This window comes from Chelon labrosus (assembly GCF_963514085.1).
Source record: "Chelon labrosus genome assembly, chromosome: 12".
In the NCBI taxonomy this organism is placed as follows: Eukaryota; Metazoa; Chordata; class Actinopteri; order Mugiliformes; family Mugilidae; genus Chelon; species Chelon labrosus.
Window position 1 is genome coordinate 2,200,147 of NC_140345.1, and position 72,089 is coordinate 2,272,235.

The 72,089-nt window shown below is 39.1% G+C and overlaps 3 protein-coding genes and 1 long non-coding RNA gene across 10 annotated transcripts; 3 read left to right on the top strand and 1 right to left on the bottom strand.

Annotated features, from left to right (window-relative positions):
• The first annotated feature begins 1,008 nt into the window (after window positions 1–1,008).
• Window positions 1,009–7,414, top strand: tlr18 (toll-like receptor 18). Its single transcript, XM_084556378.1, has 3 exons — window positions 1,009–3,245; window positions 4,594–5,776; window positions 6,271–7,414. Exons 1-3 carry the CDS (start codon window positions 2,212–2,214, stop codon window positions 6,721–6,723), a joined length of 2,670 nt encoding a protein of 889 aa, XP_084412504.1. The 5' UTR covers window positions 1,009–2,211; the 3' UTR covers window positions 6,724–7,414.
• Window positions 7,415–9,028: 1,614 nt separating this feature from the next.
• On the top strand, window positions 9,029–26,936 carry s100a1 (S100 calcium binding protein A1). 4 transcript variants are annotated; one of them, XM_084557705.1, is made up of 4 exons: window positions 9,029–9,286; window positions 10,825–10,929; window positions 24,949–24,993; window positions 26,574–26,936. In XM_084557705.1, exons 2-4 carry the CDS (start codon window positions 10,834–10,836, stop codon window positions 26,754–26,756), a joined length of 324 nt encoding a protein of 107 aa, XP_084413831.1. In that variant the 5' UTR covers window positions 9,029–9,286; window positions 10,825–10,833; the 3' UTR covers window positions 26,757–26,936. The 4 variants fall into 4 exon arrangements, with proteins under 4 accessions (XP_084413831.1, XP_084413832.1, XP_084413833.1 ...); XM_084557706.1 differs by lacking the exon at window positions 9,029–9,286 and adding an exon at window positions 9,558–9,605; XM_084557707.1 differs by lacking the exon at window positions 9,029–9,286 and adding an exon at window positions 9,644–9,667.
• Window positions 14,113–24,876, bottom strand: LOC311497405 (uncharacterized protein). Of its 4 annotated transcripts, none has more exons than XM_084557701.1 (9): window positions 23,854–24,475; window positions 23,039–23,251; window positions 22,582–22,717; window positions 21,634–22,145; window positions 17,104–17,252; window positions 16,785–16,966; window positions 16,482–16,654; window positions 15,487–15,701; window positions 14,113–15,329 (listed from the first exon to the last, which is right to left on the bottom strand). In XM_084557701.1, exons 1-9 carry the CDS (start codon window positions 24,183–24,185, stop codon window positions 15,073–15,075), a joined length of 2,169 nt encoding a protein of 722 aa, XP_084413827.1. In that variant the 5' UTR covers window positions 24,186–24,475; the 3' UTR covers window positions 14,113–15,072. The 4 variants fall into 4 exon arrangements, 3 of the variants coding, with proteins under 3 accessions (XP_084413827.1, XP_084413826.1, XP_084413828.1); XM_084557700.1 differs by having other exon boundaries at window positions 17,104–17,423; XR_014699380.1 differs by having other exon boundaries at window positions 15,194–15,329; window positions 16,502–16,654; window positions 17,104–17,423; window positions 23,854–24,876.
• A 7,011-nt stretch (window positions 26,937–33,947) lies between the features above and the next one.
• On the top strand, window positions 33,948–36,022 carry LOC311497444. Its single transcript, XR_014699382.1, has 3 exons — window positions 33,948–34,337; window positions 34,463–34,621; window positions 34,712–36,022. It is a non-coding gene; the product is annotated as an uncharacterized lncRNA (long non-coding RNA).
• Window positions 36,023–72,089: the final 36,067 nt, after the last annotated feature.

Below are 72,089 nucleotides of genomic sequence, written 5' to 3' on the forward strand. Positions count from 1 at the left end.
CAGAAGATCTGCTTGAGAAAAGAGACCACTGGTTTGATTTTTGTTAAACTTTATTAAATGTCCATCGATCAGAGAGAAAGTCAAAGGTACCCTTTTGTGTTTTCTTGTAAACAAACAAAGTTTCTATGTGCTTTTACAGTAACTCACGTTAAGATTTTCATCTCTGAGAGACAACATTACAAGACTCACAGACACAAAACATTTCTCCACAGTGTGGTCAAATACTCCACAGGGAATATTAGCTAACACCCTCAAGCTTCCAAGAGTAAAAGACTCAGACTTGTCTATCCCAGGCAACAACAAAAGAAACATTGTTAATTCAAAAGAGCTGGCTTAGATTGTACAAGACACAGTCACTGAAGTTGTATCAAACAATCAGACAGGCCTAAAAACTGAACTGAAACAACACAATACATTTTATAATTTGAAATTGGATCATTCTGATCTGATCATAAGAAGCACAAAAATCATTTGTTAATGATTAGTAGAAACCAAAGTAAGCTGTTTTAAAGCATTTTGACACAAGCAGTGGTTATGTGTCATTCTGTTAATCCATCAGTCCACTCTCACTTCCTCTAAAATATTTCTTCCTTTAGTTTGGAAGGACAAGAGTAAAAAAAAAGATTCGTGTTTTGACCTTGGGAAGTGGTGGAACAATAAAAAAATAAATAAGCTGGTGACAGTCAGACCTTCCATGGCCACAATGCATGAATATTGAATTATTAACCCTGTGCACTGAAGTTGCTTGCTCTCAGCCAAACTGGTTTGAAAGGAACATTTTCAGATACCATAGCAGCATGTTTTATGTATAGCCACTGTTTGGATTTGCTCCTATATAACATAGTTGAAAACATCACTTGGCTGTATAAAATGTGAACACATTCTGAGACTAAGTTTAATTTCCTCAGTGTTATTTCCAGGTTATATTACTACAGCTTCACTTTACAATACCGCCCTTTTTTTTTTTTTTTTTTTTTTTTAAAGAATTCTACTAAGCCAATATTATTGATGTTCATCTAATCTACTGTCAATTTCCAGGAGCAGCTGTCCACTGTGGACAAGATTAGATAGCCAAGGAGTGTTTCTGGTTTCCTCAAAGAAAGGCTTTTTTTTTCACTCTCTGTGAGAAATGTTTACATGACAAGAATGCACGCTGATGGCAGTGTGACCTTAATTCATTCAAAGAATACAATCACTCATGTGCTATCTTGTTTGTATCTTAAGAAAAAGATAAAAAAAATTAATTATTAAGGAACATAACATACCATGAAACAATAGTACATGTAACACTTGATCTGGTTTTCACCATATATTTAATGCAACTGTAGAGAATTAAAATACATTTTAGTTTGTCTTGACAAGATACTTGTCCAGTTTAATGACCTATAATAACCTTATATAAATAGGGAAACTGTTTTTCTGCACTTCCCATATCCGGACAGAAATATTTATTCAAGTCATGCCCCCCTCCGGAATAGATAAAGCTGATTCTGTTTGTTTAACGGGTGTTATAAAGCTTCCTCCACGTGAGAGCCAAAACTGTGTCAATGCTTGAACTAATATAAATAGTGGTTGAAGAGAGGGGGACTGCAGTTAGTCTGCATTTACAGCCTCAAGAGGGAGACTAGCATTAAGAGGGTGAGTGTAGCGCAGTGCTGATGTACACTGAGCGACTAATGACAACATCTACCTTAAATGAACGAGAGTATCTTTTTCATTAGAGCTTAATGTGTGTCTTACAAGGTTAACTTAACCTTTAGGAGAGGCTAAGGGTTGGTTCCAGCATTGGTGAAATTAATGTAATTGAAGAGGTACAAATTAAAATTAGTTTTCTTTCTTCTGTCATGACATTCCTTTGCCATTGCTATCTTTCTGGTGTTCTCCTGTGCTATTTATACCTCTTTGAGATTGTTTGTCTGACTCAAGCATTCATGTGTTTACGGGAATAAGGTGTCAGTGTATTTCTGAGAAGTTACAGTTTTGTGTCACAGTTTGTTTTTGCTCAATGCAAATGATGCAATTTTAAAAGTAACATATCCTCTTCTGTTGTGTGTGTATGTGTCATGTGCAATGTACTGGTATCTAGTTTTATAAAATGTCATGAGAATCATATTTCATACGTGCGCTTCAGTAGAGGTACATCCCACAACATTGGATTGAAAAGACAAACACAAAATAACCCTGCCCTGTCATTTTGTTTTACAGAAACAAATGCTCAAAGATTATCTTTCCCACTCTTGTTCCTTTTCAGATCTCAAAATGATTTGGAGATTGATTTATTTCGGTGCTCTCCTTTATGGAGCTCTCACCTCCCCGACTATGCCTCCACCCTCCACCACTAACACTGATGAAGGACCCTGTCAGATATACAACTCTGGCCGGTCGGCAGACTGTCGGGGAAGACAGCTCAGCAGTGTCCCGTGGAGACAGCTGCCATCCACGCTGGAAGAAATTGATCTCTCATACAATAAACTACAAGCTGTCCTTCCAGATGACTTCCTTCACCTACCTCAACTTTGCATCCTTAAGCTGAGTTTCAATAACATTTCACACATTGACAACAATGCGTTTAAAAACAACAAGCTACTGGAGCATCTCGACATCTTCAATAACTCCCTGCAGGATATTCCTGCCACAGCTCTGACACCTCTCTTGAATCTAAAATTTCTCTACATGTCCAATAACCTTTATAAGCACGCCACTTTGGCCGATAGCTTCGCCAAATTTACCCAACTGAAGGTTCTATCAATGGGTGGGCCTCTGGTGATGGGTCTAAAGAAAGCAGATTTTCAGCCCCTGAAAAACATCAGTTTACAAGATTTTGCTATCAAGTGTTCCTCTAATCTAAGTCACTATGAGCCTGGCAGTCTAAAAGTTATTCAGACAAGTCGGATGGGCTTTGATATGGCCATAGATCAACAGCCAAATGCCCTCTTCCATATGTTAAATGACCTAGCCAACAAGACTTTTACAGACATTCAGTTCCGCAACCTCTTTGAATTCATGTACTTCATGGGCAAGGAGGACATTTTCCAAGGTTTAAAATACATCACAGCCAATCAACTCATCTTTCACAGAGGTAAATTCAATGAGAATCTCCTGAGGATGGCATTAATGAACTTACAAATGGCCCCGATCAAAAGGTTGAGACTCCAGTATATTGACTTTGCCCGTTCACCAACGTTTATTGATAGTGGAGCAGGTTCCAGCATCACAGACTTGGCACTCGATAAGTTGGACCTTTGGTGAGTATCATCTCATTTTGAAAGATCATTTACCAGTGTAAAATAGACAGTTGGTGTGAAATGGGCACTTTTTTGTAACAAAGTCCAGTATATCTGTTTTACAATGTAAATTAGAGTATTAGAATTTAATCATTGGTGTTGCTTTCATATTATTGATTAGATATTATAAGTTTGAGCTTTTGTAAGTATTTATTCTCATGGAATGAAGAGTGATTTGGGGCTAACAAAGTTCAAAGCTAGTGTATGAAATGATATTGAAAAGATTCATTTGACCTGACGTTAGATGGAAGGTTTTATGAAATGTTTATCTCAAAAATATGACAGAATTACAACTGGAATGGTAAAATAGCTTAATCTTAGTTGGAAGATTAACATTCTGTCAGTTTTAGTCATATAACTCTGATGAGAAGAGGAGTCAGTTCATTGGAATAAAGTCTAACATTTCATTGCCCTCTCATTTAAATTAAAACATATTCATTTGCATTGGAAAACCATCCAGTCAGGCAACACTGACAACAAGAATAGATTTAAATGCACTCAAATGTCTTAGACTAGTCATGTAGTTACCACCTCCAGTCTATAAATCACTCAAACTCCTCCTTTTGAATTTTGAACTTTTTCCAAATTGACTCATTTCTGATCATCACATGGCATCACTACATGGCATGGTTTACAGTTGACTTGAAAAATAACCACAACTGACCGTAGTTTGTAGTGTAACCCATTAACCCATTATAGGGCACTTAATAAAATACGTGGGAATTCAAAATTTCAACAGCTGGGTGTTATTAGAGGGCATAAGAAGACTTTTTTTTTTATTTATTTTTTTACATTTTTCATATATATATATATATATATATATTTTTTACATTTTTCAAAAAGTTTAATTTTCATGTATTTCATTCCTTGCCCTTAAGTCTGTGAAGGTGCTCAGTCATCCAGGTCATGGTATATCCATAAATATACCATAAATTTAAACCATTAGAACATAAGTGCTGATTCAGGCACTTGTCAACATACACATTATCACATTAGACAACATTAGGCCACTTTTCCGTGGTACCTAATAAAGCAGTTACGCTCAGTGTGCATGCAGAGATGGACCTTGCAGACCACATTAGACCCTGATTTGACCTGAGAATGTTGCCTTGATCTTTGCTGACCGGCCGGGTGAAAACCACATGCTTCTAAACCTCACTGAGAGGCACGGGATGAAATTTAAAATGTGTGCTGAAGTTACCAAATATGGTTCCTCACCCAATAAAGGGTTAAGAGGATTACTGAAGAACTGAATGTATTAGCTTTTCGTCTGCATACATGGAACACTAAACATCTCTATCTCTTGTAGGTATATCAGCAATCCAGATGTGCTGCGATTTGACTGGCGTTTCACCTGGTTCAACAAAATTAAGCACTTGTCTATCCAATATGTCTATTTTAACTCCGTACCTTGTGATGCCTGGGCGGAGATGGAAGGTGTGGAGATTCTGGACGTCGCCAATAATCGACTAAACAATGAGTTTATATTCAACCAGCGGTGTGACTACAAAGGCACTATGCCAAACCTTCGTACCTTCAACACAAGCACCAATGAGTTGACTAGCTTAAAAGACTTATCCGCTCTAACAAGGGAGTTCAAGCAGCTGCAGGTGTTGGATTTCAGCTACAACAAACTGGGATCGGCTAAAGAAAGCAGAGACTGTATTTGGCAGCAAAATATCACTCAGCTTATCGCTCACCACAATCAATTTGAAAGTGAAGCCCTCAGGTGTCTCCCTACCACAGTGGAACACTTGGATCTGTCCTACTGTGGCCTGGACCAGCTGGACATGACATACTTTGAGAAAGCCACCAACCTGAAAAAGCTCCTACTGAGTGGGAATAAAATTAAGTTCATCCCTTCTAAGTGGGAAAGCCCATCTCTGCAGTTCCTAGAATTGGATGGGAATTCTTTTGGCCTCATAAGCAAAGAATCCTTCCAAGACATGCCTCGATTGTCTGAACTCAGGGCAGGAAACAATCCTTACCATTGCACTTGTGAACTTCATGCTTTCGTCGAGGACACGATGTCAAAAGGAAAGGTCAACCTCACAGACTGGCCTTTGAACTACAAGTGTTACCACCCAGAGGCCTTTCTCAACACAGTGATATCAAAATACCTTCCAGGTCAAGTAGCATGTGACATCAGGCTAGTTATCATCATCAGTGTTGCAACCACTGCAGCGGTGATCTTGATACTGATGCTGATTTGCTATATTTTTGACCTCCCATGGTACACCAAGGCCACATATCAGATCATCAGGGCCAAATACAGAGCTCACAAGGAAAAAGCAGCAGGAGAGTTGGAGATTTTTACCTATCATGCCTTCATATCCTACAGTCACTCAGATGCTGACTGGGTGAGGGACCAACTCTTGCCCTGTTTGGAGGACAACAGGAACCCCTATCGTCTGTGTATTCATGAGAGGGATTTCATGCCCGGAAGGTGGATCATCGATAACATCATAGAGAACATTGAAAGCAGCAGAAAGGTAACAAAATTAAGTTTTGTAGTGGAAGCATTTGTGACAGATACAGTTACAATATCTAAAAACACACATAATTTTCTTCAAATAAGGTTAGTGCAAAACTGTGAAACCTAGTAGGTAGTTTGTGAAGACATCTTTTCAGGGACAATGTTTTCAAACAGCTGATGTGTCAACTGATTGGCAATGGAAACATGACCAACTAGACCAGCTGATTCATATTTATGCAGTCACTTGACAATGATTCCATTTATAAAAGGATAATAAGGGAAAACCTCCAAGGAGGTGAATTCTCTTTAGAGGCACAGTATCCTATGCTTAACACAATAGTTTCCATTAGTTCCAGTAGCATTTCATTGCCTAATATCTATGCTTTTAATTATCTTTTCAGCAGCTTCTCTAAGTAGCATGGTCCTTGCTCATGTTATTCTGGAAGAAATAATTATATTACACTGGCACTAAAAGATTTAATTTCTTTTCTTTTTTGTCTTCCTTCTTAGGTAATATTTGTCCTCTCTCGGCACTTTGTCAACAGTGAGTGGTGCAACTATGAGCTGTACTTCGCTCAGCAAAGAGCAATGGAGAAGACTTTCAGTGACGTCATCCTAGTGGTGAAGGAGCCCATTGATCCCAAGTCTTTACCCAGCAAGTACTGCAAGCTTAAGAAGATGCTGAGTACCAAGACGTACCTGGAGTGGCCGCAGCAGGTTAACCAGCAGGCCTTTTTCTGGTCGCAGCTGAAGAGTGTTCTAGGCAAGCCAACAATACCCCAAGAGGGGCGGCAAAGTGTTAGGAGCAGAACCTCATCTGTGGGTAGAGTTTCTTTGATAGAGAATGGGATCCCAGAGGTAAATAAACCCAGTGCAAACAAAGAAGCAGAGCCCAAAAAAGATATTGCCAGGAATGATGATGAGCTGTTGAATCAGAGACAAATACCTGTGGTCGCATCTTGACCAAAAGGCTAAACAAGTGACAACAGTACATTCCTCCAGTGTTGTCTCAATCAAGGAAGGTCTGTCCTTTAGTAACCCTTTTTCCATGTATGTTGTGCTGACCTAGCAGCAAAAGCCAACATATTATTATGATGACAGACAACACAATCCCTCCCTGCCCATGGCATTTTGTCATATTATCCTCGAGGGCCGAGCCGATGCCCTCTGCTCCGCTTTCCTTCTGAGCGTTTCAGGCCAGGTGCCCAGCTGACAGGCGCTGAAAGGCTAGCTCAAATGAGATCTCCCATGTCGCACTCTGGATAACAAGCAAGGTCCCAAAAAGATGTGATGACAGGTGCCACTGTGAAAGGACCACGCTCTGTTACTCTCTGGGTCCTCTGGTAGGATCATGAATGTTCCACGACCAAGTCAAAGGCCACACTGGCCATATAGGAGCAAAGCAAGGCATAACAAATATTAGACTGCCCCAGCAATTTGTATTGGTATACACTCTTATCAAGCTCACATGGCCAGGAAGTCACCAAGTTGACTGCTGCCAAAATCTTTAATTATCTGGCTGTGCTGCTTGTACTTTTAAGTGACTGCTTTCAAGGCTAACAACAGAATTTCTTATTTTCATTTTTTAATAAACCCCTTTTGACAGAAGCAGACATCTCCCATCTCACAAGCTTGTGAAGGATTATACATGGAATTTGCATTAAGACATTTATGACCACTAGAGGGCAGGAATCACACCAAAGTGCACTGACCCTGACTTCTTCTACTTCTTTATCTTGTAAACATTACGTATAATGAATGAATTTTTGAAACTTGAAAAACACTGCCAGATGTGAAGACCATGCATGTAAACCTGTTCCTTTTGATTTGTGTTTGAAATGTGTTTTTGTAAATAACAGTCCAGCTTTATGATTATTTTTTAGCATCAGTACAACATTTTGGTGCATTTTGTTTTTAAAACAATAAATTTGCTTTGAGCTGAGCTCAGACCTGGATCATGGTGACTACTTGTTATTCGTGGTTTTGTGGCTGGAGAGAAAATTCTTGGATGGTTAATGTAACGCTGCAAAGAAAGGGTGTTTGTTTGATCATATGACCAGGCTGGCGATCTGGTGTGTATTTGCATTCTTGATGAATAAAGAGCCCATTGCCCCTGCATCTGTGAACTGTAATATATAACCAATGTTTTTTCTTCATGTAAGGCATGGCATGGAACACATGTGTTAAATGTATTTTTGTAGAAACACATTTTTTTCATAATTCATGATTCTTACTCCACAGTATTGCTGTGTTGATATGTACTTGAATAAAAGTACAACTGCTTTAGTCACAATTGGTCAAAAGTGTGTTAACTGTCAACAACTGAACCAATGATTGACTTTCTCACATTAGAGGTTCTTTTTCCAGGTTGCACATCCATCCAAGTGTTCTTTTTATTTATTTATTTATTTTTTAAAAAGTTATTTTTGTTATTGATTTGGGGTTTTCTTTTACTTCCTCAAGTATGGAATTTTGAAACATTACATTGTTTCAAGATAATCCCACAAAAGATATATTTGAATCAAAATGGCTTGATCCTATTACTGGGATTTTCATAATGAACATAAAATATTTTTCTGTAAACATACAGAACACATTTACTTGTGCTGAGCTGAAGAGTGTAGAACGTAACAAATGATCTCACCTGCCACAAAACTTTCTTGCAGCGCTGTTGGATATCAAATGTATCTTTGCTGTCCAAGTTAAATGTTTAACTGAAAAATGCAAATATCCATCAGGGCTTCACATTATAGCCTACCTGGAGATATGAATGCAAATCAGCTCCAACTATTTCTAGCTGACTAACCTGTACTTGACTTGTATTGCTATTCAAACTGCACCACCATTCCAGCATAATCACTCTCTTACTTGCAAATGACACTGCCAGAAAGCATTAGTCACACTTATTGAGCCTGCTGAAATTAACACACGCAATACACAGGAATGAGGGAGGGGGAAAGAGTTTCATCCAATTTATTAGATCATTTGTTTATTTTTGAATCTTGCATTTTAGGCCAAGTATTTAAGCTTGAGCCAACATGGACACAGGCCATAGATAAAGGGGAATTTAAACAAGTAAACTTGTGCTACAGATGTGCTTACAATTTATTTTCTTCATGCATTTATTTATTTTTTGTTTAAAGAAACTGACACAAAAATCTATGTCTTGTATATTGAATTATGTATACAGATGCACACATCAACAAAAGTCACAACAATTCAACTTATGGTACAATTATAATGATCCCAGCAATGTTTCTGCAAACCAACCCTGCAGCATAACTTAATAAGGTGATGAAATTTACAGGGAGGCTCACTGACACCTGCGTAGCTCTTCTAAGAGCTAGATGGTGGCCTTACATGGCCTGGATACTCACCTGGGCAGCAGGTGATAATGCTGCAGTCAGGAGGGAGGCGCCTATCTCATTCAGATTTATCTGCACACAAGTGAGAGCAGCCCATAACTGACGACCTGAGAGCTGAGTTTAAGTCACTTCCAACAGCACCTGTCAGCGTCAGTGTCCAGGTGAGTCCCTGCTCTCTTTATTTGCGGTATTTTCTTATCTTCATGTGCAGAGGCGTCTGCAGTCTGTTTTTTTTTTTTTCTTGTTTTTTTTTTTTTTACGTTTCCAAAAACTGCCTTAGCCCTTGCCACCGTTAATTAACACCAGCTTTGCATTTGACATTCAAAGGCTTTTAATTAGCTCCCCGATCGCTCCGGGAGTAAATGATTAACTGTAATCATCGGGAATAATTAGGGGAATTTGGCGCTGCATCATTCAGGGAAGTGATGCATCGTGTCGTGCTCCAAAGCTGCAGCTATTCACACTTTATCTAACATACAGGTAGCTGTGCATTATTGATGCGCTTCCTATAGGCTAAAAAGAATCACCAGACTCTCTAAAAGGTGAAATACGACCGACCTCTGCACAGTTAATTCTCTGCATCAATGCATCAGGTCGTTTATATAATGTAATGGAAGCCACCGTCTAAATCTATTTTATGTGCGAGCTGCACCGCAGGGGGTCAGTCCTTTGTCCTCCACTGGTTCATGTAGGTGGGAGGTGAAATGACTCAGGTCCTCAGTATCTACTTCTCGGGTGTCTGATGTTGAAGGGAAGGTGTAAGGTTAGACATTTAAACTGTTTTAACTCATCATTCCTGACAGAGGTCCATGTGCATTCTGTCTGGCCTCAAATTGAGTTTTGGAATAGATCTCAGGTCTCAACAAAGTTCAGTTTAGTTCATTTGTGGCCCGCACACAAAAGAGGCTAAGAAATGTGAGCATTCCAGCTTTTTCTGTCTCCGTCTGAAATACATTGTACTATTGAATCTATCAAAATCAGGGACAAACGGATTAGGAACTTGTTTTGTGTTTTATGAAATGTTTTATGTCTGCTTTACTTTATTCTATTTCAACAAACCACAGCTGTCTGAAAGCATGTACAGGCTATGTAAATGGTTTAATGTTGTTGGCCACAGTCCTGTCCTGTGCAGTCCTGCAAGTATGTTTTTGGACTATAACTAGAAAGCAGTATTGTCAGCAAAATGCTCATTTTGCAGACAGGATGGCTCTTGTGCATGGGTGCGAAAAGACAGGGCGGGCGAAGCAAGCAATTCTTTGGAGCTTGTGGAGGAAAAGAAATTAGTTTGTTTGAAGGCCTTATAATGCATCGACTATATTCCACAGCCCCCTCCTGTCTCCCCCATGACATATTTTTGCCTATTTGAATTGTTGGTGACATCACACTTATGTCTTTCGCTGGGATCCCCAGAACCTAGCGCTTGTGTTTTACTGTTTAGCCAGGGGCAGAGATTTAAAGAAATTTTTTTTTTAAAAATTGTGTCGATCTAAGTCAAACTCTGTTTTCCATTTGTATCCCATTCCTGCATCAGCATGGAAAATGCACTCACTTATGGAACATGACCGAGATGAATCTATTGTGCACCAACTGTTTGCTCAGGACACGCAAGCTAAATGTCTTTTGTCTTCTCTTTTCTTATTCCTTTTTCCAGTTTTGGTTTTACTTACAGGGAACCTTGTATTTTATGTCTTATGTGCAGGACTGCAAAATGAGTGCCAATCTGCAAGGAGCTATGGAGGATCTCATCAAAGTGTTCTACCGCTACTCTGGAAAAGAAGGGGACAAGTACAAGCTTAACAAACAGGTATGAGGGGCCGTACAAGCCATAATTCATTCTTTCACTCTCACATACATACATTCTCCTCACACATACATACATTCTCCTTACACATACATATATTTTCACTCTCACATACATACATTCTCCTCACACATACATACATTCTCCTTACACATACGTATATTTTCACTCACACATACATACATTCTCCTTACACATACGTATATTTTCACTCACACATACATACATTCTCCTTACACATACGTATATTTTCACTCACACACATACATTCTCCTTACACATACATATATTTTCACTCACACACATACATACATACATTCTCCTTACACATACATATATTTTCACTCACACACATACATACATACATTCTCCTTACACATACATATATTTTCACTCACACATACATACATTCTCTTTACACATACATATATTTTCACTCTCACACACATACATATATTTTCACTCTCATATACATACATTCTCCTTTCACATACATATATTTTCACTCTCACACACATACATTCTCCTTTCACATACACATATATACTTCTCACATATATACTTCTCACATATATAGCTCCTCCTCCTTAAGCAGGAAGTCACTCTCAAACCAGGAAATGCATACGCCAGACTTACTCAGCTTATCCTAACTTGATATTAAATAGCAGAACTTTACAATGAAGCTATTCAAAGTTATCCTGTTTTCTTATTTGGTGCAGTTTTGCATTTTTGGAGCAAGTAGCAATGAAGACGACATTAGACATTTTTTTAACAATGTCTTACAATGTATTGAACGACTGCAAGGAGAAACTACAGATTCTTTTGTTCATGAAAGGCTGTATGGACAACTTCGTGATCACATTCAAACCTTATCTGGATTTCTGTCAATCTCAAGATTTGTTGAAGATTCAAGAAATAGAGTTGCAGTCAATACATTAGAGTCCTTGTATGGATGTCTTCAGTGTTTGCTGACTGCTCATGAGGCCAGACAAAGAACCAGGACTGACAACAGTTATGCTCTGTTGCCTCCACCTGTCATGACTGGACATCAGGGCAGACCTAGATACAGCATTTCACAGGAGCAAATCTCTCATTTAGTATCCCTTGGAATGAACTGGCAAAGCATTGCAACATGCTTGGGGGTAAGCTGTCGGACTCTCTACAGGCACAGGCAGCGGCTTGGTGTTCAGCCACTAACATATGTAACACTATCAAATGACAACCTGAACAGAGCTATTGGTGAAATTCTTCAGTCTACCACAAATGCAGGTGAACGTTATGTGCATGGGAGCTTGAGGTCACGTGGACTACGCATTCAAAGGTGGCGTGTTAGACAGAGCCTGCAAGAAATTGACCCTATTGGACGGTCCTTCAGAAGACGCCGTGCAATACGTCGACGAGTTTACAGTGTTGCAACCCCTAATCAATTATGGTGAGTAAATTCCCAACAATACAACTTAGATTAAATCAAGTAGCATAAAGTCAGTAATCAGTTTCTTACAATACACTTGGATGTGGTGGAAGATGTACTTACTTTATTTGAATGAAAATAAGTGTAAAAACACTTGATTACAAGTATAAGTCATACATCAAAAGTAAAAGAGCTCATAATCAGATTATTCATTTGATTGATTGATTACATTCATGTTCTTATTTAACAAATAAATCATACGTTACTCAACAGTTACTCAGTACTTTAGTAGTTTTTTCAGTAATTATCTGGATGACTACTTTTTACTTTTACTTGACTAATATTGTTCTAAAGTGACAATACTCATACTTGAGTACAATTTCTGGCTACTCTACCCACCTCTGATAATAATATATTAATCAAAAGAACCAAACACTTCTTTGCAATACTTTAACTACAGCAAGCTCACAATACTTATATACTTTTACTTAAATAAGATATTTAATGTAAGACTTTTACTTATAATTGAGTATTTTTACATTGCTGTATTTGTACTTTTACTTGAGTAAAGGATCTGAATACTTCTTACATCACTGTTTTTCCCACACAATTGACTATGATTTTAATTTCTCTTAGGCACATCGACGGAAACCACAAACTTGTGAGGTGGAGGATGGTATTTCATGGCTGTGTGGATGGTTTCAGTCGAACCATCATCTACCTTGCTTGTCTAGACAACAACAGAGCCTCTAGTGTTTTGTCTCTATTCATTGCTGGTGTTCAGAACTTTGGAATACCGTCTAGGGTTAGATCCGATCACGGAATGGAAAACACTGGTGTTGCCCGTTTCATGCTTTACAGGAGAGGACTGAACAGACGTAGTATTATTACTGGCAGATCAGTGCATAATCAAAGAATTGAGAGATTATGGGCAGAGCTAAATCGAGTAGTGTCATTTAATTTTGTTAATCTTTTCAACTTTATGGAGGAGCATGATGTTTTAGATTCACTTAATGAGTTACATTTATTTTGTCTTCATTATATTTATTTGCCACGAATTCAGAGAGCTGCCTCTGAATTTCAGAACCAGTGGAATAACCATGGTCTTTCAACACAAGGGGGGCTAACTCCTCTCCAGTTGTGGCAAAGGGGCATAGTCACCAATGCAGGAATACATAACCCAAGTATGAATGGTATTTGTGACATATACAGTGGCTTTGGTATTGATGCCAACAGATCACTCTCTGAGTTATCGACAAATAATGTTGTTGTTCCATCAATTAACATTTCCATCAGTAACACAACAATGGATGCAGTTCAGCAGACTTTTGATCCATTTGAAGATGATGGAAATCATGGTATTGATTTGTTTTGCAACCTTGTGCATTTTCTTCAAGAGAGGCATTCCTAAAATCATATTGAGTTCATTAAAGGAAACAAAACCCCTCAACAGATATTTCTGATTTGAAAAGGAAGAGCACGTGAACATAAATAGAAAAGGTCCACACAGGATATTTACTTCCTGTGGTTGTGTAATGCATAACACACTACCGATATTTGTGATAGTACAGCATTACACCTAAAAATATTGGCATATTTTAAAGTTCATTGTTGCCATTTATTTCATTTCTGTGTATGGGATGTTAATACCTTTATCTGTGTAATTCTGAGCTCAAACCTCTGTTTACATTTTACAGACATGTTTCTTGAAATGTTCAAAGAAATTGTTACCCAAACATTATGAAACTAATGTGAAATCACATTTTATTGAAGCTTTTGGCTCTGGAGAACTCAATAAATTGACTGAACTGTTACTTATTTTAACATGTCATCCTTTGCTGAATAGAATGCCTAAAATCAACATTAATACAGCATCAGTGGAATCTGTGAGACAAGGGGCATAAGAAGCAACACAAAAGCAGCACAAAAAATATTTACACATTACACATACACTCATCACCCACTGAAAAAACACACTTTAAGTTGTGTATGTTAAAACAGCAACTTGACTCTTGATTTAAACAAAAACAAAAACACAAGACTCAATTGTTAACTATATCTGACAATTCAGAAGAGTGTACACCATCCGCACATTTAATTAATTATTAATAATTTAAAAAAAAAATTAATTAAGTCTTAGAATACCTTTCCATTACATGCTTACATGTGTAAATCAGGGCCTGATTGTGGTGCTAGAAGAAAATCATTACAAATCATACATTTACAATAGAACTTGCCTTTGTTTTTGTACAAGTATGCCAAAGATAACCTGTTCCACCTATGACTTACCCTCAGATCCCATATAAATGTAAAGTTACTGAACTACAAAGTGAAGAAAATGAAAAGTATGAAATCAGTACACTACTGATCAAAAACAGGTGGGGACCGGTGAACAACATTGTTTACTTATCAATAAAAACAAGCAACAGTAAATTACATTCAGTTCCTACCTAAACTACAGAGTCAAGTTCCACAACAATTTAAAATTACATCACAATAAGTTTCTCATTACAAGTCTGCTTTTGCTTTCACTGAACTTTCTGAAAATCTGAACTGTAGCCTACTAAAGAAAATGTTAGCACCTTATTGTTTTAACAAAGATGCAACAATATGTATTTTTCAAACAAAACAATGTGGAATGATATCCACACCAACAACATCTGTCAGGAATTGTTTTGGAATTGATTGCTGACTTGAGTGTGAACTTGACCTTGACAGAATACTGAATACATGAATTAAGCTATGCCAAAACCATGGGTATTGCCCAATGCAAAGTCCATGTTTTCCTGAAAGTCTTTGTAAGAGGTGTGCAGTGGTAACTTCAAGCAATTGATGCAGGTGTTTGCAATGGGCAGTTTAGAAATGGTACCCGTGTTGTGCTCTTTGTGAAGAAATTCCACTGAAGGTTGTGGGGAGAAGCCAATTGGTGGAACAGTATTGGCACCGGTGGCAAAGGCGAGAATTGTCCCCAGCTTGTGCGTTCCCTCTTGATCTAGAGAAAGCAATACATTGGAAATTAGATTAAAATAAACAGAACAAAAAAAAACATAGCATGCATCACTAGGCCTACTCTTAAGTGATATACAGTGACAAGATGCAGTGCATTATTAATTTAAGTAAGACAAGAAACATATCATTTCTACATTAACCTTCTGCATCTGTTAGGTAGTCTCTCCAGAAAGTAACAACAACTTCTTCAGCACGCCTTCTGTTGCTGCCAACGGGAGATAGGCGGATGGTGAAGAGGCTGTCAACCAGGTCAGCTGTGAGGGTTGTAGGAGACCAGCATAGAAGGGGGCGAAAACTCTCCTGGTGAGCTTGGATTTTGTCCAGCACACCAAGTGTCCTCAGTCCATCCCGAAATCTGAGTAAAAATCACACTTTCTTTTTAAAGTGTTTTGGTTGGCGACTTCAGTTTTAACAAAAAAAGTTTTCTTCACATGTAGCAGATGAATGAATCAAAGAAAAAACATATAATTATAAATATAGGAATTTAAATCCTATTCAAATATGCAAATATCTTGTACTTCAGGTTAGTTACAACAGTAAAGTATGTATGTCAAATTCATATTTTTCAGGGTACTTGGTAACCAGTGGTTGAAGAACTACTACTAAGACCTTTACTTATTGTAAAAACACTCCAAATCCTACTACAGTAGTAAGTAAGTTAGTTAGTATTATGAGCCTGATGTAGTTAAAGTATTGCAATAAAAGTAGTGTTTCGGTTCATCTGACTGATATATCATTATATGACATCATTAGATTATTAATAGTGAAGCATCAGTGTTAGAGCAGCATGTTACTGTTGTAGCTGCTGGAGGTGGAGCTAGTTTACACTACTTTATTAGTTAGCTAGTTTAGTCCAGTGGTTCCCAACCTAGGGGTGGGGCCCCTCCAAAGGGTCAGCAGATAAATGTGGTGTGTGCCGAGATGATTAATGGGAGAGGAAAGAAGAAAAAACTAATTACTGATACACAAATGTGTTTTCAATTTTTGGACTTGGCCAATTCATGTGGAGGGTGGGCATGGACTAGCACACTACACACTTAAACAGGAATGGCCTTAAGAAAACCCTTAACACAAGGCAGTCTTCATGGGTTTCAGTTCTTTATTGTAGAGGCAAAAAAGCTGGATACAAGTTTACCTCTCAAAAGGACCACGCACTCTGTGTATCACTTGGAACATCAGGATGTCATCTACAAGCAGATTCTTGTCTTCCAACCTTCGCAGTGGCCTCAGGCAGCCAGCATTGGCCAAGTAATCCTCAAGTGGCTCTGTATTTGCTAGCAGATCTTCAAATGATGTACATTCTGTGACCTTCCAATAGATACAACAAACACAATTTGAAAGGGCTGTAATTAAACATCTTCCCCTCTACACGAGTCACTAGTGTTGATACAGATGCACATAGACCACAACATATTCTAAAACTCAGAAGAAAAATTACCCTTTTAATTTTTTCACGCAGGTCACTATCTACAACATCTTCCAAAACTGGCTTAGCCAATTCTGGACCATCAACAAGGCAAGAGAAGAGAGTTGGGGACAGAAAGCTTGCAGGTGGACCCCCGTGTACAAAGCTTACTGCAATGGCCCTGCCTGCAATGAAGTACCTGTCCTCTCTCATGGCTGGAGAAAATAAAATAAAATAATTCATTTGACAGTTCATGTGTACAAAGACTTGACAAAATACCTGTACGATCATATAAAATGTAGTGATATAAAAATAATAATAAAATTATTATGAGATTACTATTAATACATACCAGTACTGTCAAAGGCCAAGTTCATTTTGCCACCTTCTCCCTCAAACATTGGAGATAGGGGCAAAGCTTCCATTAACAGTCTTAGAAATTCTCTTCTTGGTCCACCTAAGTCCACAGCCTCTTCTGGTACTCCCATATCATCAGAAAACCTGACAGAAATACTGTGACATGGATCATAGGTCCCTCGTTTAAAACCTCTGATGGCTCCATCCAGGACTGTGGATCGGTTAATGTTAAACTTGCATTTCCTCTGATAGTTTATTTTTGTTGCAAGATCTTGCAAAATATCGCTTGCTGGCACCGAATGTCCTATGGTCCTTCTGAAACAAGATACAAGATAAAATATAGCTGCAAGCAGCAATGTAGGGTTCAAGCAGGACGTTTCGGATAGAGCTGCAATAGTACTGATAGCATCGGCATGATGCAAGGAGTACAACAGTACCATGTTTTCGAATATCAGGCATACGGGTTAAAAGTTATGAGGTAAAACGCAGTTTTGCTAATTACATCGCCCCCTAGTGGCCACATGACACCAGATTTGTTTCGTGCACCTGGGACAGTGTCTGGAAGCATGCTACCAAATTTGGTTTCATTGCACCAAAGCGTTGCCGAGATATGAGCTCCAATGGAAAACGCCGCCTTCGCCGCCAATTTTGATTGGCTGTTGCGGCCAAACGGTTTCGAAGCTGAGGACGCTTGATAGTAAGGTTTGTGCGCATTGGCCCGTAGACGGTCTGTGCCAATTTCTGTGAGAATCGGACAAATTTGTGACCGCTGACAATTTAGTTTCGTTTTTCAACAAAATCGTAAATTGCGAAAAATCTATCATGACGCATTATGACGTCATAGGGTGCGTTGGAATCGCGATGATCCAAGGTTTCCAACGAGACCTTGTTTTCAAAAATCGGACATACGGTTCAAAAGTTACATTCACAAATGTACTTCAAACTTTGACCAGTTGGTGGCGCTAGACCGTGCTTAGTGCTTACATGTAACTCAGTCAAAGTAATATTGAGACTGCCCTTAAGCTATGTGCAAAATTTCGCAACTTTTTACCATACGGTTCTATGAGCTGCCATAGACTCCCATGGCGGAAGATTAGGAATAATAATAATAACTAGAAAATTCCTGCGGAAATTTTGACTGTGCCGATGATGCTGACGTCCACTTTCAAGTGTGCGTGGTGTAAAGGCCTGGCTGCTAGGCTCAAAGTGACTGGATGGGTGTGAGTTTGATGTCATGTAGGGTACAACAAACCAAACAGGATGACGAGGATGCAGTAGGCCTGGCTGAGAGAGAGAGACACTGAGAAGGGTCGTCCTTTATGCTTCGCCTTCTACAAACTGAAGGGCAGGTACAGGCAGCAGACCCCTCCCAGCTCCACCTGAAAGCCAGCATCAAATAAGGAAGAGAGTGGGAGGGATCGTCACACCCCCACCTTTAAGAGAGCTGTCCTCACTAGGATCCCCAGACAAAGAACGAGCAAATCGTAATAACTGATCATTAATCATAATAATTTTAATAATAAAACTCATTTCTGCTATCTAAGCAATAGTTTAACAGTTTACGGCACAGTCTTACAGTTAGAAAAACATCAGTATTCTACTTAACACATCCAGGCTGTAACAAGGAATCAGCAATGAAGTGAAGACCTTCAAATTGTCCTGTTACTCCAGCTCTTTGTCTCATGTTGGACGTCACTGCAGTCTGTCTGGATCAGCTGGAGGAAAACTATACGCAGACAAATAGACATGTCAAATAATGTTATGTAACATACTGAATATAACTCTTATGAGTGTTCAACAGCTCATTATTTATTTAATTAAAAACATCATATTATATTAAATTACTCCAATTATATATATACTGTCATTAATGTTGTTACAAGTCATAAACGTTTCCTACTTTATGTGGTGGAATAATATATTTTTCAGTTTGACACAGTTTTAGTGGCTAACCCCACTAGCCTCCGCGTTAGCTCGCGGCTAACTCCCGCGGCTAACTCGCGGTTAAGTCCCGCGGGTCGCGGTTAAATCCCGGTTAGCTCGCGGTTAAGTCCCGGTTAGCTTGCGGTTAACTCGAGGCTAGCTCGCGGTTAGCTCGAGGCTAGCTCGCGGTTAGCTCGAGGCTAACTCCGCGGTTTAGTCCGCGGCGGTTAGCTAGCGGCTAGCTCCGCTAGCTCGCTAACATACATGAGCTATGCTGGAAGGCTAGCCTAAGGCTAAAACATTGGGCGGCTAGTAGTTAACTTCTATTAACAGTTCAGCTATGTTGGGCACAAACACTTAACATATAAATAATTCTAGAAACTCACTTACCTAATAAAGTGATAGCACCAACAGAGGAGGGAGGGAGGGAGGGAGAGAGAGAGAGAGAAAGAAGGGGGGGGGGGAGGGAGAGAGAGAGGGAGAGGGGGGGGGTCATGGAGTGTTCTGCCTCCCCATTGCAATAGACTGAGAGTCCCTAATGTTTTGTCAGTCTGTGTCTGTAATGCTATAGTGGGGGGGGGGGGGGGGGGGTTGGAGTGGGGGGGGTCATAGTGTCAGGTTCTGGCTCCCTACAGTATTGGAAGGGGTGGTTCTAATGTATTGGCATATCCTGTTATCCACTGAGAACCCTTTTCCCTCCACTTTCTGTGTGCACCTGTGCTGGGTCTGCTCGTCAGGGGCCGTTGCCACGCCGACGACAACGCGCACATGATATTCTATATGTTATACTCCCTTCTCTCCTGCACCCTAGGATTTGCCCTCAGAACAAATGCTCATAAATCAAAAACTACAAGTCCTATCGAGAAAACGAACACATTGTGAGCGTCAGCCGAGGGTTCTCTACAATTTAGTGCTGTTCCCACGCGCGTACTGCGAAAATTGTGGCCGTAGTCTTTTTAGAAAAAAAAGTATGCGACGAGAAAAATCGTCGAAAAATCCCCCTCGCTTTCCACATACACACACATGGAGAAAAATTCGAAAACTGGTCGGCGCACTCCTCGCTCGGAGGAGCCTGCAGCCCAAACCGTACGTCCCACACAAATAAAACCCACACCATCTGAAAGCCAACAAAAATCCCTACGTTTTTATATAGTTTTTATCTCTCCACCTCAAAAACTGTGGCCACCCCGTAAGATTGAACCTTTTTTTTTTCAGAATTTCGACGAAACTCTGAAGTTAGAGTGAGCGCTAGAGTGTGCCCATAGAGATCCATTATAAACGATGATTTTTTAATTTTTTTCCAAAATTTCCCCAAAACGTAAACTGCGACCCTGACCAAACCGTAAAAGGTATCGAAACGCCGTTTTCAGGACTAAAAAGCTACACTTCCCGTGCCTCGTACAATCTTCCAAGCAATTTTCTACTCCGAAGCACGGCCGAGTAATCGCTGGACAAAGCGAAGGAGGACATTTTGGAATGTTGCCGCTTTTTTCGGGCTTCTCCATTCATTTCAATGGGCCGAAACGCCCGCTTTTTGCCCGATTATTCTCGCCCCATTGGAAGGATCGCTTAGAAAAGTCATAGCACACTTGTCCCGATTAAGGCGCACGTCTGGATATACAATTTGTCTTTTTTTTTTAAGAACTCTGGGAGGAGTAGCGAACCGAAAAATTACGGAAGAAGGCGGAAGAAAATTAAACGCAAAGCAATAGTAATATATGTGCCATGCACAGGCAGGCTGTGCCTGCCTGTGCATGCACTAGCTCTCATTGCAATGCATTGCAATGGGAGCTAGTGCATCGGCACAGATAATAAGAAAACCATGAATAACAATAGGTTTCCAGCAGCTACGCTGCTTGAACCCTAATAATAATAAGAAAACATACAAACACAATAGGCTTCTAGCAGCTTCGCTGCTTGAACCCTAACAAGACAAATATAAGTTATAGTATATACTTGTTAAGAATGCAGCATCATGTGTGTATTCTTCATGGTCATTGACAATTTTGAACATCAGAACATAACTGTCAAGTATAAAGTATATTAGTAAGCATTTAGTATAATACAAAGTCAAGAGGTTGTGATATGTAGCACAATAAGCTACGTTTTGTAAACTGTGTTCCAAGCATGCCGTGGCACCTGCCATTAAAGTAACCTCTCTCCTGATAGTAACAACCTTATCACTGTTGTTAGTCTTTGGAGTGATTCTTAACAAACAAACAAACAAACAAACAAAAGTAACTGTTATCTCCAGGGACAAAGTGCAGTTGTGTGGCTTATTGAAGTTTTTTAAAATAGTTTTTGGACAACAACTGAGCTGAACAGCACAGAAGAATAAGATATATCAGGCTTTGGATACAGGTACCGTTCTTCTAAGTAGAAATTTGTAAATTGTTGCTCTGCACAACATTTGTTGACAAAAATAAAAAATATAGAAAATTGCCAGCCTCATCATTTAACTTTTACATACCAGTGCTGTGAAGGGCCAATATACACATATGCATATAAACATAGCAGGTATGGCACCTGAATTCACTAATAATGCAACAAAACTGTCTTTGAAAGTGGCTACCATAACACATTTGCATTTTTTTGTACTAACCTTTCACTCTGTAGGCTTGCTAGTATAGCCTGGTTCAATTCCTCATCATCAGAAGACATGTCAGACAGTGCAGCCGTTACTGAAAGGTAGTTATCATAGTTTGTTGCAGTAGAGGGTAACACAGAACAAAGACTTGCTGGAGTGCTGCTCTGGTAAGGTGAGCTTGAGCTGTTTTGGCAAGTCAGGACCACAGTTGGATCAGCTAAAGTTGTTCCTCCAAACGATGAGGTAGAAGGCTGACTGGAAGAAGGGCAGCTTTCCTGTGAGCACACTGGCAATTGACTCGAAGAACTGCTTGCTGAAGTGCTGGTGTGGTTGGTTGAGATACTGCTTTGGTGTGTCAAGGCAGGAGTTTGAGTGACTGCAGAGGTACAGGTTGGTGGGGAGGCAGTCATTTGGCTGGTAAAACTGTCTGAAGATTCAAATGAGTGTCTATCTCGTGTTAGAGATGAGGAGCGCAGCTGCCTTGCTGAACCAGTGTTTTCCTCACTGCTATAGCCTGTATTATCATCCTTGGAAAGACATAACAGATTGTCAGATATATTCATTTTCAACTGTAAATGGAACAGTACCTGGAAAGACCAAGATTTATGATTACAATTCTAAGAATTACTTTTGCTGTTCACGCTTTAAAAGTGCCCATAGAGTACCAGTATCCTCTCCTAATTTTAGCTCTCGGTTAGTCCAATTAAGCAGCTGTCAATTTATTCCATTTCTGTGCTTAGATTTAACATTTTAAAAACAGGCATTCCAACTCTGCACTAGTCTATAGAAAATGTATATAGTTTTTCAACACTCATAGCTACAAAGCTGAACTGAAACTTTAAGAACAACCAAGATAACAACATTAATCTTCATTCATTCATGTTTATGCACCAATTATAGTTGTTATTATGGTTATTATTATTACAATGCTCTGCAAGTCAGTTCAAATGTGATACAACATACCAAAATTGGCTTTGATGGTCTGATGTATAGGGCTTTAGATTTATAGACTTTATGTATGAGATTTGCATCCAGGTCTTGTCCAGCACGCAGTTTGGGTGAAATCAATCTGTTGCCACATGCCATCAGAAACTCAAGGCTGAAAAACAGTGGGTAAAAATGCAAAAGGTTAAAAAAAAAAGGGTCCAAAAAACTTTTTTGGATGCACAAGACACATTGAAAACTGATGCACTGACAGCCTGTGTTCCATTTCATCTTTGAAGATGGACACAGCAGAAAACCAGCAGTCAGAAAAATAAATGAGGAATGTAAGCAATGCCAAAAAAAAAAATCAAATGTACTAAATAACTGGCTTAATAGTTCAGGTTTGATCTGTTGTTTACATAATCTAATTACATGTGATTTTCACTGCTTGAGATATCCTTTTAATTTATACTTGACATAAATAAAAAGTGCTTACCTCACATCAGCAGAGAGTTTTTCTCCAAAGGCATCCCGTATTTGTTCAGTGACAGTCCTCTGGTCCCAGGATTTCTGGAATTCAAATCCATTCAATATATGTCCTTGTTCGTGTAACTGTTGCTTTGTGCGATGTTTGACAACAAGACTGCTTGATGGCCTCGGAAGAAGGATGACGTCTTTGTTGAAAGTATCGTGATATTGTGTTTTGGCCCTACAAAACAAAGCAGAAATATATGTATTCATCTTAAATGCATTCTGTGCTCATCAACCCTTAAAACATGGCAAATGTTAGGTTGTAGGCTATTTTTTAGAATCCTACCACAGCTGTTCATTATAAGTACATTTTTCATTTTCTCAAGTTCATAAAATATTTTATATTAAAATAAAATATATAAATGAAATTTATATTGATATATGATGTATATATCACAGCTCTTTTAAAAAAATGGCATTGACTTATTGCTGAAAGATATCCTCTAACGTTACCTGCTTGAACCAGCAGCATTAGCGCCAGTTAACCACAAACTAAAATGTGTCATTTAATTTTTGCTATTTACAATCTCTTTGACTTGTGCTAAAAACGTTAGCGATCTAAAACTCCACTGTGTTGGCAATTTAAAAAAAATGCTTTGAAATAGTTAGGTTTGTCACTGTTCGAACTGAGTTGAACATGGATCAAATGAGCCTGACAGCTAACAGTTAGCGGACATTTTCTTAAACTAACCAGCTTTGACTGTGTTGCCAAAGTGTGTTGCTACATTAGCAGGAGTACGTTTAGGATTTAATGTTAGTTTAACGTTAGGTTGTTCTCACCGTTTCCTTGACCGGGTGTTCCAGTTGCCAAAGTGTTGCTGAGTCTGATATCGCAATGACGGCCGCCGCAGTCCTCCAGTTTGGCCTTGTGTCACATTAGCTGCTGCTTGGTCTGCTAAAGGGACTTGGTAGTTGCCTGGTCTGAAAAGTTCTCGCATCTCACTTTCCACCGCGCTATGAGTAACGTTAGGTGCAGCTGAGCCTGTCCTCTGCCGCTCAAGGGACGAGGACAAGGATGGGATGGTTTCAGGAGAAGACAAAATATTCCTTAGTACCCCAATAGCTTGCTGAAATGCCCGCGTCTCATCTCCCCCATGATCTCCCCCCTCCATGCTGATCGTGACCTGACGGACCTGACCTGCATGGCTCTGCTTGAGCTTCTCAGCCAATCACAGAGGGATTCTTCTTCCTCTTCCTTCGGTTTTATGGCGGGTTGCAACCATTATTAGGTGTATACCGCCACCTACTGTACCGGAGTATGTAGACAATGAATGTTGCCTTCCGTTTCCACTATACTCCTTCCGTTTCCACTATACTTTCACTCACACATACATACATTCTCCTTTCACATACATATATTCTCACTCACACATACATATATTCTCACTCACACATACATACATTTTCGTTTTACATACATATATTACTTCTAGTATGAAAATGTATAAATATGAGAGTGAACATATATATATATGTGCGAGTGAAAATATATGTATGTGTAAGGAGAATGTATGTGTATATGTGTGAGAGTGAAAATATATCTATGTGAAAGGAGAATGTATGCATGTGTAAGGAGAATGTATGTATGTGAGAGTGAAAATATATGTATGTGTAAGGAGAATGTATGTATGTGTGAGTGAAAATATATGTATGTGTAAGGAGAATGTATGTGTGTGAGTGAGTGAAAATATATGTATGTGTAAGGAGAATGTATGTGTGTGAGTGAGTGAAAATATATGTATGTGTAAGGAGAATGTATGTATGTGTGAGTGAAAATATATGTATGTGTAAGGAGAATGTATATATGTGTAAGGAGAATGTATGTATGTGAGAGTGAAAGAATGAATTATGGCTTGTACGGCCCCTCATACACAGGAGCTGAAAAATTTGTTAAAGGAAGAACTCTCTGATTTCCTGTCGGTGAGTATCTAATGACTGACCAAATAAACCAGACTGAATTACATATAAACTATAAACTACCTGCAAAATACTAAATACATAATGTAATATGATGAAAGCTTCCTATCATCTAAGACATTATTTATTCCATATCCAAAAAAGGTAACTGGACATCCGAGTAGCTTCTTCAGTTCTAAGGGACTGGTGGGAAGTTGAGGTTTAGGTAGAAAACCTCTACTGAAACTTGCTTGTTTGTGTAAACAACCAGAAACCGGTGCAGCTCATTTCCATTAATGGAAATTTTAAAGAAAATTAATGGAAATTAGCAGGTGGTGGCCTTACATGGTCTGGAGACTCACCTGGGCAGCAGGTTCTAGGGGACTGGTGGGAAGTTTGACGTTTAAGTAGGAAACTTCTACTGAAATTTGCTTGTTTGTGTAAACGAGCAGAAACCGGTGCAGCTAATTTCCATTAATGGAAATTGGCAGACAGGATGGCTTGCTTGTTTGTGTAAACAACCAAAAACCGGTGCAGCTAATTTCCATTAAAAAGCGCTTATTTCCATTAATCCATTCTGGTTGAAGTTTCAGTAGAAGTTTCCTATTTAAACCTCAAACTTCCCTCCAGTCCCCTAAAACTGAAGAAGCTACTCAGATGAGTGGTGAAACGTCTTCTCAGTGTATGCACAGGTAACCTCCAGAAGGTCTGGTGAAACCGGTCAACTGCCAAACCACTAACCAATCAGAAAAAAATTATTCATTATTTCTCTTGGATCCTGACATGCACAAGAGATGGCAAGTCATATAGAAGACAAGCATTATTATTATTATTATGGACAAAATGGATTTTATCCTGAAATAAGTCTTGAAAGTGTTGTCATTCTATTGTTGCAGCTCAGAATTATATCATACCTTGTTCTAAAGACGTATTTAATAAGTGCCACTCTCATTTATTACATTTTTCTTGTGAAAAAATTGGCATTTCTACCAGTTTTCTTTTTATTAAGGTTGTATTGTGTACAATTAATCTTGTTGTCATTATGACCTAATTCTCCCACAGGTGCACATGCAGTTCTTAATTCATTACTCCAATAGCATCACTCATAAACTTGTCTAAACTTGCAACCACGACTACTGAATAGGTGTGATGTGACATTGTCGTGTGAAACAAAATGAACATGGACCTCACTAAAGTCGGCATATTATGTGTACTGTAGGAGGAAATTAAAGAATGAACTGAAAAGTCCTCCCAAATCACTCACTCACTAACAAAGACCACATCTGAGTTGTTGCCAGTAAGTCTATTGGATGGAAAGGTCGAAGGAGACTCGGGGGGCACATTTCAGGAATTTTTGGCTCCTTGTCTCTGATTCCTGTAATGAAAGGGATGTGGAGGGTGGGGACCGGTGAACTGAGGAAAAAAAAAAAAACGGGGTCAGACACACCTTTTTATAGGTAAGCATGAGAAATGGAATGACATGAGGATTGGTAATGACTTCATTGTGTGGCACTTGAGAATACATCTGTTCTTGTGTAAATGGTTCTTTCATTGAGTTTAAAGTTGCTGCTTGCCATTTAATTCCCATGTTGTTTCTCTTTTAGGGTCCCAATGAGTCTTGTGTGGTCGAGAAGATTATGAGTGACCTGGACGAAAACAAGGATGGTCAGGTGGACTTCCAAGAGTTTGTTGTCCTGGTGGCTGCACTGACTGTTGCCTGCAATGAATTCTTTGTGGACTATGAGAAGAAGAATGACAAGGAGGACTGTGGTAGTAAGAAAGAATGAGAAAGTGTCGTTTGACATTCAGTTAAAACTATAATCTTAATAGAGAATGTGGGTTATGTATGCAAACATTTAAATCCATCATTAATAACTGCAGTTTGTAATGTTGAAAAACAGATATCCCTTTTATTCTTTTTTGTCCTTCAAAAGTTTTCCATCTTAATAAAGACGTAATATAGTTGGGCCATTATTTCATTATTGTTTTAAAACGACTTCATAAGACTTTATAAGTTCATATTACAGAAAGCTGTCCACAGGAATGTTTGCAGAATTTAAAGTGAAACAATTTCAGATGTTTAGATCCTAATGTATTGAGTATTGGTATCGATTTAAACAAATATCATTAAGATGTAGAATACAACAAGTGGAAGAACAAGTGCACACTTGTGCAGCACCCAGTATCCAGTGGTAGTAAATTATGCCAGTCGGCTGATTCTGACATCATTCCTTCCTCCAAACCAAATAGCTCTGCTCCTTCCGTTTAGTTCTAAAATGAAAACAGTGGGCAAGCACATTAAATGATGGTAGTCCTGGAGGCTCAGAGATAAAAGCTTTCTTTCATCAGACACGTTATGGCTTGTTCGTATCAAAGAAGACTGTAAATCCACATATAAAGGAGACATTTAGTGAGGCAGTAAGGCAAAGGGTTTTTATGTAGTTAATCAAATAGTTTGCAGATCATTTGACTCAGAGTTGGTTTTTATATTTGCGTAGTTGATTAATGACATCTTAAAATTGCCTGTATTTTTTCCCACAGTTCCTGTGAAATAGAAATATAGAAGAAGAATCACTCTGTCTTCAGCTTTATTTATAGATGCTAAAACCTTCAGGATAAATTATGGCAGCACCAACTTATTTTCGGAATTTCTTATCATTTCAACAGATTATTTAGTGTGGATATAATGGCAAAGTCAAAGGTTTTGTTTGAGTATATTTGCTTAAGTGACTGGTTGCAGACTGAATATAGTGATTTTTTTTTTTTTTTCCTTGAGTATAAGAGAAATTAATACATTTGCATTTATGTAAGCAATTTCACAGCTCAGTCGTCCTGCCTACATATGCGTTGCCTCATATGATCTGTCTCTGTATTAACACAAGCTGGGCCAAGAAGCATTTAAGAAACTCGGCCCTCAGTAGGACTGTACACAATACAGTCTGGGGAAACTCGATACAGGTTCTTGCAGTCATAAAACTGAAAAAGAGAAAGTGTGACAGACCGCCATTTATGAGGAAACTCCACCAAAGTGCATACTCCAGTGTCGTAATGGCAGATGAGACCGATCTGTCTACTTTACTGACAACATGTACATTGCTACCACCAGGTGGAAGCAGAGAAGGCTGCAAATGCAACTGTCCTTCCAGTGAGGCTCTTAGGAATTATCCTGAACTTGCAAGATATTATTCAGCTTTCTCAAGTGATCCAATGCATTCTTGAAAACAACAGGCTGTCACAAGCTATGAGAATAGACGGCTTTATAGATTAACACCAACACTAGAAACAAGTCCCAAACTTTTGTAATCCCTTCTGTAGTTGACAAAATGAACATAAAGAAAGGTGACATTCTATATTTTTCTTCTTCTATGGCGAAATGATTCCCATAGCACGACAGAAATAGATTTTCTGTTATTCAATAAAGGAAAAACAAAGGATAGAAAATAACTGACCTTGGTGTTTTTTGTCTTATAATGATGCACACAGTTCAAAATATTTAAGGCTTGCCAATGCCATGCTGTTGCCTAAATACCATTTTACCATTTTAGTGTTGCTACCAGTAGTTCTGGTAATCTTGGGAGACAAAAACCTTTCTTTGGTTTGGTTTTCTGTTTTGTTCTTGTTAGTTCACTGATGCTCAGCTGAAAACTGCTGTTCAAACGAATACTCAAAGAGGACCATTACTCTTTAAAGTTTAATCAATGTTTTAATTTACACATGGTGGCAGTGCTCTTTCTGTCACAAATATTAAGGTTTTAGATGTATCTTGTAACAAGTAAACAGCACCATGAACCAATTCCAAAATTCAATTATTTTATGTTTTGGTCTAAAAGCCTCCTCTCAGTAAAGCTGTTGTGTCACTTTTAATGCTGAGTGTCCAAGTTGGACTGTTCAAAGCGAGCGCAAATTAAAACATTTCTTTTAGACACTTTGAAACCAAGTGGTTTTAATTTAAGAGGACACAAATTTGCAAGTATTGGTCTCTATAAATCAAGGAAACCTTGAGTGCCAGCCAGTGCCAGGTTCTTATATCATCTTTTCCTCTCAATCCAGTGTTACAATGCTCATCTCGCACTGCTGCTACATCATCTTCAATACATAGACAAAGTCATGAAGCATCTTTAGTTATTTAACAGCAGCTTGTCTGACAGCCACTTGTGCTAAAACTTATCAGAAACACAAACGCTGGTGTTGTAATACTGCAACTGTAAGTAGAGACTGTTAAATGCAAAACCAGGCCCCACAGAGCAGAAAGTCAACAGGCATGTAAGTGGTTTCTATATACGCACACAATAGTGCCCTCAAGAGTCTGCAAGTGGCAGGTAAAAAGCAGCTCACATTCAACTAACACTAAAGCCATAGTCTGGTTTCTTTATAGTGGAGCTGTATGAGGTACTTAGTCTGTCTGTGCCTGTTATCCCAGTTGGGAGAAGCAGATAGGAGTACGGGCACTTTTCTCTGCTTTCAGGCAGCGTTTTCTGACAGGGAACTGAAGCTGTTATTTTGTCTTTTGTTCAAAGCCACCACACTCCTTTGACCTCTCTGAACACGTGGACATCCAAATGAATGTGTTAAAATTACTAGAGCGACAGTTTAGTATGCCAATGCCTTTAATTACATTTTATTTTGCTTGTTTTCAAGCTCTCATATCCTCTTATTGGTTAATAGCTTTGACTATGAGAGTGAATTAGGTAAGTAAATAAAAATATCCAATACATTACATTTCAAATACAGTGTATATTTATATTTATAATCCTAAATTCTGACTTAAAAAAAAAAAACTTTATTCGTGGCAGTTGATGATTATTGACTTGGGTGTGGATACTGGCACTGTAGGATATTCTGATTACATACCAGGAATGTTATCTGGTATTCTTTAGAAGAAGTTACGGTACATGTTCTCAAGAACTGTTTCAGAATATAATTGCACTGGTCCATTTTTGGCAAGTTGTTGCCATCTGTTGGACTGGACCAAAGGATCAGACTGGAAAAGCCTAATACAGCTAATAAACCATTACAGCATATTAATGGTCTAGCACGTTCAATGAGACAATCGTACTACTACTAGAGATGCTACATGTGAAAAGAAACGGTGAGATTAAAGTATTTTAAAAAGACCCATCTCAATTTAGTACTTAATTTCTTGAGAGAGTGTCATGGCTCTGTGTTCTCTCCCCAACTTTTGTCTTTTTTCTTTGTTTTACCTCTGAGTGAGAGTGTGTGTGTGAGTCTCTGGGCAGGACAACACAATCAGCTCTTGCTCTGCAATCAGCCCGCATACCTATCTATCCTTCAGGCTCCATCCACCCTGATCTCTCATCTACTTGTCGCCTGTTCACGTGTCTACCTGTGAGGTAAATCGCAGATCCTCATCATCTAAGATTTAGATTTAGTCTCTGATTCGCGCTTGACTTTTTGTAACCTGACCTTCTCTATGTTCCAGGATCACCTGTCACCTCAGCTGCCACTTACTCCTGGCCTGGCCTGAACCATCTATCTCCAACTGTCACCTTCAGCCTCATCTTTACCTGCCAAGATTAAAATAAATTAAAATAAATCTCTTCTGCTTCTGGGTGTCTTTTGCATGCTTTTGTGACAGAGTGGAATCGAGTGTTTAAAGCGTGTGCTTCTTGTTGGTGAGTGCATACTGTGGTGTCATTCTTAGATGAGTGAGCACAAAGGGCAGAATTAACATGCTCAGCATTGTATTTTTAACAGATGTAGATCTTATCTTTACTTCTTCCCTAATCATGCTTCACCATCAGCCTGTAAATGAATGCAGGTGAAACACACATCTAAAAAGAAAAATTCACTTTTCTCAGACAGTTCTATTTTCAGAGTATCAGAACCACAAACAAATTCATCATGAAACCAAACGGATGCCATCTGATGATGTTTGGTTGCATCTGGCATCAACAGATGGCATCATCAGCTAGAAGAGCCAGATTCTATCTCAGCTGCCACTAGGGCGCTGGTCTGCACATGTTTGAAGAACCTTACCTGGGTCACCATCTGGATCAAGTGCCTTTCTCCAGTTGATGCTGTGCAGTGTCCTCCTGACCCCATCTGTGTTCAGAATCAGTCCTTGGTGATCTGGTGGCAGTCTGTCCCTTGCACTAGTAAGGTTACCTGCAACAAAGAGGGCAAAGAACCTGTATAGGTCCTCTGCTAATGATAGTCTTGTTTTTTGCTTCTTTGATTTATTTTAAGTTCTCCCCTTGATAGGCTATGGGATGTGGAATTGTTGGCTTTGGAAACAGCATCCCTGAGCCTTGGCATGTTCCTCACAATGTTGAAACTCAGTGATTTTCTTAACTTTTCAGAACAAAAGTCAGTGTATGTCAATACTGATTAGGTATACTGATCCAGATCTGTGGCCATATAAAGGCTCCAGTCAGTTCACTCAAAACAGTCTCTTAGCTGTGCCATTTCTCCCTGTGGCCACGCTCTAACTTCCCCTCTGGCTTAGCTCTACTAATGAGTGGTTTGTATACTGGCAATATCAACAGAGGGACATGATCTGACCGTCCTACGTGAGGACATGACGCTGCTTTGTGAGCATTATTTCCATTGCAGTATATATGATCCAATGTGTTATTGCCGCTGGTTGGACATTTAACAGTCTGATAAAAACTAAAGTTGGACTGACCTGCTACAGTGAAAGTTCCTTCAGCGTCACAGTTATGTTGTTGACTTATGGATGAGTGCAGCAGCTCAAATGCAGGTGCAGTATTAGCGTGCGGCAGGTTGTAAACAGGCATCATGAAGCACTGATTGCTATCTGTAAGCCAAATTGCAGCTCAGGGTTATTAAAGCTTTGCTCTCTAATTTAGTGCCAGTTGAATTCAGATTGCAGTACTACATGATTCTTGACTCAAATACATGTTTAATAAGTTTTTAAATCAGGTATAGAGTGCCTCTAAATTACCATACACAACAGGTTTCATTAGGGTATGTCTGGCCTGGACGAAAAAAAGGATGGTCAGGCAGACATCCAGGAGCTTGATCAGGAATTGTTCTGATTGCAATTCATTCTGTGGGAGCTGAATGAAACCAAAATTCTGTTATTTTACATTGAATTAAAACTCCATAACTGATAAAGTTACAGAGATAATTAGACTACAGTTGCTAATGTTTGACTCAATTCTAACTGTAATTTAAATATCGACTATGCATTACTATGCATGTTTTTCTTTTAGTCCTTTCACCTTGCTAAAGATGTAACATATACTGTTTGTTTTCACATATTTCATCAAGTGAGGTAATCTCCTTCAAAACATTTTACGTGTTACAGAAATCTGTCCCCCTCTTTCACACTATTTGAAGTCAACAATTTCACAGGTTTAAATCTAAATGCATTCCGGATTTAAATAACAATCACAAAGATCTAAAATAAAAGACTTGTCAACAAGTAGAAGAACAGCAGGTGCAAACTTTTCCACCACCCAGTGTCTAATGGTGGTAAATTATGACAGTCTGCTAGTCCTGATGTCATATCTTCCTCCCAATCTGCTTGTGGATTTCTCACTCAAAAACTCTGCTCTTCCCATTTAGTTCTAAAATGAAAATGGCGTTTCAGGTTATGACTATTCATGTCAAAGGAAGGAAGGCCATAAGGCTGCAGATAAAACAAGAGACTAGTGAGGCAATAAGGAAAAGCTGTTTTTTATGTATTGAAATGTCTGAATCGGTCTTGCCTTTGCATAGATATGGCCCTGAATTTGTACATGAGGTGATTAATGAGACACTAACCAGTCTGAACAAAGTGATCTCCATCTGAACAATTTAAAATCAAAATTAGAATCAGAATTAGAATCTGAATCAGAACACTTTATTAATTCTTCAAGGAAATTGTTTAAAATACAACTGAAGAAAAACACGTGTTTATATCTCGGTCTAGTGTTTACTGGCTCAGCGCATAAAGACTGTTGAAGCACATGACTTCTTTGTAGAAGTATAGTCTTTGTTTCACTTTCAGCATAAATGATTGCAGCACCAAATAAATTTCTGGATTGCTTAACATGTTTCGGTTAACAGATCATGCAAGATGGATATACTGTAAGAACAAATGCGGGATAGAACAGTAGGCAAACACCAAAAAATCTATTTATAGTAAATGACTGTGTTTACAGTAAATTACATTATGATTTTTTATTATTCAAAAAATAAAAGAGATTTCAGTAAAAAAAAAATAAATAAAAATGAATGAATCCACCCAGAGCCTTGCAGCACAGTCATCCTGCATATAGGGTTGCAGAGAGGAAGCCTTTTGTTAATACAAACTGGGCAAAGAAGCATTTAAGGTTGAACAGTGCTCCAAGCGATCACACACAATACAATATGCAGAAATGTGGACCTGCAAAGTCAAAAAGCTTCTTTTGTTATGAAGAGGAAATGACAGCCAACTATGCAGATACTGACAAAGTCTACTGTGCTACCATCAGGTGGGAGCAAGTGATGTTAAGCATAGTTGACGGTTCAATGTGTGTTGTCTTTGGATGTTTGTCAAATGAGAATGGTATGAACGTCATGACTTTTCTATATCTGTCCTAACAGAGGATAACTGAAAGAGTGACAACTGAAAATTCTTGCATGTGACGCTTTCTCTGCTGTGCAATGTGATAACTTATCTAAAGTGTACAGCTTCCCTCGTACTCACTGCCGCCTGCATGGTTCATTGGATGGGATGGCAATTTTACAAAAAACAGTGTTGACAAACAGTAATGTGCAGTATTTCAAACCTCAGACTTCTACTTGCTACTAGGCTCCTGCTAACTTATTTTGTTTACTTACTCACTGCACTGCTGAATAAAAAGTTGCTTACTCATGCTTTAACTGAAGCATAGACTTAAACTTGAATTGTGAGTTCATCATACCATGCTGTCATTGCATAGCATGAGTGAGGGTGAACAGCCTATCATAACACTTGCGTTTATAACAGACTGAGACATCTATCTTCTTATCAGTTCTTCCCTAATCATGCTTTACCATCTCTAACACCCTGTTACCTCAAATGGCACCAGAACATCAACAACATCATGATTTTCAGACCTACAGATGGCTTGGTGGTGCAGTGGTTAGCACTGTCACCTCACAGCAAAAAGGTTATGGCCAGCTGGGACTTTCCTGTGAGTATGACTGTATGACCATCTTCCTCCCACATTTTAAACACTAAGCATGTCCATGTGAACGTGAATGGCTGTTTGTCTTGTGTTGACCCTGCAGATATGCAAGGGCAGATGAAACCACTCCCCAACTCCTGGCCTCATCAGATAGAGCCTGATTCTATCTCAGCAGGCCGCTCTATAAAAGTAATGAAGATATGAAGGTGAGAGTCATTTCAGTTCTTCCTTAACAGCTTCGCAGTAGAGGTGAGTACAATTTTGAGCTGAGTCTTGTAAAAAGAAAATTCCCTGTAGGAAAAACTGGCTGTAAAAATGAAAACTTTTCCACACCCTTTTTTTTTGTTTCTCTATTTTATTGTGTCTTCTCACAGAAATTTAACAAAGGAGTGAACATGGGTAAACTGGACACAGCCATGAACATGGCCCTTGAAGTGTTTGAGACGTACAGTACAAGTGATGGTTACAGGTTACACCTGACTAAAAGGGAGGTGAAGATGCTGTTGAATGAGGAGGTCCGTGAACTCCTGCAGGTACTTATGTCTTTATGTTCTCTCTGTTCAGAGGCTTGGGTCTGCTCAGTACTTACTGCTTCCATTCCTGTTTCCTTTCTGTTTGTGAAGGCCGTCAGGGGCACTCAAATGGTTGAAGAAATCCTGGAAGATCTGGACAAGAACACAGAAGACTTGGTGGACTTTCCAGAGTTTGCTTGTATGGTTGCTAAATTGGTTATGTGCAGTCAACCCTACTTTTCCTTAGAGGGTCCAATAACTCCTACTAAAGCTCAGATACTGTATTGTTAGAATCGGCCTGGCTAAGATCAGTTTTATAAGTAACATCACTGGAAAAGGTTTCAGCTGAGTTTTGATCGGATTCATTTGCTCAGAATTTTAAACATAAACTCTTTATTTAGATTTTCAACAAAATCTGAATGCATTGTGACATTTAATTTGTTTGGTTTATTTCAGTTCTTTCATGCACTCACTGAAAGTGTACTCTTAAAAATATCCAGTAGAAACTTACATCTCACACATGCTCTTTTGCTAAACCGAAATTACCGGATTTACTTCTGCTGCATCTGACAGTATATTAAACAGTATCTAAATTTAAATGCCATTGTGACGCCTCAGTGACATGCAGCTCTAATAAAACAGACTGCACTGACTCCCCAGCAGATGGAGACACAGACTTTATGATGACTGCTTGTTCTCCCAGGGCAGAATAGAGATCCAGGAAATTGTCTTTCATAAAATTGACTTTATTTTCATCTTTTCAACAATCTCCTTGTTAGTACCAAAAATCCAACTTGTATCATTTAGAAAACAAGATGATAAGTTCTTTTAACCAGCGCACTACTTGCACTATGACGTAAGGGTTAGTTTTGTTATTCTAAATGGAAGTGACTTTGTAAACCTTTATATTAAACTACTTGTGTTCCACAGATTTTGAAATCACTTCTAAATTGTGTACATGGACAAATGATTTTGTTACTACTTTGGCAGTCTGTCAATCATCCATATCCATGATTCATATCCATACCATAATAATCACCACTTTCGTATTATGCCATGTATGTCATATTATTATACTATTACTATACTATTACCACTATATCTTTCACAAATGTGTTCTTTATAGTTTTTGTCTCACTTTCATGCTTTTATTATTTATTCACTTGTTTATTTCTTCCCTCATCGCTCCTTTTTCTCCCATTCATACATATACTTTCCAGGTTTACCAGTTTTACTATGCACCCACACAACACAGCACACCCTTACACACACACACACACGGATTACATATCCTCCCGTGTTTTTGTAGATGTTTTGTACCAACTGTTTTGTTCCTGTCCTGTAAGTAATTCTGTTGTTTGTGTTCAATGAAAAAAAAAAAAAAAGAAATAAATAAAAAAAAGTTAGGTTAATTTAAACTAATTAATGTTTTGACTTGCATGTCTAAATGGAGATCCATCTAGCACTTTAGATGCTCTTCAGATCTTCAGCTTCAGAATGTGAATGGTAAATGATCTTGATTGTATATTGCGCTGTTTAACCTGTTTGGTACTCAAAGCGCTTTACAGTCATAGTGATAAATCTACCCATTCAGGACAGGACACGTTGGCGTGTGGCATGTTCCAGGGATTGAACTGCTAGCCTACTAAGATGCAGCCTATTTTTTGCAGCCTATATTAAGATATATGTCTCCCCCACTAACCTGACAAAGTTGGCTTCGTTTACGGCTCTAGTCAAACATTATAGAGCCACATAGCAGGCGGCTGATGCGTTTTGGACTGTGATTTATAGGAAACGTTCTGCCTTATTAACAGTGAGAGTCAATGAGGAATTCAATATCCTGACTTCGTGTTTGGTTGGTGGACACTGTTTGCAAACGCATACATGTTCTCTGCAATCACTATGTAATAAAACTGTGTTTAAGGAGTTGTATATGTGAAGCCAACCGTGTGTCTTGTACCAGTGTTGTAAATCCAGTGAAACCCACATAAGGGTGCACAAATGAGAATGTTTCATGTTGCTCTGTCCCAATGAAGACTCAATAAGCAGATACAAAAACATGTGCATTCTATGAAAGAAAATCAAACTGCTTCCGTTCCATAGAGGTTATAATTTGTGCAATATAAAAAAATATAGAAAAATTTTCTCCATAGACCCGTTCTCTTAGATATAAATATTTCTACCGTATTTAAGGATATTTTGAGCTGAGTGTGGCACTATTTCACAACGGTCTATAAAAAGGTTAATTACAACTTTTGGTTCCTAAAGGATTAATAAAAATGTCAAAAAAAAAAAAAACAAGACAAAAAAAAAAAAAAACAGTCACATGCAAATCCCGAAGAAGCCTGTGGGAAAATTTGCAAAACAAGTCTCCTTCAAGTCGGAATAACTAAATGACTCTTAGTTATTTCAGAGCCTTTCAGAAACACAAGCAATATTAAAAGACCTCGAAAATAAAGAGTGTAACCTTCTGAGAAAAGAATGAATAATCACAGTAAATTTCATGACAATCTTCTGGTACTTCTAGACATTTTATTTCCGAGCGGATATCTTGAAATATAACAGTAGGGAAAGCACATATGTATTTATGACGGCTGTCTTGAGGGAATTTCCCGTTCACTCTCATGACTTATTGAGCACTTAATGGAACTGATCATTAATTCAATCTGGGCTTTCTCTCTGTGAACAAGCTAGCATTGTTGCCTTGTTGTATCAGCCCCCACTACCAGAGTTACCCACACAGAAACATTCAACTAATTATATCACAGTTTTAAGAAGCACAATATATTCAGAGAGAAAATAAAAGCAATTGAATTATTTGATTAGGCAAAAGAAAAACACGTTTTTGCTTAAGTTGTTTTCCAAAGTTTAAACTGCTCAATGTGGCCTTACGGTAATGGAGGTGTTACTGGCTAAAATCTACGCCCACTTGAAAGCTGGACATTGAAAACATGTCTGTAGCTTGAGGCGATAAGTGCATGATGATTTTATTTTCCAGAAAGTGGAAATGTGAACAATGGGGTAGATGTTACAGCACAGCAAAACCAGTTAACCAAAGCCTTAGATAAATATGACACTTGTATCCAGCTTTCATCTGCTTGCAGCTTTAAGATGCTGTTGGATCATACTCAAGCAATCATATGTCGTATTTAACTAGAGAATGTGGGGTTGTGAAGCTACATAATTGGAAAATGATATTGTGCAGTGGCCGTTTCACTCTTCTGGTGATATTGTTGTGTACAAATGTATTTTTATGTGCATATCCATCTGTTTGCTTACAGGTTTGCATTAAGCTCATGTAGGAGGGTCAGGGCTGAGTGTGTGCTGATCCAGTTACCCATTAACAGACAGATTGAGGGTCGTTTTGTGTTGCCTTACCACTCTTGTTTGAAGTAAAACCTTCTTCTGTGGTTTTACGGCTTCAGTCTTTCTTTTTCGTTTGCTTCCCCCTCCCTCTTTTCTTTCCACTGGGGCCATAAGTTACACCTGTTGAAAGAATATTCTCAAAGAACATTCTTGACATGGTGTTGTTGGTATTTTGTACTGTAAACAAGTAGTATGCGACAGTAGTCATATATTCCGAAATGAGAGTCTGCTAGCTGATTTGTGAAGCCGTAAAGGAGCTTAACCAAAGCTCATACTGAGTAAGAATTCCACAATTCATTTACAACCTGAAACTTTTCAGTGTGGCCCAAAACTGTCCACCTGCTGATGGTGCAACGGGGAAGTCACAACCCATCAGTTATTAGGATTCATCTTCAAGGGACAATGAATGTGTACCAATTTGGCCCAGTTAGGCTTGTTCATATATAACATTTCACTGAATGGGTGATTTTTTTATTGGTGCAATATAAGAAGGGATGAGATCTCAGAAGGTAAATGTAGTCCTTTTTTCTTTTGTTTTTAATATTATTGAGACTATTCAGATTACGTTAGTTGACGGAGACGTAGTTCACAGGAAGAGTGAAAATTAGAACCTGGACTGGCCACACCAAATGAGAAATCCCATTACTGTCAAAGTCCAAAGGATTAATCATGTGGAAATGAATGCAAATTAACCACGCCTGCTATTTAATAATAATACTAATAATAATAATAATAAATTTTATTTAGAAAAGCGCCTTTCAAGGTACCCAAGGACACTGTACAAATTAGGTATAGGCAAGGAAGGACATAACATAAGGTGGACATGGATACAAGGATACACGGTACATAGAATGGCAAGACGCAGAGGAACATAAAACATAAAACACCCTCAGAGACACACAATAGTACACTGAGCACAAAGTGAAGACCAATTTTAGAGAAAAAAAAAGACAGATAAAAACAGGGAAAATAAAATAAAATAAAAGAGGCAGTGCAAGTAGAGATCAGGGGGCTGACAGGTAAGCTAAGCTAAAAAGATGTGTTTTTAATTGAGTTTTAAAGTTTTTGAGTTTAGATGATTAGGTGTGCACAGTGATCTGTAGCGTCAAAGTCAAAAGCTTTGCTGATCTAAAATATACGACGAGTGATTCATTAGAGGCCTAAGGAAGAAGCAAAACCTAGCACATCTTTCAACATAGTCCCCTCCAGCATTTAGAGACTTCATGGGGCATGCAGATCTATTGGTTCTAAAGTCAGGTCCTTGCACATTAGGATAGTGGTCCACAGCAGCGACGACTTCATCATTACTGTCCAAATGGTGAGCACTGAGATCCTCTTCCTGTCCACCATGTCCTTGTAGACCACCTTGGTGATAAGCCTTTGAGGCTGGGGTAGTGGATGACCACACAAAGGCCAATGCTATCCATTTTTTCCAACAGTGCTGACTTGGACGTTTCAATTACCAGAAAAGAAATACAACAAAAGCTATTAATTTTAAACTTCTTGTACAATCATTCATGTATGTATCTATGACAGATTAATGTTTATCTCGTTCCTTCTGCTGTTCTCTTCTCTCTCTTCTCTGTCTCTACCCGGCCAGCCTTAGGCAGATGGGTCCCTCCATATGAGCTGGGTTCTGCTCAAGGTTTCTTCCTGTTAAAAGGGAGTTTTTCCTTGCCACCGTTGCCTTCAGGCTTGCTCTCGGGGTTTCAGACCAGGTTTTGTAAAGTGTCTTGAGACAATTTGTATTGTTATTGACGCTATAGAAATAAAATTGAAACTGAATTGAAATTGAAATTCAAAGAACTCCACATGTGTGCTATAAGAGCTGTTTAACTCATCTCTTAGGCTACAAACTTATCAGTGACCGTTCAGGCAGCACAGCTTTCTTTCCTCTTGCAGCTCTATAACCCACCATGCTGGTTTCACTTTTACTACTCAAAGGGGACGATACATATTTGGTGGCAAATTCAGTTCAGCAGAAATATGAATTTCACAGAGTGAAATAAAATAAAACCTTGCCTGCAACAGCCCAGGCACTCTGTCAGGTGTTTTGCTAAAATCAAATGCTTAGTAATAAAAGTATTTGGGCTCATACTGACTGTTTAAAAGAAAAATTATTAACGTGAATTATTTTGGCCCAAGAAGACGAGGTTAAAAGAAGGTAGAAATTGTGACGCCTGGGGCACGGCCCTTCTTTATCAGACGATACTTAAAGTTTACTGCTCGGAGTGAAAGAGAGTTATCAGTGCATCCCTGCTGTTTGCATAGTTTGTCCAGTGAAAGATGGACTTGGACAAGCAACGATAGGACTCAGGTCAATGTTTACCTCTCACCTTTCTTATCGAGCTAGAAGTTTGCCCACCGCCCAGACAGAAAGCCCCTCGCCTCTCCCTTCAGTGAGAACTATGAGAGGCGAAACTGTGAAAACACAAGATGCCGATGATGTTATGCTTAACTCTACAGCAGGTGGTGTACAAAAATGAAGGGCAGTACCTGTGGAAGAATGTGCATTGTGAGCTTGAAAGAGTGAGTATTGTGTTGACGACTATTAACCTTTTTCAGAGAGGTTAGGCCTAATCCAAAATGTAACTAGCACAGACTAGATGCTTCTTATCTTTGGTCTAAGCCCCATTTGGCAACTCCCTTATTTATTTCCTTTCAAAGCAGGCATAATTGTCCAACAGAGGAATCCACCCTAAAACAACTATAAACATGAAAGATTCAGAGGTTGTATTGGACTTTAGGTTAAAGGGAGATGTAGTAAGAAGAAATGTTTAACACAAAATTTGAATTATTCAGAAACATGACTGTTTGTATGTTATTATGTTAGTGTCCAAGACCGTCTTTTGTTTGTGAGTCCTGGTGCATTAGATCAACACAGAAACAACAAACAGAGAGAGTACTATATACTGTAGAAGTGGAAAAGTATAAATCAAAAAAGGTCAGTCTTTGTGAAACACAAAGATGATGCATTGACCTGCCAGCTCATCACTTTACATAATCTTTGAACTTTTAGTACTTGGTAAGTCTGTCCTTTGTGATGCCAACTCATGCTTGGCAAACACGGTAATATATATTTTACGTCACGGGTGCATGACTCCATGTTTATGCATGCATGTGTGTGTGCGTGACAACCCTTGGGCTTTGGCCCTTGCAGCAGTTAGAGCGAAAGCACGCCGCCCCACAGGAGACAGAGAGTCTGCAGGCAGGGCGAACACACAGATAAATTATGTCGACTAATGGCTCATCAAACTGTCACACTGACTCCAGACAATGCAACACTGTTGAACTATGGCGTATTTAGAAGAAGAAGAAGACAGTGGCAGAAGGAAAGACTATACTTCAAGTGTCAGAAGTGTGTCACTCAAGGTTGCTCAAAAAGAAGCGTGCAGGTTGTGCTTCTTTATGACGTGGCAGAGTGAATAATGTGTGTGTGAGTGTATAGCCTGATGACAAACTAATAAAAATGACTGGGGAAAAGTTTTCAGAAGTATAAGACTTGTTTGGACATTCAGAAAGTTTACCTGTAGCTGTACAAGTTGTGAATACACACCAGTAATACTTTAACCAATAAGTGTGCAGCTGAATGAACTTTCCTGACTGCTTCTGAACTGGAGACTTTGCACGTGCACATTAGCAACTCCAGCTGGCAATGTTTGTTGTTTCCAATTTACATGGAAAGTATAAGCATGACATTGGAAAATTACAAAAAAATGTTGCAAATTTAGGTTCAGTAGGTCAGATATGGTTTAAAGACTTAAACATTAGCTGGAATATGAGGAAGCACCATGGGTATCATGCAACATGGGAACTTTATTGTTGCCACAGTGCTCTGAAACAGTGCTTTGTAATTTCCTTAATAATATCTTCAACTAACCCTACTAAACACATATTTTCACCTTCTGATTTCTGACTGCAAGGTTTGTAGGTCTGCAGAGTGAAAGTTTTCTTTTTAACTGTCGTTGGGGATACATTATTATTCAGGACAATGATGGTGAGGTGGCATTTATCATATTTAAACAAAAACATTAAAAAGTTTATGCAATGAAAAGGTGTTGGTGAATGCAACTATAAACACAAGTTATGTGTTGTCACTGTTTATTACATATTGTAATCATACCACCGACTGTACATACTGTACACCATATGAACCCACTGTGACGTCAGCCATAGGTTCCCTGAAGACCAATTTCTGAAGCTCAATGTGGATGGCCATGGCCTTCACCATCTCGGCAATTGCCTGATTCTGCCTCACTCCAGCTAATTCATAACATGAGGGGAGCTGATGCAGGCAGTGAGATGGCATAATTTAAACAGATGAGTTATATAAAAAACACACCTTCATTCAGTTTTCAAGAATGAAGAAATTAGCTATATAGACAAAACCTTTTTTGTAGCAGGCTGTAAACATGTTGGACGTTAAAGTCTTTGGCATTAGACACAGTTTTAGAATCAGCCTCAAGTGTCCATCAGAGGAAACGTTTAGACATTACACATTAGCTTCATTTTTCAGCCACAGAGGTTTGTACTTTCATGTTACGCGCCTGGCTGTTGTACTGCAGCCACATCGCCCTTATGGGAATGTTTTGTACTGAAACCTGAAAATCTGAAAGAAAACTTTTTAAAAATTGTCTTGCATGAGATCCGTTTTCTTTGTGATTCATTTATTATTTTTCTTTGTGTGCTCTCAAGGCTTTCCTTTTTTTCCTGGTTCGCCAACATTTCCAAAACTTATCCTACAGTAAATGTTATGGTGTGTTGTTCATCCACAGTTTTCCCAGGTGTAACTTAATGCTGAGTCAAGCTTTATACTGGTAGCCTTAGTTGGAGTTTCATGCCATGCAGTCAATTGCCAGCAGGATTGTCACACTTAACAATTACTCGTAAATCTGGTTACACTGTATAACTGTAGGGACTCTCTGGGAAATTAAATCACTTTTGGTGTGGACTGATTTGAATGTTTATTTGGTGTAAACCAGGTAAACATGGACAGATTTGGTTTAATTTGAAGAGTGCAATGAATAACCAATCCAAACCCATCCAAACCAACAGTCTTCTGGGTCCGCATTACAGACCAATGACAGTAACCACCCCAGCTCCAGACATTTTCCCTAGAATCACATCCAAATTCTCAACACTCAAATGGAACAGTTTTTGCCATGACGCTACCCTGTCCTAACAGAATGACTGAGGATTTTCGAAATTAATATGAAACCACCTCCGTCTGTGATGGAATACCAGACAGTAAACCAGCCATTAGAAAGAGTCATTATAAATTGGAAGTGCACTGGAGGTTATGACCGACTGAGTAATATGCAGTAAATATTAATCTAGTCGGAGGTATCACGCCTATTTACCTTCAGTATTTCAGATTAGATGGCTATAGAAACTGTAGTTGTTAAATCAGAGTTTTCTGTATACTTTGATCAGTATCTAAGTCAGATGTTCTTTTTTGTTGCTATCTGTAGCCTTAACCTCAGTGTGATGTGGGAGAGGTGGCTGATCAGGCAATGGAAACAGCATGACTACAATGTGTAAATGACTAAATGTGAAAAGCGTCAGAGCTTTCCCATTTACAGTCACTTTAAGATCAGTGGTTAACATGCACAAAACAAAAAAACATTACTTTGAATATTTATGATATTTGGGTCCATAAATTATTTTTAATTTCTGTAAGGCGTAAAAGGAAGTTAAGTGTGTGATGGCACAGACCAAGGAGCTTTCTGTGGACATCAGAAAAAGAGTTGTTGTTGCTCATCAGGCTGGAAAAAGGTACAAAAACATCTCTAAAGAAATTAGAATCCACAGTCAGACAGATTGAAAACAAATGTGGGAGACTTAAGATGACTGATACCCTCCACAGGAGTGGGTGTCCAACCCAGGGTAACTTCTAAGCAGCTAAAGGCCTCTCTCACATTGGTTGCTGTTATGTTCATGAATCCACCATCAGGAGAACATTTCTGTCCAACTGCAGTTTGCTAAACACCATGTGGACACACTACTGGGAAAATCTTTTTCCATTCAATTCCGTTTTATTTAGAAACATTAAGAAGTGCTACAGACACCCCCGCCCAGGCGACCCAGATCAGCCTTGGCTGGGTCGTCTGGGCGAGGGTGTCTGTTGCAAGACCCGAAACACCTGTTGACCCCACAACACTGATGATGCGTCCCAGTGCATCCAGGCGATGTGTCTTAGAGAGAACCATTAAGAATACAAAGAGATAATACAACTCAAGACGCTTGACAACACTCGGCCTGAGACCCCCAGAGCAAGCACTAAGGTGATGGTGGCAAGGAAAAACCCTTTTAATAGAAAGATACCTTGAGCAGAACGCAGCTCGTATGGAGGGACCCATCTGCCTAAGGCCAGCCGGGTACAGACAGAAAAGAGAGAGAAGAGAACAGCAGGAGGAATGAGATAAACATACATCTGTCATAGATACATACGTCTGACTAAAGATTACGTGTAATAATAATAATTACAACATTATATTGCAACATGTAGAATCTAATCTCGTGATACAAGTACAATATATTGCTGATGTTGCTACATAATGTATATAAACAAGAGCATGGAGCATAAAACTGTAAGTGACAATGGTTGCTCTATATGAGTTAGCTGGTATAATGATTAAAGAGGATATTGTAAGCAGCTTGGAGAAGTATGCATTGCATATTCAGATACATGAATTGTTTTATGGATGGGTGAGGCCAAGGTACAACAGTTTGGTTTAGATGAGAGGTATCATGTTGCATTCCAGCATCTGAACCTCATTCTGTCCTTTAAACACGGGGCTGGTAATGTCCTTGGTTGCGCATGTTTGGTTGCATCTGAGCCAGGAAAGCTTCTCCTCGTTGATGGACAAATGAGTTCTGAATCAAGACATTTCGTATGTGAGCTGAATCTTAAAAGAAACTGGGTCATTCAGCGATCCCAAGAACACAAGCCATTCTACAAAAGAATGGTTGAAGAAGAACAAGATTTTGGGATGGTTTAGTCTGGTCGGGTTTTGAGACTCTTAATCCAATATAAGTGTTGTGGAAGGACCTGAAGCAAGCAGTTCATGTGACGAAACCCACCAACATCTCGGAAATGAAGCGGTTCTGTATTGAGGAATGTGCTAAAATCCCTCCCAGCTGCTGTAGACTGATCAGAAGTCACCAGAGATGTTTAGTTGCTGTCAATGCAGCACGAGGGGTTCACACCAGAAACAAGGGTTCACCTACTTTTGCACCTTTTTCCTGAATAAATAAATCACAAGTACAATATTTCTGTTTCACTTATTTATCTTTGTCTGCTTTCAGGACTTGAGTGAAAATCTGCTGATGTTAGAGTCATTTTTATGCAGAAATGTGAGGTGTGCAAATACTTTTGAGTGCCACTGTATTGTCATATAAAGCAGATTTACATGCCATTCAGAGCACCAGTTCATTTCTAAAATTTGACATAAATCCATTTTAATTTGCCTTCCATTGCTTATTTAGTTTTGTATTACTCCCCCGTTTATTTATTTCCCTATTTAATTGTGTACTTTATTGAGTCGTTTTAGTTTTACATTTCTTTGTGAATTTCTTCTTTACTGTACATATACAGTGGAATTTCAGTGTATCTGTACCGGAGGTTTGGTTTTGTACTGTTTTTTCCAGATGTTTCCATTTTCACCTCATTACATTTTAGTTTCATCTTTATGTTTCAGTTTTGCTCTCGCCAACAACTTGGTCGGTTTTATGAAAACATTGTGGTTTGAGTTAAAATACGCCCTCAAAACTTTAAGTGTAGACACAAAAATGATTGCCAATTCAATCACCACTTGTGACCACTTCCACAAGCTCTGTCAGTACGGGTGGAGGAACACAGTTGGTGTCATCAGTGTGACCGGTCAGTGCAACTCTCATTCAGGGCAATGTGAGGACACTAATACCCCTGGGGGTGAAGTTGGTAAGTGTGTGTATGTGTGTACAAAAATGGTTTTGGGGGTGGTTTAATGACTGATGGTGGCTGTCAACCCTCTCCTGCCCTTGCAACCCCTGGCAGAGCCCTATACTGCATATATGTGAGTGTATGAGTGTGGTATCAGGGAAGGAGGGCGACCTAATGAATAACCTCTGACCTCCAGAAAGGGGATCCGGACAGAGGAAGTTGAGAAGAGAGGTGAAGAGGGGAGATGGAGGGTAAGGAGATGGCCGGCGCCACATTATAACTCCTGTCAATCAAACAAACACCCCGGCAGCCCCACCCATGAGTACAACATAGGTTCATCCACTGAAAGTGAGTACCGATCATCCCCAACAGAGACACTGACAACCAACTTCTACCAGGAGGTCAGAGGTCAAAGAATGGCCTCCAGAGCTGGTGAGCCTTAGTTCACCAGTAATTTATTATAAAATAAAAATAAAAAACACCAACCTGTGTCTGTGTCCAGAACTTTATAATCAACGTTAGAAACTCTAGAAAAGGAAATACAAAGAGATTAATTGTCTTCTTGTCAGTAAATGGTCCTTTATTTGAGCAGTTTCCAACAAACATCTCTTCCAGAAGTTGAAATGGAAATTATACTCTTGCTTCAGCTCTGTTGCATGCACAGAACCCTCAAAACAGGATTTTATTGTGTGGTTAAAGCAGAACTGTGAACAGAGAAAGTGAAAGAGTAAGTGCTACTTGGGGACGATTTCCTGTCAATGGAATGAATGTGTTTGATGTTTTGGGTTCTCTGAGTAGTTTTATGTGGCTGTGAATGGAAAAATATAGTCAAGCTGCCAGCAAGGCTCAAACTCCTGCAACAACAGAAGAACACACACACACACACACACACACACGCACACACACGCACACACACACACACACACACACACATGCACTAACACATGCAAAAAAAACCTTGAAACCTGTCCAAAAGCGTTGGATGCATGCCTGGGTTATCTCTGATTGGCTGATGGGCGGTATAAGCCCCACCCCCCTATACTGACCCTTGGGTCTGGGATTTTAATGCAGCTCTAGCAGGGTCAAGGCTGGGTCACCACAGAAACCTAATGACTTCCTTCTAATAAAGACGTGATGTATGAGCTCGGTGATCAGCCCATGAGATGACCAGCAGGTAACCCCGACACCAGGAGAGACACCAAGAAGAAAACCACCTAATACAAATATTACAATAAATTAAAGAAATAATAGATTTTAGAAAACTACTACACACAGACTACTGCTACAAACAAGTGATGCATGTTTGTTACTGTAGGTATTGCATTTACTTTTTAATTATTGTTTAATTATGTCAAGATAAAAGTATTTACACACTGGGTGGAACCCAAAATGTATCTTTCTTTTATATATATAGAGAGAGAGACATGTATTTATTGGGTTTTAACAGTTTACAACCATTTTAATAAACAAAGCTTCAACAAACAAAACAGTCAAACTATAAATGAATCCACTCCCCCCACCACAAAGGAAAAATAAATAGTAAACAGAAGTAAGAACAAAACACAAAACTGGACAACGACATCATGTAATCACACACAGCCTAGCGTCACATGGTTATGGTATCGACAGTTAGGGACCTTCAAGTTAGCAGAGCGTCTTCAACTTCACAGTTCTTTAAAAATGCAAGAAAGGGATTCCAGATCTCTTTGAATTTGACTGATTTCTTTTTTATTGTGTATGTTAACTTTTCAAGAGCAAGACATACTGATTTTTTTCAGCCAGCGACCAACCAAATTGCTCTTGAAGTCTTTCCAGCAAAGAGAAATCAAGTGTCTAGCTTGTACTAAACATTAGTCAGTAATTTTCTTCTCTTTGCTGTTTAGCACAAAATTTAGCTTTTAAAATGTAATGGAATTCAAAGGTGATAATGCTGAATTAATAATTGTATATTTTATCAAGAGCCAGTTACACTAGTGACAGAAATCCTGGTTGCTGTGTAATGAAGGCAGCACGATGTCAGACACATTTGTCTGAATGTTTTAAATATATATAGATTAGATTAGATTAGATTATACTTTATTTATCCCACAATGGGGAAATTCACCCGTTACAGCAGCAGAAAGTGTAATATACACCACGGAATTTGAAAAATAGAAAGGCAGAAACACAAATAACAAGGAATAAACAAGCAACAAAGGAAAATAAGACACAAATATACAAACAGTACTGTTGTAAGAAATATTGCAAAGTAAGTGGTAAAAAATAAATATAAATAACAGTGCAAGGTTTTATACAAGATAAGAAAACTAAAATATTGCAGTGTAATGTGACCTGAAAAATTATATAAAAAATATTTCAAAGTAAGTGAAGTGATATAAATAATATAATATTGCAGGGGTAAACAGTGACAGTGACTATAACCACATGATTCAGGCAATGCAGGCAATGCAGGCAATATATATATATATATATATATATATATATATATATTGCATCAGTTTTAATGTGTCTGCAACAGTGTACACTGCTTAATGTGCAGCAAGGTTGGATTTTTGGTTGGAAAAAATGAGGTGGCAAAAGAGGGGAGGAGGTCAGGAATAATAAAAGAATAAAACGAGAGAAAGGGCAAGTATGAATTAAAGGCATAGGAAAGTTCAGGAAGGAGGCAGCAGAGCAGCGTCCTGGTAGAACCTCCAGCCGAGCCCAGCCACCGTTGGACGATAATTCGCTCCAGACATGAGCAGCCAAGAGCTACAGCGTATTATGCAGCTCGCTGACTGAACCTCTGACTGCTGTGGTGGCTTCAGGAGAGGACATAAGTGCGTGTTTGTGTGAAAGCAGAGGAGGGGGGTCATTTGAGCAGGATGCTCGGAAACTCTGATTCATTCAGATTGAGCGGAGTTACAGCAGTTAGAGTGGACTGGTTTTACTGGAAGGATTACATGGCATCATAAAACCAGAAAACGCCCCCCACATCTCACAGCACTGTGTTCTATGTTCATTTTAGGCAATATTCAGCTGTAAACAGAGGTTATCTGACCTAAGTTTACCTTGATACACAGAAGCTGACCCGGATGCTTAGTAAGTAAAAGTTGGCTTTGATCAAATCTTTCTCGATCTGACAGTCTGGATCTGGATCTGGATTCCTTCGACTGAAAGGCAGAAAGAAAAAAAAAAAAAAAACAACAATCTGTATGCTATGTGTGCACAGCTGAATTTATACTACAGATCTGGACAGACAGTTCTTAAAAGAGTGAGACATAGCTAGCATTTTGTGTAGTTTATGTAATCTTCGGTTTTCACGGTGCTGAAGACAGATTCCAAGAAGTTTTGAAATTACCCATGTAGCCTATTCACTACATCATGACTTATTGCGTCAACATTGCTTCAGATATGGGCATATACAGTAGCTGCTTTTGAATCTTTCCCTAATTCAGCAGACTACTGCAGACTACTCTTTTGAGCTGTTACAGCTGTTTTTCAGTTGTTAGAAACACTAAGTGATCAGACTTGCATTTCTACCGTTTCCAACTCAGTTGTGGAGCAGTTTGAGTTCACTTTTGTTTTCACTCTGTAGCACAGAGAGCTTAGTGTGTCGCAGTGGTGTTTTTTCAGTCCGTCTTCTTTACATGAGAAGAAAGTCCACACAATCTGTTACTGTCAAGCATACATGGATAGAGAAAGTTCAGTGTTTTTGTGCCGTGGTTACGTTATGTGTTAAGCCACTGATGATAGTTTAATGCAAGTTTGGAAACTCAGAATCCTGTTTTGGCTCACTAGCACAAGTTGCTTGGACATGAAACAATGTAATCATCATTAACGCTTATGACCGTCCCTGCATGTTTCTGCTATGTCAAGACAAAATGTCTGAGCTATCCTCCAGTGAACACTAGGTGGTGATATACTGCCAAAAACAAAGCCCTCCTCTCTCTCTCTCTCTCTCTCTCTCTCTCTCTCTCTCTCTTTCTCTCTCTCTCTCCCTCCCTCTCTCTCACACATGCACGCATACACCCACACATGCACACAAATATTATCCACTTTGTTTTTGTCGACTGTCCCTATTTAGTATTGTTTTGTCACAATAATTGTAAAAATACACTGTAAGACAGAACACACTTTACACTGTAAACATAAGAATTAACAAAGACAACACATTTCTATATGCTGAATTATGATTCTGAGCTGGAGCTTGCTCTTTATCTTCAAAATGGAACATTTGAAGTCTTTATTACTAACTGCTTTATTACTAACAATACAAGTACACAAAATCATAAGACTAAACAATTGTAACAGCAGTGAGAAGGAGATTAAGAACAGGAAAATGGGAGCAGAAAGAAAGAGAAGCAAGGAAAGGAGAGAGGAAAAGAGAAGGAAAGAAGAAGAAGAGACAAAAGAATGTAGATCAGGAAAGAGGAGAAAAAAGTAAACCCAAAGCAGACAGGAAAGGAAAGGAAGAAGGAGGAAAAAACTGAAGATAGAGGTATGGTAAAAGAGAAAGGAAGACCATGTTAGGAAGAGTGTTGGCAGCACTGAATACAGAGAGGAGGAAAATGTGAAGATGGACAGATAAGAAACACCTAGGAGGGAAAGAGGAGAAATGACAGCAGTGATGGAGGAAGAGGAGAAGAAAAAGTGAGGAAGAGAGATTAAAATGAAGAGGAGGAAGAGAAAAGGGAGAAAGAGGGAAGAGAAGGGGACAGCATCTGTTTCCTGTCTGGGGTCCAGCTGGAGGTGGAACAAACGACAAAAGAAGAAGAAGAGGAGGAGGAGAGGGAGGAAGTACCGGCCAGCCTGAGAACCTGTGTCATACACACATGCTGACTTCCTCAGGGAAAAAACGAATCCTACTTCCTCCTGTGTGTGTGTGTGTGTGTGGGTGTGTGTGTGTGGGTGTGTGGGTGGGTGGGTGGGGGGTATGCTTGTGTGTGTGTCTTTAGTTTTAGTTGACTTATTTGCACAGGTCATAAGAAACATGATGCAAAACTTGATTAAAAACATTACTTTCACTCGTGTGGATTGCTGAGTTTCATATCGGGCGTGTTTCCTATGAGCCATTTTAGACATTCAATATCTTTACAATTTGATGCTCCTAAACGCAAACATCTTCTAACTCATCTCACGACTCACTGGGAACCCCAACCCCCCAAAAAACTGTGAATCTTTTTGTTCATAAGCTAAAACATGTTCACTCTAGTGGGTAAATTCACATCCTACTTCATATTTCTTTTGACTTATTTATGCAGCTCTTTTACGTTTTGTCTGAAATCACCTTCAGACCCGCGGAGTAGACTATAAATACCAGTCACCTGCAACGTACATTTTCACGACCAACAAAAGGCTTTTTTCTAGTGCAGCTTTGAGGATAATCGTCAGTGAGCTCCTGCTCCTGATGTTAAGAGCGAGGGGAGATGCATTTACTCTTCTTGTATGTGATAACATGTTTCAGAGCGGGGGGTGTGGGGGGGGGGGGGGGGGTTGGAGGGCTAGGGTTTCCTGATTTGTTTGTTCCTCTCACACACTTTTCTTCCTGGTCCAGGCTAGATTTAGATTTCCTCTTCAGAGCTATTCTCAGAACACACACTCTCTTACACACACACATGCACACATTAAGATACACACATTCACATGCGTGTGTACTTTCATTTATTAAATGTGATCAAACTATCAGAATGCAGACCTTCAAATAATAACATTTTAAAGCAGCAGCAGGTGTCTCCTGGCAACAGCAAACAGTGCACACACACACCGAGCCAGTTCTTCTCACAGCCTTGAAAATCAAAGGCATTAATCCTTTTCATTGTGTATGTGCGTGTCTCCTGTTTAGCTTGATAAACAAAGAGCTCTCCCTTCCTCAGGTCACCGTATCCCATAGTCACTCTCTCCTCTATTAAGCTCACACATCCCATTTAGACTGACGCAGCGATGTGATAGCAAAATATTGCAGTGATTAGACTGACAGTCCATGCAGTCTCAGATTTTGGATTACATGTGTACATTTGCTCTTGGTCCACACTGACCTGTGCATTCTTGGGCAGATGGTGAAATGTGAGCACTGCATACCTCAATCCCAAACTGATCAAGTATCTCTATGATGCACTGGAACGGGCCTGATCCACAGAGGCCCCTCCCCTCAACGCATAGGACCCAAAGGGCCCCTACTAACAACATTCTGTTGCCAGACACCATCAGAAGGCCAGTGCCCATTCTCTGATGAGTCACAACTGTTTTGGAGGCACAAGGGAGATCTACACAGTATTAGGTCATAATGTTATGCCTGATCGGTGTATCTAATGATTGATAAACCCTGCAAAGCAACACCCTTTTTGTTGACTTTCACCTGGACTGGCTGGCAGACTGTTCAGGATGGTATGATGTGCATACACGGACAACAGGCGGAGTTAGAACCCGCCCGTCACCTCATAGGCCTGTCATTGGCCAATGGGAGGGCTCATCAGTCATCGTTGTCCGTGGAGACGGTAATTACTTTTGGGGATGTTTGTGTGTCTGCAGGATCTTCCAGCGACAAAACATCAAACCACAACAGAAACACTGTGTGTCTCCTCCTCTCATGTTATTTATAGGCCCGCGTATTAGAGACACACATACACACACACACACAGTTTCTGTTGTGAGTCTGTGTGCGCTTTCTGCTGCATGATGAGTTTTGTGCATGTGTGGATGAACATGCATGTGTGCGTGCGTGCATGTCTTTTGATCGGCCTGATGAATGATTATGTTCACAACATCTGCATGTTTGTGTTTTGGTGTGTTGGCGTAGCAGAGAAGTGGGATGATTTTGCTGAAACTTCAAAGCAAAAAGTAGAAAGAAAAATTCAGACATCCTGCCCCCCACGCACGGAAGCACATTTGTGCTTCTATAGTTGTGGGAACTCTCATTCACAAAACACATCATAGCTTTTAACCCTGATCCTAACTTTAAACCTTAACCCTATAACCGAGTCTTCCCAAACAACCCTCTAGCAGCCCTTTGAAGAAGTTTGCACAGGAGAAAATGTCACTTTCTATATAAGTCATTACTCAACATCTGAAGTTCTAACCGGTGCTCCTCGCTCGGGATGAAGGAGGACGGCCGGACAGAACGGATGCTGCCAACCAACTGCTCTGTCATTACAGATCTGCTACTTGTGTGAGTGTGTGTTTGTGTGATAACATCCTTCCCTGCAACTGTTTGTGTTCTTGTTTGATTTATTTCATGGTAAGTCAAATGACTTAAATATGTGAGTTTGGGTGAATATGTTCTGAAATCGGTGTTTACGTTGGTGAAAGCACAACCATATTGAAACCATTCTTTTGCCACATTTGGATATACTTAAGTACAAGTTTCTGAAGTAAAAGTGCTCTTACAATCACAAAGTGTTTGTTTTTGGACTGAAAGGAACACGGATTCTGATATTAGAAGTGTTATATTTACACCAGTCTTCACCACACATACCCAAATGTTACTTATATTGTAGATTTATTTAGCCTGCTCACCCACATTTAAAAGCCCAACTTCAGACTTCCTTGTCAAGCTAAACTTTTTTTTCCATAACTTCTGTAGTCAGGTTTTCTGTGGGACATTTAAAATGCATGTGTCTGTATGCATAAAAACATCAGCAAAGCACGTGCAAAAAGTATTAAAGCAGCTGTACTATTTGAATGCTGGTAAAATAGTTTAGTAAACTGTCTTTTCAAGCTAATGAGGTGATTACATTTTACTTATACTTTAATTAAAATCTATGTGATATCTGTATCTGTATCTCTCGTGTCCACGCGCCACTTGTGAAATATTCGATTTGGTCTTGACACAATACCGTCTTCAGTAGCCATAGGGTTAGGGTTAACAGTACTCTTAAACTGATAGACTACTTACGTCAGATTTGAGAAAACTTCATGATGTGACTCCAATGGAATTGTTGCTTTAAATAGCCATGAATCATATTTTGTTTTTAGTTTCCATGCCCATATGTGTGAGTGTTAGCCAGTGAGTTTGTTTGTGAATGAGACGGCTCGTCAAATCACACCACCGCCAACAAATGAGCGTCAACGAAACCCGAGTCAGTTAATTGCTAGTATTGCTTTCTGTGGAGTCTGACCGCATGTAAGTCAACCTGCACGTCAGCAAGTTGAAACTATTCAAAAACAATCCTTGTGAATTAGAAGAGGTTAATATTGCCAGAAATACCAATACCTTTCCAAACCACTGTTTCATCACACAGTAATCCTCTAAGGTATTGTTAGCTTAGCATAGCTTAAGGTAGCACACCTGCAGCTAAGCCGGGGCCGGAACAGTGGTCGGTGCAGTGCAAGGTGAGTCAGTCTGGGCTTTTAGGGCGGCTGATGTGGTCATGACTGGCCTAGGGTGTGAAGAAAGGGAGACCGGGGAGATTAGCTAAAGGCACCTGGGTTCTGATTGGGACATCTGAGTCATTTTTGAAGAATGTAAGGGCAAATAGGAAAATACCTAGGTGAAATTAGGTAACTGTTACACTTCGTGTTTGTCTCTGAGTTTGTCTGAATCCGTCAAGGCCTCTGTGGCTCAATGCACAGTCATTATTGACCTACTTTAGCATTTAAATCCATGTGGCTGTTTACCCTTAAGCTCTCCAGATGGCAATATACGTTATGAATATGTCTTTCTCAAGCCGTCTTGGGCGTGGAGTATTGGCAACTGTGACGTTATATAACACACTCGATAAGCCACCATGACAGTTGCAGTAGCAGCAAAAGAAGCTCTATGAGATACGCAAACTAAAAAACATGTTATGCTCTCACCATTTATACAAGTTTAATTATTTAATTGATAAGGTTTTTCCCGCATAGATTTTCTTTTAAGACTTGGAAAACTGTTTGTGGCTAAATGACTCTTAAATCTGAAACCAGTCAAATTATCTTGTTGATGAGTACCAAAAACTACCACACTGACTATCACTCACCAACAGAAAACATCTATCCTCTCTCATGGATGCAGTCTGGCAGTGAATTAATAAGGCGTACTTGAAATACTGACAAACGTAAATGATTGTACTTTTCTACCATAAATTATAATGCAATGAGAGCTTGCATGCTTGAGTTGGTAAGATCTTGTGTTAATTAGTCCAATTCAACTCCTGATTCCCTGGTTGAGAACCACTGATCAACAGTGACAAAACTACAACAACAATGATGGATTATTGAATGGGAGTGAAAACTGGCTACACATTTCTATCCACAAAATGTGGATCAAGATTTGTGTCTCTCCAAAACAAAAACAGTGCGCGCTGTGGAAATGAACTGAGCGATTGTTTCCCAACATTGTGAACTTGAGCCTCAAGTCCGCATTAAAATGAAAAGTGTGAGAAATGTGATGTGGATGTGGCACTGCGACGACACAATGCGCCCATTCTTTGCCGCGCTGAAGTGCAACATCCTTCCTTTTGTTTTTCCCCCACAAGCTGTTTTTTATGAATGAAGGGTTGCGCTGAATGAAGCACCTGCATGAGCAGCACTGATGGGAATGAACAAGTGGATGAATGAGTGGGAACACACACAGGTGTTTTAGCATGCACACAGGAAATTGAAAAAAAAACAAAAAAACAATCAACTTAGATGTCGCACAGTCCCCGCTGCACGACAACTACTGTTGATACGACTGTTCAGTAGCACTACACATTACTCTTACTTCTATAAATACAGCTACTGCTAGTATTATGCTGGGGAGCCTGTTGCTGCTTCCACTGCTGCTTCTTGTTAAGGTCAGCTCGGTCAAAATCAGTGTACGTGTGGAAAGCCTAATGTAAGTTGCTATATACTGTGTAAAATGCTGCATGAAACTAATATTTGACCAAAAACAGAAAGAGTATAACCATTTCCTTCATTGAGTACTGTCTGGAGAGCATTCTGTCAGGCCTCCTCCCAGAAACTGTTCCAGCCTGTATGTTGCTCAAGAGGCCAAATCTCAGAAAAGAAAAGCCTGCAAGTCATTTACGGAGACTAATCAAATAATCGTATTACAGTTTTGATCAACCTCCCAGAAAGGGATGAACTCACAATGTGGGTGTTTTTTAAGAAAGCGTTACGAATGCTCTACAAATAAATATGGTGATTTTGTACATTAGATTGCAAATACCGGTAAAGTAGCATACTTGTTAGTATATATACTGTATGTATAATATCACACAAATGTGATACTCTTTATGGAAGAGAACTGCTGTCTTTACTATGCGCTGATGATCTGATTTCTTCTTCTTTTGTCTTCTCAAAGCTTGGATATTTAGCCATTATTCAACATATTATTATCTTGTTATTATTATTATTAATCAAATGATGACTGATTATGCTGATGTGCTCTTGGCTGAACACAAATCTGGATCCTTCATTTAGTCAAAAACAACTTTTGAGCCAGCAGCTCAGGTTTAGTGTGTTAGGCCAGAAAACAGTTTTGTTATTAGAAAATCGGCAACTGTATCCTTGTAATGAAAAATACATGAATACTCTCTGGGAAGTCTACTTTCTCCTGTAAACATCACGAAACATTTTCTTGAATAGCACATGTTTTTAGGTAAATTTCCATCTTCTCTATGAGACAGTTTTTTTCATTCTCAGCTGTGGTTAATATATGAGTATCTTTTATGTTGTGTTTTCTTTGTGATAAAATATATTGTAGGTATCAGAAGGGACGCTACACTGTTGACTGAAGTTCCGTGTTTAGTGAAATCCAGTCATGTGAGTCAGCTGCTGAGCACTCCTGCATCCTCTTAAATAATAAAAAAATAGGTGTAGGCTCTTCATATGAGCTCCGTCTGTTTTCCAAAAGTATGTACCATGGTTGTTTCTAGCAACCTTCCAAGAAAGCCACTCGGAAATTATAGAATCCCAGAAATAGAGCGCATCGTCTTCACAACATGATGGTTTGCTTGTTTGTGAGCCAAGTTTGATTTCTCAACTGAATGTCTCTGATCCTAGCTAGAGAAAAATGTGCAGTTGGGTGTTGTCAAAGTGGAAGACGATGGACAAAAGCATTCAAGGGTAAATAAAGAGTAAACTGTAAACAGCAGCTGGTATCAGTCGTGTGCACGCAGGGTGAAAGCCACAGAGCCACACCGTGTCCTGGTGCTTTCTGCAGGGATTTGAACCAGCAGTCGCTGCTGTTTACATTCCTGAGTCTGTGTCTGTCGCTCGCAGACGCTGAGTCACCCACACACGGGAATGCCCTCGGCCTATGTATTTGTGTGTCTGCGTGTGTTTCCTTCAGCATGCAGCAATTAGCGAATAATTTCCCTGTGCGTGGGTGAAGCAAAGTGTACACTGTACATCCCTGCATGAGTGTGTGTGAGTCATTAATAGCCAGACATGTAGCAGGTGAGTCAGTCAGTCTGACAGCTGATTTTAAGAGTACTACTGGCATCAATAGAGCTTTCGCTGATAGCCACACCTGGAGACACTTGGAGCCAAGATGTAAACAGGCCACCAACAGCAGAACTGGAAATAAAGAAAACACACTATAGATCAGATCAAATAGAACGTGCAGGTCTCTTTATTTATTTATTTATTTTGTCTTTCTGGCAGCATGATATACTATATCTGATGTTCAACCCTAATAAAAATGATCAGTCTCTTTTGCTGCTACATGTTCCACCAGCTAAAGCCAGTTAGAGTAATTCCAAACAAGAACATAAAGTATAGTGTACAACAATACTCTTGCAATTCTCATCAGTGCACAGCAAAGCATAATGTCTGTTTCAAAATTCATCCAAACGTCACCTATGTGCAGTGTCACAACAGATGTATTTTACGTCATCTAGCAATGACTGACTTGCATTTTGAATCAACTGAAGGCTTTTTAAAGAGCTATTTGGACAGCCAGACAGTAAAGAATTACAGTAATCAGCCTGGAAGACACAAATGCATGAACTAGTTTTTCAGCATCACTCTGAGACAGGATGTTTCTAATTTTGACGATATTACGCAGGTGAAAGAAGGCAATCCTGGTCACTTGCTTTATGTGCAAATTAAAGGACATATTCTCATCAAATATAACACCAGTGATTTTCACAGTAGTACTGGAGGCCAAGGTAATGCCATCCAAAGAAACCACGTGATTAGATAATGAATCTCTGAGATGCTTAGGACCGAATACAACGACTGTATGAGTTTAAGAGTAGGGAGTTACAGGTCATCCAAGCCTTTATGTCTTTAAGGCATGCTTGGAGTTTAACCAGCTGATTAGTTTTTTGTTTTTGTTTTTTTGGTGTTTTTTTGGTCACTGCCCGAGATGGAGAAACAAATCCTGTCGCGTGGTGTCTGGAGAATACATTTTTGTGATGTTGATGACCCATTCATTCATTCATCTTCTGTACACGCTTATTCCACAAACACATGATAATACATAGGACGGGTCAATAGATCACAATAAGAGCACATCACTTACTGGAAGGATTAGCAAAAAAAGCAGAGAAATCACTAAGCCTGACGAAAGTGTTCAGAATGCATTTGAACCGGTCTGACCACATGCGTGGGCAGACAGGCATGTGTTGTGATCAGATATCAGCCAGCTGTAAATCCTCCACTTTTCTTGAGAAAAATATGAATCCATCGGAAACAAACTGGAAACCAATTAGCAGCATGACTTGTCTTGACCTATTTTTTGTTGACACAGATTACATGAATCACTGGCACAACAGATGTAAGAGGAGCCCATTTTATCAAACATTTAGAATCTCTTTATCCAGGTAATGTATATTTATCAATGCAAATAAAAGGGTGGCTTCGGAAAATGGCATTAAAAGGTTTTGAATGAAATGGGAAAAATTGAGAGAAAGAGGGATGATCGGTGCATAATAAGACGTCAGTGTGTGCAATAGAGTGTGACCTTCCCTCTCTTCTGTAATCAGTCTTCCAATATTTCTGAACACCTCCTTTTCATTCCTTCCGCCGTCCTTTTCCTGTTCATTCATCTCTTTCCTCTGTCATATTTTCACCCAGCCTCTTTCCTGCTTGTTCCTTTCTCCCTTTCATCCTCCAGCTACCTTCCCTTCCCTTCCTCCGCATCTCATCCTCCTTTCTGTGTCTTCCTTTTTATTTATTTTTTCTTCATTTCCTCATCCCCTCCCTACTTTTCTATCCGTCTAATTTCCAATCCATCTCTCCCTCACCTTTCCCTCGGTGTGTAACCAGACACTGATAAAGAGAGACAGATAGAGAGAGTTGGTTTTCTTCTAATCTGCCTGCCCTGATTTTGCCGTGACCCCGGGGCCAAAAGTGTTGAGTGATTTAAGAGTTGCCAGTCTCGATGAGGATTGGGCTGAAATCCCCCCCTTTTCTTGCAACTCATCTCCCACCAAGGACACATGCTGACACACAACACGGCAGAGATGGAAATAACTCATTGCTGTGACACACAGCACGGCAAGTTAAGTAAGGTACAATCACACATGGATATACACACCAGTGATTAAACTACAGGTAATGATTCTCAAAATTTAGTATTAGAAATTGGGAAGCATTAATAGTGGAATCTTACTGTCACAGTCACAGGTAATTATTGGGTGTTGATTGTTTGCTCAACAGTGAGAAGACAGGTCTTACCTAACATAAGCCTGTTGGAAGGCAGGCACCAGAGAGAGTACATGGAAAAGAGATTGATAGCACAACACTTTTCTTTGACTCTGTGATGGACTCAGATTGATTACCGTAATCCCCAACAAGTGTTTGTTGTTTTTTCCTGTCTACATGTATCTGCTAAATTGACTAAAACTAAAACTGTAATTGAGCCCAGTTGGAGCTATTCAGTCTCAGACAGAGACATTGAGTGGGTGTGCATTGAGATGACTTCCAGTGTTTCTGCTGGCCTAGATTTTCTGAAAATAAGTGTTAGCTTTCAACCTTTATCCAAAACAAAGTTCAAAAAAGGCAACTGGACTTGTAGAGTATTTTGAGAAGACGTTTCACTACTCATCTGAGTAGCTTCTTCAGTTGTAGGTGGTGGGAAGTCTGAGGTTTAAAAGGTTCCCACCAGTCCTGAAGAAGCTACTCGGATGAGTGGTGAAACGTCTTCTCAAAAAACTCTACAAGTCCAGTTGCCTTTTTTGAACTTTCTTGGATATACCATGACCTGGAGGACTGAGAGCCTTCACATACACTTTCAACCTTTTAAAAAATATATATGTGAAAAGAACTAAGGTCCTGATCTAATGAATAGCAGATATTTATGAAAATCTTGCTGTAGAACAGAAAAGAAAGGAACCTGTAGACTATGTCATGATGATGTTATCATCCAACAAGGTGAAACCACTTACATGAGATTCCATATGAGGTTAAATGAGTCACCAGTGTACTGGACCACACATGCAAAAGCATGCACATGGGTTCACAGGGTACAAAGGTTTTACTGGTATTATTATTAAAACTCTTATATATAACTTATTTTCATTGGCTTGTGAAGTTTCTCAGTCATCCGGGTTAATGATTTCCATCATTAACAAACATCTGATAATCGATTGCTGTAATTTATTCATTCTGAAATACTGTTGAAACAATAACAGTTTATGTGATATTAATGAATTTGAATAACACTAAATATCTCTATATCTATAACAAATCTGGCCTTCTCCCTCTAATAAGCATAATGACAGATGAACGTATGTCAAAGTAAACTTAAAGTAAGCAAGATATGTATATTTACAAAGTAAAGAAAACCTAATTGGATACATCAGTAAAACAGAGGCATATAAATGCAGAATGTAAGAGTCAGTAACACATCATATTTTACGTAAGATCATGTACTAAAAAAGAATGCAAGACTACTGTTGTGGATGCATTTGATTCTTGGCGAAATACAAGAAATTATTCCAAGACCAGGGATCTCCACCTCAGCCAGAAGATTGTATTTATTTATTCAAAAAAAGAGGTCATCCCGTTGTATAACTTTGCCACGAACAACACATCACAACTGGAGACTTGACTGTTTTTGAGCTGAAGTCAAACGAGGGAGTGAACCTGTGTCTGGAACATCCGGGAACAGGATTGCGTTGTACCGTTTTGGGGGTGTGGTGTGTGTGGGATCCAAGAAAAAAGGTTGGGATGTTTTGACGCCCAGAGCTGTATACCTTTCGAAAGAGATGAAGAAATCTCAGCAGGTGATAAAATAATCCTTTCCATTACTGGCAATGACTAGAAATGCTACCATCTCTCACTGTCTGTGATTATTCCTTTCCTTTCAGTCAAACCAAATGAGTACTACGGTGCCCACTGATGGAAAAAGGGGGAAAATATGATGATTAGCGGCAAACTCTTAGGGCAGATATATTTAAAACTAATTATACCAAGAGAACAGGTTTGTCTGTTGGTTAGGTACAGTTAGTACAAGTGTGTGTTGTGTGTCCTGAGGGCCTCGGCTGTCAGTTCTTTGTGATTGGGTGTGATTTCTGGGAACAAATGGTGACTAACTGTTTTGAATGTGTGTTTGTGTGCATGAAAAAAGAGAAAGAAGGAGAGAGAGAGGTGCATTGGTTTGTAGACATACATACAGTATACATTTTTAAACGTGCATAATATGTGTATGCCTACCTGTGTGTGTCTGAGTGATGGAAAGCACACGAAGGCAAGTCTGTACATCTGTGTGTGACAGCCCTGCCCTCTGATTGGCTGTGTGAACATCAACGTGTTTACAAAATAAAAGGCAGTCAGCCAGCCATTTCCTACAGCGCTGTCTGCTTTGAGTTTGTATGTGTGTGTGTGTCTGTGTCTGTGTGTGTGTGTGCATGTGAGAAGAAAATACCAACAGACACAAACATCCCGTGTAAGGTCATAGAGAATTGTCTCATGACACTGTTGGGAATTCACAACCTGACATTTGACCCAAAACCTCAACATGTGACTCGCAAAATATATACTTACTAGTTGCCTCTCATGTGATGCAACACTCCCTCTTCGAAATCCTGGAAGTCTGAGTATGAAATGATTTTATATTCTCGCATACATGTTTTAGATTTTCTAATTAAATCTAAACTAAGCTGCATTAGTTTAGAAACAAATGTTTTATCAGACTGAAGCCTGAATGGGAGTCCTCACCGTATTTTATTTATTTTTTTCATGATTCTTAGTGCAGCCATCCTCTGATAGGTAGATAAGGAACGGTTTGTAGGCTAATGCAGAAAACCATAACCATACATAAATGTTTAAAAGCGGTTCAGAAATCAGCATGAGGAGTAAATAACAATCAGAAAATAACAATCAGAAAATAACAATCAGAAATAACAATCAGAAATTTGATTTGTACACACAAAGAAGGATGAGTAAATTTGGAGCAGTGAGCAGCCACCTGCAGCGCCTGAAGGCAGTTTGGTACAGTGGCCAAGAGAGTTCACAGTACTGTAACTTGATAAAGCACATGCAAATAGACAAAAGACAAGGTTTTCATCCATTTGACAACAGGTGCATTGCAAATACTCACTGCACAACAGAAAACAGAAACACGCTGCAAAAACTCACAACACCAGCATGCACAAAACTGGGCTGCAAGGAGCGCAATTGTTCCCAGCACCCTATGCAGATGATGAAGTGATGAACCGCCTGGGACTAGATGCATTTGTTGCTCTTTTAGAGTTGTTGACGTTTGCTACTGGTGAGTGGAAATCAGCAGAATCATGAACTGGTTTTCTGATTCTTCTTCTTTTTGTTATTTTAGCAACCTGATTCTTAAGAAGCATTTTGCTTATAGGCTGCTAATTTAAATAATTGTCCATTAAGATAATCTGTATGCCACAAATCCTTCATAACGTTATAGGCAGCTTCATACGCAATGATGTCCAACTAGTGTTCCTACCCTCTCAAAATGAGTGAATTTAAGGATAGAAAGTTAATCTTATTGAAGAGATAACCAATAAAAAACAGACCAAAGTGATAAGTAGTCATGTCAAAACTTAATAGGTCTGAAAGTAACTATTAATGTAATAGAGAGCTAACATAACCTTGGGAAAGCACTGCTGCTCAAACTGTTGGGTCACGGCTTAATTTGTTGGGCCCAGTTCGTTACATGACTTAACATTTGTTACTGTAATGCACTGATTCCATCATTGTGGTACTTCTGTGGGGTTTGTGGAAAGATTTTTTCATTCAGTTAATTTGCCAAAATGAAATGGGCGGCACAGTGGAGAGGTGGTTAGCACTGATGAGGTCCTGGGTTTGAATCCATGGGCCGACTGGGCCTTTCTGTGTGGAGTTTGCATGTTCTCCCTGTGTCTGCATGGTTCCAGGGTGTACCCCGCCTCTCGCCCGTTGACAGCTGGGATAGGCTCCAGCAGACCCTGCGACCCTTAACAGGAACAAGCGGTTACAGAAGATGAATGAATGTAAAATGAATGAAATGCAATCATGATAGAAAATTTTTAAAAAAATCAGAAACAATCAGCACAGGACATACCTCCCACCAACCTGAGTCAGGTGTAACATGTTCGCAGCATGATCTAGCTTAAGAAGCAAACAAGCAAAAGGATACATACTGGTCACAACTCAAAAATATGTGCTTAGGTGTCTGTAGTGTCCTGGATGTTCCCAAAAACCCCGCCAGCACCCCACATATGAATGACTGAGCCGTTTGTTGTTATTTCTGTTACATGTTTTTTTTTTATTTATTGATTTATTTTTTTATTTTATTTTTTCATATTCTCCTCCTTCTTTAAACAAAACTGTCTCAATAGGTAAAGGTTCTGTCAGTTATGTTTTATTTCTTTTGGAAAAAAAAACCAAAACTATCCTTTTACACTGCTATAAACCATCTATAATTCTTATCACTGAAAATATTATTTATGTTATTGTAATTAAGCAAAATATAATGTAACAGGTAGCAATGATTTCTTGGCATCGTCTCCCCTCTTTGTTTACTGGTATTGCAATTTTTTGTTTTTTATTTACGTATTTATTTATTTGATTTTCTTTATCTCTTTTTTTAATTATATTTTTTAATTATTATTATTTTTTTTATATATATATATTTTCCACTCACTCACACAACACAACACGCACACAACTAGCACAGTTTATCTTGTTCAATGTTCTGCACTGTTTTGTCCTTGTCCTGTAAGTATTTTGGTTGTTTTTCAGTATCAATAAAAAAAAAAAAAAAAAAAGAAAAAAATAATAGTTTGGGATCAGGTAATTAGTATTGGTCTGTTGATCGTACTTGGTTTGCTGAAAAAAGAATAGCATAATATAAGAAATGACCAAAAACCAATTATATTCTAAACTTCTGCTTATGCTTGTTTATTTTTAAAACTTTGTTCAGTCCTTGGAAGACTGGTGACAGACGTGATGAGTGAGATGTGAACCTGTGATGCTGTGGTGATACGCTGTGAGAGCCACTGGTGATAGTTGTCAGTTGAGCAACTGAGAACTACTGTCGGCTGAACGTGCCTCATCTCACTGGGATCATGAACGTGACATTATTCTCACTCCTGCAGTGCACTTGATGTAGCACAACATCTTATTTATTTTCCTGCATCCAATCCGTAACCCTCACTATCTGCAGGTTCATCGAGTCCATGCCATGTGACCTTATTGACTGACATGTTGACACATTTCAGGTTCGCTGTACAAAAGGGAAGTGACACATAAGATGTAGCATGAACCGTAAGAGGATCTCACTCTACACAGAGGGCAGACAGGACTTTACTGTCTGGATATTCACAGACTGACTGTGGTTTCTATTGAGCACAAGCAACAACAACTGAAGTCATTACATGTGGAAACTAATCGGAGATCATGCCAGACGTTTAAGTGTCTTATAGCAAAAAATGAGAACTCCTAAAACACTTTCTTTTTCAATTTTAAATAATCTTTATGTTTCGTATTATAAGTCTGTCTGTCCAAAGAGTGGATGTGAGCCATGTAACGGAGGCGGAAGTTGTGAATTTAATGACTTCAGATGACACTGAACAAAACGCACATTTACAATTTAACACTGACTTTGGCACAGCAGCCTATTTTAGTGTCTATGCTGCAATCATCAGTCTTCTTTGCTATGGATGAAAATTTTGATTCAGAATTGTCACGATGACTGTGGTCAGTATCGCATAAAACAGCTTATTATGATTTAAACTATAATCCTGCAGTTCTGAAAGAACATTGTTAGCCCTGCATCCAGTTTTTTTTCAAATTTTAAATACATTTTTAAATTTTATTTTTTTATATGAAATATCTACTTCACCTACATAAAGTACTGTATGCAAGCACGTACATAACAAAAAACTTGTGCGTAAGTTAAAGGAAACTTACAGAAAGGAAACCAATGTAACGGAAAGACACCTCACAACTGTCAGTTGTTTATTTGTTTAAACGTGGGCTGGAAACTGGTCGTTGTCAAACCCAGATCTGGACTGCATGACACATTGGAAATCTAATTTTATATAAATTGGCAGGATAATAATAATACTAATAACTGGCAACTATTAGTCATTCAAAACACTTTAATGATATCACAAAAAAAATAGTTTTAAGATATTTTTTGAAAGGTGCATGTGTGAGCATGTTGTTCCATACTATTGTCTAATAATAAAGGAGGCTGCCTCTCCATGGTTTGTTATTTACAGATAGAGATTACAGATTATTAGATAGACACTTGGCGTGTGGTGTGGAGGTGTTAAATCCTCCATGCCACTGAAGCCTACAAGTGAAAATTCAATATCTATTCAATCAGTGATTGGGAGTCAGAGTAAAGGTGTGTATAATTTGCTATATTTTGCTTATTTTGTTTAGGAACCAGATCGCTGCCATTGTTACTGGTTGAAGTCAGATTTTGTCGCAAATTCAGTTAAAAGAGCACAGCGGCAGTCAGAGTACATTACTCTGTCTTGTTGTTTGTGAAGTGGAGGATCACATGCACCCAAGTGTAAACACAGGTAAGCTGAGCACTGTCAGGGGAGTCATGGTATAATGGTAATGGTGACATCCATACGCTGACCTCTGACTCCAACCAGAGGAACTGGACACCCTGAAGTGAAATGTACATATGTGTGAAGTGACACGGAGACAAGTGTAAACACAGACACACAAACACAAGATGCACTTGTTTTTGATATCTGGAAAAACGTCGTCAAGTTTTACTTTGTGTGCGAATGCGTGCGCCCGCATGTGTTTCCGTTAGTGTGTGTGTGCAGAGGAAGCCGATCAGTCAGTAGAGTTGAAGGTAAACGGTATTTAGTCCTTCTGAGCCCTATAGTCATGGGGCTTTGATGTGAGAATGGAAATGTCTGGGGGAGTGCATACGAGTGAGAGAGAGAGAGAGAGAGAGAGAGTGTGTGAATGTGTGTGTGAGAGAGGGTGGGTGAACGTGCGCGTGCGTGTGTCTGTGAGAAAATGACTAGGGGACTTTCTGTGTGTGTGCTTGTGCCACCACAGGACAACACCACCAATTTGGCCTCCAGGTGTGCCCACTGACTTTGGGACAGACGCCAACTTCAAACGGGCCTTTGTCCTATTTCTCCTCTTCATCCCCTGACGGATGAAAGGACGAACCAGGAAGACATAACACAGACGGAGAGAGAGAAGGAAGGTGATCGGGGGGTCGGGAGTGTGGTGGCGCTGGCTGAATAAAAAATAAAAAAAACAAGGAAAAGGAAGTATGGTATGAATGAAAAGTAAGAAACATATAAATGAGGAGGATAGTAGATGGTTTGGTAGAAATATAATAACGATATGTTAAGTAAGAAATACAAATGAAAAGGTTGAACTTAAGGTCACTTGTATAGGTATCTCTTGTTGTTCAACATATCTCATAGTTTTCCTAGTGAATGAAACTACGTCAGGCTCACACGAATAAAGCGTCAGCAAAATACGTAAAAGGTTCAGATTTTAATCATCTGTTTACTCCTCTGTCTTTTGCCTGCAGCACCGTCATTCAGATATGTCGATGAATAGGACAGAAAAGCAGTGGTGGAAAATGTACACTGAAAATATAGTACATGGATGAAATGAATCACTCGTAAGTACAAAATGATACTGCTGCCTAAAGAGAGCTGAATCTGAGCCAGGTTCAAATGCATTTTGTGCTCACACACACAGCATAAAAAAATGCTTTTATAAATATTAATTCATTTGTGGGGAAAATGCACAAAGTGTAACACAAAGATTCACATGTAAGCTCATCATGAGAACTGAGCAAGCTCCATTTGCAGATGATTTTTTAAGTTTTATCTTATCATATTAACAAGAAACGAAAACTGATCAACAAGAAACGAAAACTGATCATCTCTCATAAACGTTTGTAAGAGATACTTGAAAGGATTTAGTCTTAGACAAGGGCAATATTTCCGCATGGTATGGGACACAGCTCCGCCCTCATTGTTTCACATTCACTGTTGCGCAAAAGTCTCTCCAAACATTTCCTTGGAAGCCAGAGATATCGTTGCTTTTTCACCACAGGCTTTCCGAGATAACCAAGCGTGTTGTTATTGTAGTTGTTTACATACTTGCCTCCGTTGTACTGAGAGAACTGAGACCATAACAAGCTTCCACTCACCTTCTGAAACGGTGCTGATCTTTTGCCAGTTGAAAATGAGGATTTGTTGTGTAATTACACGTCGTATTGCAGACACGGCCAAATTAATTTCTCATGGCGCGCACAAACCGCTCTCCAAACTGACGCAGGTTACGCCTTGTGCAAATGTGTATCAAAAAGCAAATAAATGTCCAAACCCTACATACAGTCAAGATTAGAGAAGAGCTGCCAATGTTTTGACATGCTTCTCTGACACCTGCAATTATCACAATCCGCTTAAGAATCAGAGAGTGGTACAGTAAGTGGATTCATTTTGCTGTAAACAGGCTAACGTACTTTGTTGGTGATGGTTGTTTAAGCCATATGCAACCAGAAAACTGTTACTGGAAACTTTGAAAGGATTTAGTCTATGTTACTATTTGCATTTAGTGTTATCTGTCGGTGTCTTGTTCAAATAATGAAGAATGTTTATCAGATGTCAACTAGTTTTAAAATCTTAAGCCCAAAAATAAGCTGCTCTGGTCAAGTCGTATTTCACTGATGTAGAGCAGTATCATAAATATCTAATTTGCCTCAAGAACTCTTGAGGATCATCTGTACAGCTGACTATTAGAGACACAAATTTCCTATTCATGATATGAATCAGATAAAACCAACACACCATTGCTACCTGTTTTCCAGGATGGACAGCGATGCACAGACGTTATGTGACTGGCATATTATATTTACCCATATACACACATATATTCACAGAAAAATACCCCTACACAATCCAGAGTTGTTGAGTTGAGCGTTGCTCTGTGTTTTCTGTGTTTGGGTGTGGAGGGTGCATTAAGACTGGCTTAATCTTTTGGATGTACAAACCATGCTGTGGCTTTTCCTCAGAAGTTTATCTCAGGTAGATTCCCCCTTAATGAATCACCCAATGAAATCCGGTGTGTTGCTACAAGATACTAAACAGCATCCATCTGAGAACACAAACAAACCTCTGAGCAACTCATGCGGCGCTGCTAATCTTCATCCCAGAGTTTTATCTGAACGCCAGTAATCCTTTCAGTTCTTCTGAAAGATATGGTGCTAAAATCCTGTCCGTCAACTCCAGGCAAAGTTTACTTGTGACATAAATCAGAATAACATGGGAAACTCCCACATTTTGATCACCCAAAAGTCACCACGGAGACCACCACAAAGGGCTAGTGTTTACACTGTGGTCTCAAGTTGCATAAGGGAAGACAGAGGAAAAATACAAAAAAAAAAAAAAAAAACTTCTTGCATCTTACTTCTTTGGTATACATTTTACTGAAGATCTCCATGCCTGTGTCCATTTTATATTAATCTAAACCCATTTAGCTCTAACAAATGGCAGTACAATAAAAATGGCTGACAGGAGAAGTCCCAAATTGTCACTGGGTCAGGGTGCAGGTAGAATTTCTCAGTCACTCTGTATACAATACTCAATATTCACACCTCTCTACCTTTACACACTACGTTGACTGGTGCCGCCCACAAAATAAAGACGCGAACTGGTACATCTGAATTGTGATCACACCACTGCATTGCATCATCACAGACATAAAGCCATTTCAAGTGCATACAATTAAAAAAACTATTTCTGTCAAAACATCTTGACTCGTCTGTCTGCTCTGAGGCCAGAAGACTGCAGTGAAGAGTCAGATTTCGTAAAACTAAGATGCTATAGTATTTTGGGCAACCGTCGATAGTGACATAGTTTTATTGTGAGTTTTGTGATGTGGATTTCTATCTATAAAAGATCAAATTAAAAACTCTTTTCAGGACGAGCTAAACCTGTTTCTTTTGTCAAAACTTCATCAATACCAAAATTAAAATTGATTTCTTACCCTGTCATGATGACACCAGCATCAACATCAACATCATGTTTTTGCAGTGGATTGTGTTTGCAGTCCTATTGAGAAACACTAAAACGGGAGTCAGACGGGGTTTAAAATCACATTTTACTGTAACCACAGCACCACGGCCGTCTGTCTGGCACACTGCGTCTCCTTTCCCTATCAAAACCGCCGACTGTTGCCCAACCATAGCAACAATGAGAACTAATCACATTTAATGCAACAGGTATTAGCCAGGTACAATGGTGAACGGTGAGTCATGAAGAGACAGACACAATCGAAAGCAAGAGGGATTTCGGCACTAATAACCTGCTCTCCAGCCTCCACGCACACACACTGATGAACCTAGCCTTCAGACAGAAATTGGAATGAGCAAGGGCCAACAAAGTACAACACACATTAACACACCCTGAGTAGGTGTGTTGCCGTTACAAGAAAAAAAAACAGACACAGACAGACAGAAAGACAGGCAGGCAAAGACAGGCTAACACACAGACACATACACACACACACCCATGCTGCCCACTGTGTAGGTAGTTATAAGTCTGAAAGAACGTTAAAAAAATGTCTATTCAAATTTAAAATCATAAGAATAGTTGTTACTGTGTGTACTTTCTTTTATTCATCAGATAAATTATGAAAAAGTTTTTTATCCAACTAAACTGCAACAGCAAATATGTTCTGAAGAAAATGTAATTATGTTTTCTATCAACACAATGAGCAAATTATGTGAATTAATGTATTTGAGAAGTTGCACATATGGTGAAACTATCGCTAATCGTTATTTCTTTGGAGCAAAATCCACCATAAGGGTCAGAGGGTACATGTAATCTTATTCCTAATGTGTGGATGCTTTATTAAATAATAATAATAATAATAATAACAGTAAGACAGAAATAAATAAATAAATTGTTAAAAAATAAATTGCTAATTCAAACAGGAGCTGTAGTAATGAATAGTTGCAAATTCAGGTTAAAATAATAACACGTATCTATCTCTGCTCTGTGAGATAAACACACATACTCTCCGTCGATTTGGATCACAGGAATTGCCTGTGTCCGTCCCTATTCATTATGTCTGTTTGGTACCACAACTGACAACCAAACCCTCTGTCGCCACATTGCCTCTCAGGACAGACTCTACATGTATATTTGAAATTGTTGAACGGACTCAAATAAAGGACTTAAAGACTAAGATGACATAAAACAAGCGCACCCCTAGAGAAAGAAAGAGAGAGAGAGACAGAGAGAGAGAGAGGGGCGAGGTTGAAGTTGCTGTGATAGATCATGTGCAACAATCACTTACAGCAGGGTGAAGCCCACACACACAGAAGAACCACAAACATGTGTCTGTGCGCACACACACACACGCACACGCACACAAACAGATCCAGAACCTGATCTATACACAGGAACTCTCTCTCTCTCTCTCACACACACACACACACACATACAAAGCAAGTCTGCACACATACCATGAGTGTGTGCAATTGACTGCTTTTTAAACGAGCTCTTTCGAGAGAATAAAGCAAATTTACAAGAACTGAAAACCACTGCTGATCTGTTCTACCAGATGTTTTGCTCAGTCTGTTAATGCTAAATAAATTATATACATCCACAGTCACAGATACAGTTCAGATGTCTGGAGGAGGCTGTCTATCACTTAGTAACATATCGTAAAATTTTCCAAGCAAGGACAATAATCACTACTGAATTGGATCTGGTTTAAGAGCCCAATTAGTAATGGAGATTGTAAATTGAGCAAATGTTAACAAACAATATCACACGAGCAGATTTTTACACTTCATATAAAAGTGAAATTTGGACTTTAGCTGTAGAAGTCTTAAAGACTGAAGCAAGAAGGGAGTGCAATAGTTCATGTCCAGTGCTTGCATAAGCACCTGGACTGTCCTTCTATAGGGGATAAATAATATGGGACAAATATTTTTTCCATGTGGTACAGAAACTATTTTAGCTACAACTTCCACAGAATAATAGAAGTTCGCATCTTAGGGATCACAGATCAGAGTAGGTTAACAAATGTGTAATATTATATGCCAGAACCATGCACTTGAAAATTCTAGATAATTCTGCATAAACCTACAATTGTGGGTACTGCTTCATGTGTTGCATTATACCATTTCCAGTAAATGCACATATCTCACATATAGCTTGTCTACTTGCATATATATCACTGAGCACGTGCATCACCTGACTTGTGTCTCAGCTGTACGATAGCAGTGTGAGTCAGGCAGCCAGACTGCCGGACATGTGGAAGTAACCGACCTGGATCCACAGAGGGAATTTCCAGCTCTCCTCTTCCTCTCTCACTCCTTCCTCCTTTCCCCTGCCCCCAAAAAAGAATTTCTGCATTTCTGTCAGGCAGAGAAGAGTGAGAAGAAAGCGAGGAGAAGAAGGTGTTTGCAGAATGGAGATGAAGGTTGGAAAGTATTTTCCATGACTTGTTATTGTGGCCTAAAAATATGATTTCTTTCCAGATGATGTTGACTTTTCTGTCTGGTAACAATGTAACACGACAGAGTTGATTGAACACTTTACATTTTTTTTTCTGTTATGTGACTCATTTGCAAAGTTCCCACTTTTCCTAATTTTCCCTTGAGAAATTAATAGATTTTCAGACAGACCACGGACTGTAAACATTGCAACCACCGGTCTCTGTCTTCATTTGAGTCTTTCCTAATCTTTGTCTTTATTTGCTAGAATCTATTCTCTTATGGGCTGTACATATGATTCAGTATGTTGTAAAGGCTCCTATACACATTCAATTACATTTGGATCGTTTACGTTTTTCTGTGGCAAACTGCACTGCCTTTCACATTTAGAAAGGGAGATATCTGTG

What these genes read in the sequence shown, in the direction of transcription:
- LOC311497405 (XM_084557700.1), bottom strand. Translation starts at nt 24,185, where the DNA reads ATGGAGGGGGGAGATCATGGGGGAGATGAGACGCGGGCATTTCAGCAA. An exon ending in CTTGGCCTTTGACAGTACTG is followed by an intron (nt 16,967 to 17,103) that starts GTATGTATTAAT and finishes TATTTTCTCCAG; the next exon opens with CCATGAGAGAGGACAGGTAC. An exon ending in TGCGTGAAAAAATTAAAAGG is followed by an intron (nt 16,655 to 16,784) that starts GTAATTTTTCTT and finishes ATCTATTGGAAG; the next exon opens with GTCACAGAATGTACATCATT.
- s100a1 (XM_084557704.1), top strand. Translation starts at nt 9,868, where the DNA reads ATGTTGAAGGGAAGGTGTAAG. An exon ending in TGTTGAAGGGAAGGTGTAAG is followed by an intron (nt 9,889 to 10,824) that starts GTTAGACATTTA and finishes TCTTATGTGCAG; the next exon opens with GACTGCAAAATGAGTGCCAA. An exon ending in AGTACAAGCTTAACAAACAG is followed by an intron (nt 10,930 to 24,948) that starts GTATGAGGGGCC and finishes CCTCATACACAG; the next exon opens with GAGCTGAAAAATTTGTTAAA.
- tlr18 (XM_084556378.1), top strand. Translation starts at nt 2,212, where the DNA reads ATGCTCAAAGATTATCTTTCCCACTCTTGTTCCTTTTCAGATCTCAAA. An exon ending in CTCGATAAGTTGGACCTTTG is followed by an intron (nt 3,246 to 4,593) that starts GTGAGTATCATC and finishes TATCTCTTGTAG; the next exon opens with GTATATCAGCAATCCAGATG. An exon ending in ACATTGAAAGCAGCAGAAAG is followed by an intron (nt 5,777 to 6,270) that starts GTAACAAAATTA and finishes CTTCCTTCTTAG; the next exon opens with GTAATATTTGTCCTCTCTCG.